A 72,089-nucleotide genomic window follows, 5' to 3' on the forward strand; every position below is an offset into this window, starting at 1 on the left:
TTCATGTACATACGGATCTTTAAAGTGAAATGTTGAAAACATCCAACCCATTCCTAGATACATGTATGTAAAATGGATGCAATGAAAAACTTTAGAGATATATACTTTTTAAATGTTGTCCTACATTCTTTTAGCTTTAAAGTGTAACAATCTAGAAATAAAGCAAAGCGTAGGGTGTACTAGAATTACATGAACACATTCTCTTAAAACTGCAACTGTAGAATATATCAACGATTTTAAACCAGTTACCGCAAAATTGTTTTTGAACTTTAGCTTTACACTGATCTGCATATTTAACAATATAACAGGAACACGTAATGAAATTATGTTGCAGCGTATCATTATCTGCATTTAAAATCCAAAGCAGAAACGTTTGTATAGCTTTGATATACATGTGTTCACATTGGACACATGCGATTGTTCCGTTTCTCAACATTCTTGCCGTTTGTCTGCATTGGTCGAGAAAATCTTAAAACTGTATTAACTTTACAAGGTTTAGACGACTATATTTAGGAATTTAATGATGTTATGAAGGAAATTAGTATCCTTGACATGATGTAGAAATGGGAAAAGGATATGAGTGGTTCTGCTTATGATATTTCATATACTAAGGTATGAATGGGTTATGGTCCAATGGCTATGGAGAATTTGTTTAAAAACAAAAACAATTAGGGTATATACTCCATGCCAGTGAAAAAGAGAACACAAATATTTACATTGGCCAGGCGAGTTGTGATATTTCTGTTTTAAAGCAAGATATGATTGGTTCTCCATGGCACTGTCAAGGACAGCACAAATCCATGCTACTGCTTAGGGACTTGAGGTATATTTATTTGTATACAAAATATATATGGTCCAGAATTATACTTTGGATTTGAAATTGTAACACTTACTCTATGGCTTATACCGATTTAAACTTTCCGAGTACTCTAGGATAGCTATCTTTATTCTGCTCAACTCTTACGGGGCAGAGTGGATAATGGTATACATTAAGATTTATTACAAAGGCAAACATTTACTGAATTAATGATTGGTGTTGTCAGTTTTTAACTTAGGGAGAATATGAAGAAAAAGAAAATCGGTAATTCAAAATCAGATTTTAAAAAAAAAAACAACTTTAAAGACAAGGTCGCTTTTGTCTCTATCCTGTTTTTATTTCATGAGCAAAAAATTATTTAACGACTACGCGATTGATATGGTCAGTTCGTGTCCGAGCGAGAGACCAGACGAAAGCCGAGCACGGGTGATTTTGTTGTATAAATGTAGGCATATAATCAATAAAGGATTCAGTATTTCGGATCCAGCTAATTGTCTTGGTATAATGTTGCTCTGGGTGGTTTAATATCTTCGTTGCATTTGTTTTCAACACAACAGAAGCTGCATTGAAATTTAGCCATCAGACTTTTATCTGGTGTGTAGGATTGACACATTTCTTCGTCCGAAGATCCCTGCCACCAGTTGCTGTAGCAGTCATCAAAAGAAACGCATCTAAAATAGATTGTTTGAGACTAAGTTATTTAATTAATAAAAAAGATAACTACATACAAGATCCGACATATATATATATATATATATATATATATATATATATATATATATATATATATATATATATACGCACACAGTTCAGTCTTTTTACAATGGAAAACCTTCCATACATCATGCATTTTATGGACACATTTATTGCTGCGTTAGTGAAATCATTCGATCTAACAACACGTTACAACATGATTTTAAAAATTTTTATTTAGTGACATGTGGTTGGAACATGATTCTAAATGAGTTTTCTTCAAAAAGATTAATGTACCAATTCCATTTATAATACATTTGAAGAATTGTCTTGTGATGATGGCTAAATAGACTTTGGAAAATAACGTAATTAAATTTAGATTGTCTCGTTATGGTCTTGTTGGTATTCACTAAAGCTCCACAGCTTGATGCATGTTTGTTTAGTTGATTCTCTTGAATCGAAAATATAATTTGACTGTATCTTCACTGTGCTGTTTATTTTTGGGGGTGGGTAGGTGGGATAGGTGGGATAAATACATTTTATCCTGCTCACGTCTAACAACTTTCTCTAAGTTTTGATAAACTAAAAGAAAAGCATATCTCCTAAATTACGGTAGTCGAAATATATTGTGTTTTAAACAGAAGAAGGCATTGCATAGAAGATGTCAAAGATATTTCTTACGTTTAAAGCATAGAGAGAATTATAGATAATACATAAGCATTATGTATGTATAATATCATAAAATTAAGTAAAAGTATAGCAAAAGATAACACTCACTTGCGCTCCACCGTTCGAGTTCCAGATATTGAATTGGTAACGATATTCATGCAGTAATTGTTTGGAGGATTACACTGTGTTTCCTCGTACTGGTACTCACAAGCGTCAGGAGTACTGTCTCCGCAGGTAAAACAAGTATCTTTGCAGGAGAGAAATCTCTATATATAGTCCGCTGGTATGACATATGTCCTTTTGTTGGACTATGATTATATATGGTCCGAAAGTATAAGATAAGTCATTTGAGAAAGTAAAGTATTATTTTTAGTGCGTACTCAGGTCATGATTTGTATCGTTTTACTCATATTAACGCCTTTATATCTACATATCTGCTATTGAAAAGATATATTTTACATTGCCTTTAGATGGTATGTTGATAAAAATAAAAAATAGTAATTTCGTAATGGGGTTATATTTTAGTTTATCTGAATTAATCCGAATGAAAGAATCAACGAGTCCCAAAAGTGCTCTGTTATATTTCGGCAACAAATAAAGATTTTAAGACAAATTAAGACCACATAAAGAGAGTTCTGCAAGTTAGCTACTCTGATACTTCCCTATTATTTAATTGCTGGATTGTTACCACCCCACCCAACTCGACAAGCATGATCTGTTTCTGAGAACCAATACTGGAAGTATTGAAAATATGATAGATCATTAAAGCAAACGAGACAATCATCAGTTAACAGAAACGTAAATATGTCAATTCTTTTGCATAACAACTTCGGATACATTGTTTAAAAACTTACGTTGTACGTTGAAGGGTAATCGGTGGTCGTTTTGGAATGGTTATATATGAAGTTAACTTCATTGTTGCACTAATAGTTGTCTCTGTTGTTTTCTGGGTCGATTGGATGAGCTTCGTCGGTTTCGACGCTGTTTGTATAAGCCGTAAACAAAATATTTACTGAAGTAGTTTTCATAATATATTATTACTGTAATTAGATATAAGGCGGTAATTAGAAGATTTTATCTTAAATTATTTTGCAATTCATTTCATATTCTGTAAATAAAAAATATCAACGTTTTTCGATTTTCATAAGTCTTCTTACTCTATTCCCGGCTTTGCAATGTAAAGGGAAACCAGGCTTTTGAGAATAGAAAGAAGAAAAAAAAATAATAACAAAGTTAAATGAAAACTAAACGTCCCAATTCTGGGACTCGCCCCAGTTTTGAGACAGTAAAGATGGTCATGAGTAATGAGTACATTACATTTTTGAATGAAAACAAGGCATGTCAAATGACTAAAAGCAAACCAAAGTAAAATTAATGTCAGTAATAATAAATGTCTAAGATCAATCTCTTGGTATTGCAGCTTACATCATTACTGATGTCATGCAAGTTTTGATTTAACAAGAATCTCAATCACGTCAACTCATTATCAAAGGATGCGGTCAGAAATAACATTCTTGGATCTTTCTGGTGTAAGTAAGTAAGTTCGTCTCTCTAAAAGAGAATCAGAAATAATGGTGGTTATTGATACTTCCCTAAAGAGATAACCTTTGGCGGATATGCATCTGCAAGGATCTGCCAGAAATAAATCCTAATAAAAATCAGTGGTGCTGAAACAAAAAAACACTCAACAAGATTTCAACTATCAAAGAAATCATGCATTTTATTTATTGTATTATTTTTAAACTAACAAAATTGTAACAGTTTCAGAAACAATTCAGTTTTAAGAGACATATATGACTGTTTAATTCGCTATGAATGACGGGACGTTAACGATTCGTCATGATGTAAATTATTTTAATGTAATAACAATTAAGGGCTTGAAAGGGATACAGTTGCATTATGCGACCGAAAAGGCTTTCGTAATATATGATGGGATGAACATGTATTCGCTTCACATTGCAAAATCTGTAATATGGAACCATTATAATTCTATTTTCCCCAGATTGATATCTGCAGATTTTCTATGCATAGTCAGTTTTGTATGTAGTAACGTGTTATTGTATGTCAGCACAAAAGTAGTTATGTAATCGCAACAAAAGTTTAACTGCACACAAATTTACAAACATATAGCCTTCCAAACAAACGTATAGTTAAGAATTATAATATATAAAACATAAATCTGTCAACATACTGTGAAATTATACAAAATAAGAGATTAAGGCAACGCGTACAATCCTTAAGGCGTGATCAAAATTTGTTGTATAAACCACGTTCCATTAAAAGTAAAAAGACTTTCTTGGGTGTCATGTTCTCATACAGCTTCCTCAAGCAGTTCAAGTCCCGATACGTCTGTCCCACATAGTGAAAATGAAACCACTCTACAAAAATGTGCTCCACTGTCATGATACAGACTCCGGTAAAGGCTCACGCTTCAGTAGCTGGTTTGATGGTCGTAAATTTGTTTGTGGTTTTCTCATTACGCATGCTTTAATTTACTTGAATTTACTCTATAAAAACAAGAACAGAAGACTTGTTGCGAATGTTTTGGACTCGGAAAGGTAAAATGTTATTTGGGAGCTTTTGATGACAACGTCGGTGCTTTTGGAATGTATAATGTTGCAATATTTTCAACACTAACGTTTGCTGTTTCTAGGAGAAGACGAATTGTTATACCAAAAGTTAGAATAAAATATAGTGTCTGAATGTGTAACGTTTGGCTGTTTGGGGCCTAAACAGTATACGATATGCAGGATTAAAGACCCAGTTTTGACCGTCTCATTGATCATTCATTTGCCTCGAAATACAGGCTCTCTGGATGTAAAGTATTTAATGTACTCAGAGAGAGCCAAAGTCGCAGATTGTTACCCGATTAAATATCTGTAGGTCAGATTACCAAGCCAATCCTTATACATTCAAATCATGGCCAGGTTTCGATCTTTCTAACGACCTATATATTGGAAGTAAGACCTTCATATCAACAACCAAGTATGTGCTTGTCACGACACTATTACATATGTTATAAAGTTTAGTTTATATTTGGAAATAACCATAATAAATTTGATCTCCTTCGTAATTGGGATAAAACAACGGTCAAGATAAGTATCGGGGCATCAAGAAAATCACGTAATGCACTGAAATGCTACCGTCGATGACTTCTGTAAATTTGAACTCGTTTTCATTTGCCTATTTCTGACCTTTTTGAATGAATTTTCTGTAACGACACACAAACGATTTAGGCCTGTTATGTAGTATCGAGATTAATGTGGCTATAATGAATTGCATTATATAGGATAATACACACTCAGGAGTTTATCAGTAGTTCTTGAAAAGGTGCTATATGTCGTGTATATCTGAGAATAGCGCTATCATTTTCGTTTAAAAGGATTTCATGAAACAGCTATCGGATCATATTGTTCTAACTAAAAGATAAATTTGATCAATATTTGCTTTCGGACCTCACCAGTTTCGTATCAGACATATTTATTAATGCGGTTGGATTATGGGATTTTGAAGAGCTGAGTAATATCTGTAAATCTTAATAGACATTGTTGTATAATATTATAGGTATGATCAGTGCAAGATGATAGTTATATGAGTGCTTTTGATTCACCCGCAAATAATCCACGGCCAACATCACCAAGCCAAGTTCCGTAATATGTCATGTACAGAGATTTTCTGGCATTAACTACGTGAATGGGTTTCACACATCCACGCACGATTGTCATTGTTATTAAATATCAGACCGATCTGTAAAATAACATTAATGTCTCGCCACGCAGATCCATCACGTGCCTGTCTTGATCCACAAGGGAAAAACTTATATGGTTCAGTCGAATTTTATGGATGGCAGATACAGAGTTGCTGCGGGCATAATCGATGTCAAGTCACACTGTTCTACATTTGGTGAAATCCCAAACAGTGGGTGACCTTGAACAACTACTCCTGTCCTTTCAAACCTGCTTCTGAACTGTCACTGATGAGACCCCGAGTGTCCAAGTGGTCTAAAGCGTTCACCGTTACAGATTACTGCAATCTCACTTCTGTCTGCGTGGGTTCGAGTCTCGGGTTAGGCCAATATGGTCATGTGAAAAAGCTTGCCAGTAGCTTCTCGTTGGTCGGCGGTTCTTTCCGGGGTTTTCATGGATTCTTCCAGAGGTAAAGTCAACAGTATTCCAGTTTGGACCAGCGTCTGCTGAAAATACAAAATAGTTATTTTCGGCAGACCACCAAACAGTTGAAATCGAATATTCGTCAAACTGAATTACACTCGCAAAGATGCTAGCACGATCACAAGTGTGCGTGATTCCCCAGCAATTACAGGTGCAGAAAACGTCGTATTGAATTCTGGTTTTATGCATGGGATGGTAATCATCGTGGTAACGTTTTCGCCTGTTGCACTGAAACATAGATTTCACACCTGTTGCAACGAAGCATAGACTTCACACAGTACACGTAACGTCTCAGTCGTTTCGGAACTCATCATGAATATATTCAACAAGTTCATGTAGCAGCGCACAATATGTGTATTTGTGGAGGCTTCTTACGTTTTGGCTGTTCTGAGTATTCTTCTGCCTCAATGTTAGGAGCAAATGCTGGTCGATCCGAATATTCTTCTCTCGTAGTATCAGTGAGAAATAGATACACATTATTTCTGTCGTCTTTTATAGGCTGGCTAATATTCTTCTGTTCTGTGCAGAAGATACATAGAATTTTGAATCACTTGAGCTGCAACATGATCTTTTCCAGCTTTCATCAAATTAACTGTATTATTATAAAAATTAAACATTTTGCCAGAGGCTTTTTTATACTCAATAAATTCCCTGAATACCTATTGTCCCAAAACCTTTCCTTATATCCTTTGATTTTGAACACTATATTTTTTCAGTTGGGGGTATTTTAAGACTTGCACGGAAGGGGTCTCTCTTGATTCCCTGGCGACCTTCATTAAAATTTTGTTTAAGGGTGTGCATCAGTGACTGGTATCCGGGTGTTGGTGGAGAAAGCGATTCTTCACGTTCTCCAGTGGTTTTCTTTTCTTTGACATCAGGCACAATCTTCGGCAAACGAGTAAGTTGTTTGTGTGGCTTTGTTAATAGTCTTGGTACATTAGGCAAACTGGAGCAGGTTCTTATTTGGTTCACGTTAGCGCTGCCATTTGTTCTGTTGTGGCATTTGCAGCATTTTTAATATCCTCGGCACATTCAGCAGTTTCGTTTGTGGGTTTAATCAACCGCGCAAATGTTTGTTCAAACCCCGCTGTGAGAGCTTCACGTGCAGTTTGTAGCGACTGTAATATATCTTTGACTTTCTGGATTCCTTCTATCACATTTGGAGGCAATGTTAGATGTTGCTGAGCAGCTTCACGGCATGTTTCTTTCATACAATTTCTTTCATATCACTGCTGGACATATATAAATGATTGCATTTTTGATTGTTAGATTGACGTATCCAAGCCAGCCCGACATTTATCCCCTCGACTGCAAGTTCCGGTCAAATAAATGGTGAGTATACTATCCGAAGTAATCCGAGTCATCATTTACATAATACATCCCAAAAATGGTCGGCAGCACACCAAGCACATGCACGTCAATGCCACGAAATATCATCAACAAGTTACAGTTGTCACGAATCACATTTGGCACATGAGCGTATTGTTGAGTCAGATAAACCACGTCCACATTTTCGTGCCAGCCTCTTGAAAATATTTATGCGGGATTGAGCTGATTTTCAAGTATCACATGATCATGCAACACATACAAATTTTGCCTCCAAATCGGATTGTGCGGATAAATAGATGACGGAAAAGTCTTTGATCTTACCAAGAGTTACTTCAAATGTTCTTTTTCATGATGCCATTGAATGCTTGTCTGTCGTTATAAAACGATCATGTCTTCAAATTGTGTACGAACACGTACCAGAAATTCAATTTAAGTTCAAACGCGTAATGGACGAGCTGCTATTGCTAGAAATTATACACGATGTAGAGCAAGGAAGTTTACCTTTATCGGGACTCCCAGTTTCATCGGTGGTCAGAAACACGTCTCACGCGCAGGGTCTAGTTTAAAACGTTACCGGCGGCATTGATATTGTAGCTGCATAAACAAAGTTACCATGGACACTATGGAGTAAATATCCGAGTGAAAAGTATATCCCTGGATACAATTACTGTGAACCTGGTACACGGCTTGATCTGTTACTCGAATATAAAGACCATCCAAGGCCCGGCAAAGCACCTATCAATCGCGTTGATGATGCTTGTTATCGACACGACCTTGCATACGAAGCATCGAAAGATATCCGTGTACGTCAGCGTGCCGATTTGGATCTGATCCATGACTTAAATGCGATTGATCCAACTATGGGAGAATGAAGCGCACGATGAGTCGTCAAAGGATGTATGAAAGCCAAATTGTACTTGGTGGACAAAATCCACTCGGCTCTGCCTCCCGCGGCACTCATTAAATGTGCAATTGGACCTAGATAGGCAAAACAAACAATGGACGCAAAGAACCGAATATTATCCATCACTTACTACAGTCCACTTTGGTATCGTAGAGGTCATGACGCCGTGGAGCAGATAGCCAGTGCAGCCAAGGGCACTAAAAGAATTGCTCGAACATGGTTGACCAAACAAGCGCTATGGCGAATTTATTTACCAGTACCAACACGATTTCAAGGGGTTGTTTTCAAGTTCAAATACCAAATGGGGTTCTTCAGGCAGATTTGTTGTTTCTTCAACACGATAGTGTCCGTAATCAACAACGTCGATTGTGCACCTATTAATATGCGCTCACTATTGTCGATGTGGCCAACAAATGTAAAAAAGCGGAGCCGCTGACGTCAATTTTTTCAGCAAATGTAGCAGATGTAGCAGATATGCTCGAGCGCATTTCTAAACGCGTAATAACCTCCTCTCTAAGATTGTTCCTATTGGACCACGGCAAAGAATTTCTCTGATGTATGATTCTGTTGCTGATCAAACAACATGTGCAAGTAAGTGTCGGACATGTCAGTGTACATGGTGACCAAGTTATTCTGGGACGATTTAATCTTACTCTTGTAGAACGATTATTCGGCCATCAGTATGCACAATAATTGCTGATAAGGCCAGATCTGTCCCAGGAACGGGTAACCCGACTTCCATTCGTCGTAATAACCTTGAACAAGTAAATCACACGAACGGCTGGAAAAAATCAGCAAGTACGATTCGACAAAAGACCGTTACTGTCACTCAGAAAATAATGTCGCATCCAGCACAGTTATAACCACTCGGAGACAAGTTTGTTCGATATTTATATGCACCTTGAGAATTGGATGCCGGGCAAAAACGTCGTGCCACTGACCCGTTGTGAACCCTGGACGCATTTACAATTTTGGAACGGATTGATACTCCAGAACAACCAACCAGTTACCGATTGGGCCCATCGTCGCCTGGTGGACAAAACATCCTAACCGAGAGAAATTGCTAGATATTTCAGTAGATACGGAACTGTCACCAGAATTTGTGTTAACACGTCTTTAAACAGTATCAACAGCAAGTTGGCTCGCAATAACATGAAAAACATAAGCGTTAGTGGTGATTTCATTGGCGAGAATCCATCGCTTGTATCGCTTACATATCAAGGGTGGTGATATGCACCTGAAGCTAGTCATTATCGGTGTAGAACATCTTGACCGAATCCTGATAAAACGGTTTAATCTTGTCATAGTGGAACTCATACACGAGCAGCTTGGACAGGTCTACCACGGATGAAGCTTCACTGACTGGTATTGTCAATCTGAGTTTTGATTTATTACTGTATACTGCATCATGTCCACCATCAACGATTTTTCTGGATTTATGTGCCGGGTCAGCGATGAGCCTTCGACGTTTGTCTTTCTCACCATCATGGACAAGACCGGTTTAGTTCCGGCCGAACTTATCAACGACAGAGCACTGATGCAGGGACAACCACGAACCGGGCATTGACATCGCTTCTGAGGCCAGAGGATAATCGTTGTGTGCTCGTGTAATTGCTCAGGATATTCCAGGTCAGCTTCAAGGAAATATCCTTTGTAACTGTGGATGGTATAAATGTGCACATGTTTTTGTATGTCAGTGTATGTAGGATTAATCCACCGAAACCAGTCTACCCGAAGTGGCTGCATCATACCCCATCTCTAAAGGCTATTCATGTAAGATAAATGATATAACTGTTGGGGTCAGCGGGGTTATACCCATCCATGTTTGACTTGTTGACACAAACGTATGTGTGACTTGACAGATATTCCGCCACAAATTGTTCGTTCGATAAATAGATGCTGATCTATGTCGGTGAATAATTCCAGATCGATTTTGGTTTTGAGCATCCCAGCCAATACCCAGTAACTAGAAGTAATGTGCAATATCGAGCTTGTACACCAGCATATCAGTGACAAAAACTTTCAAACACATCAGCGAGCAACAGCACACCCATACGTATATACATATGATAGGCAACTAGGATTTTGCACTCGAATGCAGACGAAACTTTGCTTGTTCATAATCTTCTTCTGAAATACCTTCGCGAGAGAGCGATGAATAAAACGCTTCGATCGGTCGCAGCTGAGATTCAGTAACTTTCCAGTCGTTATTGTACTTGTAGGGATACACACTTTTCTTCGTCATCAACTTCGTATTGATTGGACGGTATTAACGAGTGATTTGGAAATTTTCCACCATAAAATTGTCCGCATTCAAAATATGAGTAAAAATTATACTCAATAATGACAAGATTCTTTAGAAAAACGAAATCTGCTTTCGTTAGAGAATGTAAAGCTTACTTGCTGCTGACTGGCCATGCGGATTCTCTACACAGTTCAGATTGCAGAAATCTTGTTCGCAGCAGCGACTGCAAGTGGGTGCTGACCTCCCAATGACAGCATGGTCTGGGGTCCACAGAGAGCTGACTGGAGAACTGCATACCTGAAGATAAGCATAATTTGGCTCATCTGTCACTTTTCTAAACATATCTCACATATACCTGAAAAATACCTCATATACTTTCACACCTATTTTGCACATTCATATAACAGAAGAAAATGGAACACATTTTTGTCACTAATTTTTTTTCACCCAGCCATTTCCATTATATCTCTTTATTTATAATTTAATTTACTTACAAGATAACTTTAAAATATTTTTTTAATGAATCACTGATAGACTGTCGTATCCATTTCCTTGGTTTTGTATTTAATTTACTGATTAGTTCTGTCTGTTCTGACATTTCGATATGAAAAGCTCAAACGTGAACGATTTGAAAGGCTCCTAGTATTGGCATTCTGTCCGGAGAGAAAATGAAATGAAAACAAAATTTAAGTTTAATATGGTTCGTATATTTTCCAGACGTTTTAAGGAAGCACGAGTACCACATGATCCTGCATATCTGAGAGATTAATGACGCACTAAAAGGAAAACATATTATACGCCGTTGTCTTAAATGGACTCGCATTAAAGTCCCATGAAGAGACAAAATTAAAAAACAATTCCAACAGAACTGCTTTAATTTTACTAAGGTAGTTTCTTGAATATGATAAATTGCAATGAAACGTATAGATTGGAATTATAATAATGAACCATTAATGTCTCTTGATTTGTTTTTCAAAACTGAAAATATGAGCAATTATGAACCAAAAATCGCGTCCCTTTAAGAGTTTGTCATTCGTTTAATTTTATTTCTAATTTTTTCTACAAAAATTTATACGTATACGTTCTTTATATCGAGTTCTGCTAAATTTTAGGCGTATAATTTACCAAGGAGTAATTTTTTGTGTGCAAGACACTCCTTGCAGGTGTAATCTAACAGAACGAAATGTGCAGTTGTCCAATTCACAATTATTACCCGGTTCCTCAAAACCCTACACCTACCCGCCAGTATCAGCTTCGGTCATTGCGAATTAAGAACAGGTTGGAATATGCCTGCATGTTTGCCAAAGTATATTGTTACACTCAAGAGGTCTTTTTACAGGACGAATCAACCACCGGCGTGAACATGGCTCTAAGTCCACTATTTTCCCCATTTTTCCAAGAACCTCAAGACAACGGTAGTTGTGAACTGAATGTTACTTAAACGCGTAAATACTACTGATGACGTTTCTCTAATCAAATAATGACCACACATCACGGAACCCTATTTTCACACTTACTTGCTTTGTTTTTGTTTCACATTACACAAATATATTCACCAGTAAGGCTTTCTAAGCCGTGTAGTAGTACTACTTCCCGCCATGCAATACAAAATACGACACGAACATTCAGTGCAAAGAATTATTCGTATCTCAAATTATTCAGCAAACATGCCGAAAATTATCAAGATAATTTACCATGTTAAGAAATTACGAAAAGTCCATTGTACGAAACTAACCTATCCTGTGAAAAAGTCTCGAGAATGTTTTACATAATACTACAAATTGTTTAATTATTCGGGTTGATAAATATCTTTCAGGGTATGAGCAAGCACGTCATGATGATTACACTAATAATAGCCATTTCCTGAAACATTAGATACAACTGGTGGGTCACGTGAGTGGGTGTTCCTACTAAACTTAGAGTTCAAAAGAGACCAAATATCAGGATAGTCTTAGAAACCCAAAGTATATCATTTTGTCTTAGAACTATAATCCGTCTGCTTTGAAATATAATTGTTAAAATTTGTACTTGTTCCGCTTTCTAAACAGTTCATATTCTTTTAATAAACAAATTGCTGAACTTTACTTATTGGAAAACTCTTTGAGACGCATTATTTGTCTCTTTATTTCCCGTCCATACAATCCTTTTTTGATGGTACGGTCTCACAAATAATTCTTTGTGATTTGGTTTAAAACTATCGAGACGACAGCCATGCTTGCAACGGGCATGTAATTTATGCTGACGAGTTCAGCGCATTCCGAACCCTACATCAAGTGCTTTTAGTATCTAAACGCGTGACCGGACGGGATTCAGCATTATGTGGATACAATTAAAGACATTTTGTGGTTACAAACATTTGAAAATTCTAGATGTTTCGTCCAAATGTTGAACCAGAATATACGAGTGCATGTTTAAGAGGGATGTATAGATTTTAGATGTTTCAATCTTGAAGGAGGACTGAAGTACAAACATACCTGGGAATGTTAATATTACACATATTGATATTCACACGATTAAATGTATTTCATATAATAACTGTGATATGCATATTGGCGTGTGCAACGTTTTCTCCATTATTTTGACATTTCATCCCTGGAGTAATTGTCTGTCTGAAACATACTTAAAAGAGGAAGGAAGAAGGGACAATAGATGCAAACATTTCTTTGCTATGAGGTACTTCAGGATTTTGGAATTGAAAAAACCTCCTCCAAGTAAAATGCGTCCAGTAATACTATACAGATAAGAAGCAAAGAATATATAAATTTTGTGGAATTTACATTTATCATCAAAGAGTACAAAGATGAGTAATGAGCAGGTACGTAACGAGCCCTGCTATGGAATTGTGTCGGAATTTAAGTCCTTTTTGTAGCGATTGTGAAGAAAATAAAAACCGAGTGGGAGAGAGATAAAGATAGCGTGAAAGCATGTTTAGGCTATGTTCCCCTCCGATAATTTAAGTGGGGAATATCTGCTGTGTAGAATAATATGAATCTTTATATTATTGACTTTTACCCGATTCATGCAAATGTGCTTACAGTGCGTGTTATTGTATATATTCTTGTTTGCTTACATCTTTGGATTTGCATCCCATTGAATAAAAGCTGTCATTATTTCCCATCGGGAACTCAGTGATGTGACAAACCTAAAGGTAATAAAGTCAGATAATCAATAAAAACATTCCTGTAAATATATCTTTGATAAATTGTACATTTTAAAACCTTTATCGAAGATCATTTTAATGACTTTGCCTTGACATGGCGTCGATATATACATATAACTTGTGTTTCTTTTCATGGATGCTATAACATTAGACATATTCACAGAAAGATGAAATTTACAGTGCAGAGTTAAAGGTAATTTGTTTAACAAAATTAAACTCCAGAAAAGATTTTTTGCTGCTATCGTCAATTCCATTGAAATCATATTAAACATACATCTTTGCCTATCTTTCATGCAGACGTTCAATTCTATATTCAACATTCTAGCTAATAAGACTGTGAAAGCACTGAACATTGGATAGAAAATCCGAGAACTCAAACATAAATTGACTAAATAATGTTTCATATACAATGAAGTAAACGAGGTTATAAATACCAATAAAAGATCAAACCGTTCAAGGAAAATAAACTCTCCAGGTAGTTACCTTCCTGTTGCTCGTTTTTGTTACGTTCTTTTTTTAAGGTATAATCCAAAACTATACTAACTGTTTTGTAAGTCTCAATGTCAAATTGCTTAATAATTATTTCACTTCCCGACATTATACCTACTACTATGTCGATATCCCTATGATTAAAAGACAAGGGATTACAAGAATATGTACTGTATTTTAAAACTACTAACAAAAGTCTAAAAATGTCTGTTTCTAATCCCTGAATAGTGGTCCTCTATTGTGTTTAGTGTGCATTTCAGATTCATAAAAGGTTCATAACACTTTTAAAAAACAACCGGAATGGCGATTCTGATCGCTTGATATTAATGATAGATCAATATAGACCTTTTAGTTGTACCTAAATATCTGATTCTTGTATAAGGTATTTACTACATCCGTTAGGTAATTAAGCCGCTGGACAAGAAGATAACAGCTATCGTTACTAACTAATCCGTCTTTGCCAAGTGTTTTGTATTTAGTTATTGACGCATGAGTGATTTCCAGCCCCTCTCACAGTATACAATTACTATGGGGGAAACGACTGGGAAACTAGATATGCATACAGCGAAGAAAATCTCTCTCTCTCTCTCTCTCTCTCTCTCTCTCTATATATATATATATATATATATATATATATATGATCATTGATTCATTGATGTATCATCTTTAATAACAAAATCCTTTGTAGAAGGCAAGAGAGCATACCTGACTACTTGCACACTGTCGAATGGTGCCACAGTCTGCTGGATTACTTATATGTTCACATTCGTAGCACAGTGGCCCTCTGGACCCTTGACTACCAAAGCCTTTGAATGCAATAGATTCAATAATATATTTGTGTTCGTTAGGAGAAATCATTTGACAGTGAAGACAGATATTCAGATATCCATGTTAAAAATGGTTGTTGAAATAATATATACACTTTACTTATATTGATATCGCGTCTATCACAGTTAGAATGAGAAACCCAGGCTCATGGTGATATTTGGAGTTACAAAAAGACGAACTTTATAAAAAGTTGCGTTTATCGCTGAATATAAAACAATATACAAATATTATTTTAGAATAAAACATAAATATTAATGCTACCAGTGGCTACTGTTTGGAGAGGACATCTTTTAAATAAACGTTTCATTACAGTATTTTAGATTTGGTCTCATCGTAAATATTCCAATTTAAACAAATATATTCAGTGGAATGGAAATCATTTTTGACAGACTGAAACTGATTTAGTCATACTCCATTTCTCTTTAGCAATACATAGAACAATGCAACCCACCACTATCACCACATCCATGGCTGTTGCACAGGGAAGTGTTACAGCATGCGGTACACGTTCCGCTCTGTCGATTCATCGCGTCACATGTCTGCAAAAGAACTTGCCGAATTCAGTAAAGCGTGCCCTTAGTACTCTATTATTAACAATTAATATTAGCATGATTCTGAGCCACACAAGACGTCGTGGATGTCACTATGGTGCCCTAATGCTTCTTTTATCAAAACCTAGCTTTTGCTTTTGGGACGGTTGTCCCATGATACCAATGAATATTCCCAAGCTTTCCAAACTGCACATAATAACTCGTACATGACTGCCAAATGTAATGTAAACACCATGGTTGCTTAGAATTTCAATTTCATAAGATAGGTTTCAATGGTTTGGCACTACATATAATTACATCATTGATACTATTACGCTATATATTAAAGTATATGCATAATTACGTGACTTTTATTTAATTGTTGCTATAATTTATGGGCTGTATCTGACAATATTGGCATGTATATATAACAAAAGAGGAAACATAAATTCAGCTAAGCCGGTTTGTATAATTTTCGTTTGATAAACAAGAACTAGCGATGTTTTACAGATAATTCTAATGATCTGTTGTAAATGTTTTGTACACAAATAGCTTTCCGAACTTTTCTCGCTCTTTCCATGCCGATGTGGATACCATATGTAAAGTTGTTTTTCGTCGAAAAATCTCAATAAAAGCTTTTAATTACTTGCACGATCAATATTGTTGAGAAAGATAGACAGAACAGGTAGGTTCAAAACGTTTCAGCGTGCAAAGATAGAGAAAGAATATAATTTATCTAACAATACAATTTACCCCAAACTGGAAAAGATTGTTCCGTAACAATATATATATATATATATATATATATATATATATATATATATATATATATATATATATATATATATATATATATATATATACCACTCTGAATATCAGTTATTGTTTTCCGGAATTTAGTAGTGGATATCATCTATTCTAACTCTTTTGCAGTATATACCGTTTGCTTTTATCCCATGAAGCTTTTCGTAGTTTCTTAGCCAAGAAATCTTTTAATTATGTACTCCTTAGCGCTAAATATATACTGTTGGTCTTTTGTGTTTGGACGCTTGATGTTAGCGTTAAAAACGTCAATGACATTAAAATATATTTTTGGACTTCGGACTGCACTGAGTTTGGAATTTCTAATTGTGCATACATAAATAGTGTTCAGAAAGAATCAGAATAAACGGGTTCAAATATTTAGAATTTGAACTGTTTGCACATCTGCCGATTACATAGAATACGTGACGATGCATAACTTTATATTGAATCTCTTATCGCTGTTGTGGAGCCTTTCTACAACGGCCAACGCAGTCATAGAAGAAATAAAGTGGCGCTTCAATATACCAATAAAGTATCCTTTATTCTCGCATCTCGCACATGATGTCCTATAAATAGGTGTTTGCTAGCTTTAAATTCAATTCAGCCTTGATAATGAACGATTTGACAAGTTTGGTATACTTTTCTGATAGGATAATTGATGAGAGTCGTAATAGAGTTGGAGATATATAAAAAGAGATAACTGAATAATTATTCTGAGTTCTATTTCCTATGTTCTTGTTTTCAAATTAGTCTTCATACGTGTTTAATATTTTGCTTAGATATAATTTGAGAGGAATCATTTCTTTATATCATTTATTGGAGTTACAAAGTGTTCTTATGACGGTCTGGCATAAGCAACTTGATGGAAGTATTGTGAACTCATTCTGTGACGTTCTGGACAATGTCATTTCCATCCATCAAGACTGTTGTCATTTCCGCAAATATAAGGATATTGTACATCGTCACATGTAGGATCCGGAATTGATTCGGAACAATCTATTTGTTTGGACCTGTGATACAACTTTTACGATTAATTTGGATTTAGTTCACACTACTGTAGGTACCTCTTACATTTGATTTTATAACTTAGGCAATTAAATTATATTTCAAATTTTGCAAACCTTGTTGGTTTACCTTCTTTTTGTTATTTAGTTTAAGACCATAGTGTCGTTGAATTATTATTGACAGAATGTTTGACAATGAGTTCTCATTTCATCAATTTCAGACTTTCAAAAATATGATCCTCTGAATTTTGTAAAATATTTTTTTAGCATGTTTAAGTGGACGAACTTTTATTTTGGCTATTAAATACATTACTACGAAATCGAATTTGTTTAGTTAAACTGAGGATAAAAGTGCATCATAAAAGGTAAATATATTACCGAGAGCAGCAGATGTTTGGACTGTGTTGCGAATTTAGAAGAATTACATTTTTATTACAATGTTATAGAGATGTTTACATCAGTGGGGCACAGGCAAGGAAGTGTATATTACATTTTAAATTATTGCGACTGTTCAAGAAAGCAGATAAGGAGAATACACAATAATATCGTTGAGAAACGTCTTGTTAAATATACCCAAATGAATATAAAAAATATCTAGTACGTACGTTAGAAAGGGACCAAATCTTTGTTTTCTTAAAATTATACGCTTGAATCATCACCTTTGAGTTTAATGTATCGAAATTTTCATGTATTACATGAAAGCATAACAAGAGAGTTTCAAAATACTGTTAATTAATAAGTTTAATGTTTAAAACTGAATGTATTTAACTACCCTTAGTTTGTGAAATTTGAGAGTTCGTATTCAGTAAGCAGGATGTAAGAGAAAGGGTCACCTACTGGAACAAAACATGTTCCATTTGAGAAGTAATGAAAGAATACATTTGTCTGTGATTGCAGATTAAATCTACTTATATGTCCCATACAAACGTTTTAAATATTCAAAGCTTAAAAGTAAATCAACAGATCTGCAATGCAGACAAACATAACACTCAACTGCATGGTCCATGTCAAGGCTTAGCCCCAGTTACGTACGTGGGGATTTTTCAGAAGGTTGTACAATATCTTTCATAAAACACCAAATACATTATTCACCTGATAAAGTATAGATTACAAAGATTGAAAATAACGTGTGAATAAAATGTGGATAAGTAATTAATAGAAAACAACATTAAGTATTTTGCTCCGAGTTGGGGGAAAGAACGTGCATCTCGGTATATGTACAGAACGTGCATCTCGGTATATGTACAGAACGTTAGCTAACATGAATTATAAAGAGGTAATATGTATCACCATCACAAAAGTTAGGAATATATAAGGTCACATTACCAGATTTGGTTTCACACAGCCGGATTGGTATCTTGGATGGCTTCCGATTAAAGATTGTTCTACATAGCATCCCTTGAAAAAATATTAGGAGAACACGTACACTTGTTGGCTACGATTCATTGCTTTATATATAATGTTTGCACTAATAAGTGAGTTGAGTCGTTGTGGTCAGTCAGTTTGAAATAAACTAAAATACTATCAGCAGGAAAGAGACTATAGAAAATAAAATTTCACTTAACGCACTGAACGTGAATTTGCTTAACTTAAAATATAATTTGACACACCTTATCACATCAAAGTTTTGATTAGTGCAAGAATTTATTTTGGGTTACATCAGCGCAAAATTGAAAATAAACTTACAGACACAATATACTACGTCAGCTCTATTCATTAACACTTTCTTTTTACTTTACGTCAACCTTATAAGCTAAGATGATATATTTTACTCAAGGATGTTTCATATACATTATACCAAATTTTGCGAACATCGTTCCAGCACGTTGCAATATTTCAACTCCGTCCGACTCCTGCACGAAAAACACACAAGTGTTTCATCTGAAGAAGAAATAGTTGAGAGTATTTAGAAAGTAGAGATAGATTTATAATTTACTTATCTATTTAAATTGTTATCTCAGATAGTAAAATACATTGCTTGCATTATACAAGAATAGTACGCCATGGAAATGTATAATTATAAATAAATATTAAAAATCCAGACATAGAATATCATTTCACTTAGTAATATATTATTTCCTGGTGATGTAATGCTGCTGAATGGGCAATATAGATTCTCTTATTATTAATGAAACCGGAGTTTTATAAGAGAAAGGGGCAGGTTTGTCTATCATCCTGTTAGCATTGTAACATTTGTTTAACACTTAAAGCATTTATATGTGATTCATCTGATAAATTAAAACATCATTCATGAATAATGGGATACACTCCAATTAATTATAAATTATATTCCTTCATTGCGGTTTTAAGATTTTCTTGTTCGATATCTTCCTGGATACATCTCTGAGATTAACAATATTCTGTTCCCGGGATGAGGCAACATTTAAGAAGAACATATGTTTCATGAGATAATCAAATTGACACAGCTTTATGAACTCCCGTTGAAACTTGGAGGATATTATATACGACAATCCCAGCACAAACATGACTGAAAGCCGAGCTATGGCAAGAAACAGTTTGGTATTAAAAGTATAATAGTTAAGATCTTGCACGCTCTTCTACAAATTTATAATAATTGCAACCTTGTGACACGAGTTAGAGGTTTAATATTATATTTAAGATTTGTTTAAAGTCCTACCTGATACACTGCCGTCTGTCTGATTGAGGCAACGAATTATCCGTACTTTTGTAGCAATAACAAGTCCTAAAACGTCAAGAAAGAAAGGAAAAAGATGCAAATATGAAGTTAGATAGAATTTCGTAGTATTGTTATTTTCCCTTTCAAGAGATATTCTTCCTGGCAACTGAAATATGATTGTTAATGTTCGTTTTACAAACGGAAAAAATATCGATCGGAATCAATCACCGTCACAATTTCAATGTTCATACTAATTGCGTCAATACCTGATTTTGCAAATTTCACCGACGACGTATCCTGAGATATCTTAGAATCAGAATCGTTGGATATGAATAGAATAACAACAACATTTGTGGTAATCAGTTGCTCAAAGAAGAGTTGGATTGCGTATGACTTTGATATCATGAAAATGGATAGAGTATCAGCAGGCAATGCCTGTTGTACGATCCTGAACTAAATAACATAACAAGCAAATTAAGGTAATATTGCACATCAAATTTTATAAAGACTGATGGAAAATACCGATATTTGTTCGTCTCTTTTTGTGGTGTTAAACCTTCCCAGATTTCTAGCATGTAACTAAGGCTGTATGTGTCGTAAGTACAAAACAAAATTATTCGTTTGGACGAGATCACTGTTTGCTTCGACAGTATAGATCATTCGTTTGGACGAGATCATTGTTTGCTTCGATAATATAGATTATTCATTTGGACGAGATGACTGTTTGCTTCGATAGTATAGATCATTCGTTTGGACGAGATCACTGTTTGCTTCGATAGTATAGATCATTCATTTGGACGAGATGACTGTTTGCTTCGATAGTATAGATCATTCATTTGGACGAGATCACTGTTTGCTTCGATAGTATAGATCATTCATTTGGACGAGATCACTGTTTGCTTCGATAGTATAGATCATTCATTTGGACGAGATCACTGTTTGCTTCGATAGTATAGATCATTCATTTGGACGAGATCACTGTTTGCTTCGATAGTATAGATCATTCATTTGGACGAGATCACTGTTTGCTTCGATAGTATAGATCATTCATTTGGACGAGATCACTGTTTGCTTCGATAGTATAGATCATTCATTTGGACGAGATCACTGTTTGCTTCGATAGTATAGATCATTCATTTGGACGAGATCACTGTTTGCTTCGATAGTATAGATCATTCATTTGGACGAGATCACTGTTTGCTTCGATAGTATAGATCATTCATTTGGACGAGATCACTGTTTGCTTCGATAGTATAGATCATTCATTTGGACGAGATCACTGTTTGCTTCGATAGTATAGATCATTCATTTGGACGAGATCACTGTTTGCTTCGATAGTATAGATCATTCATTTGGACGAGATCACTGTTTGCTTCGATAGTATAGATCATTCATTTGGACGAGATCACTGTTTGCTTCGATAGTATAGATCATTCATTTGGACGAGATCACTGTTTGCTTCGATAGTATAGATCATTCGTTTGGACGAGATGCTCACTTACATCTCATTATATACCTACACCATTAGTCCTTATTCTCCACGAATTAGTAATCGATCACATTGACGTACCGTACTATCCTCTTTGCAGAGTGAAACTCAAACTATTGCAAGAGAAAAAGAATGACATTACGTAAAGCGGTTTAGAATGTGACTCACTGGTAGATTGACGTATGCATGCGTGCTAGCTTCCAAACCGTAGGTTTGATGTGGTAATGCTTGGCAATCGGTTGTCGGATTTAGTTTCACAAAATGTGATTTGTCACTACACACCAAACTCGATAAAGTGAGTTAAAATTGAAGGTGACAAAATAAGAAAATTTTTAAAATTTTGAATCAAACAGAATAATATTTTAGAAATGGCATACTTCTCATGTATTATTTACTCGGTTTACCCTTAATGTGTATGAGAGTACGAGGGCACCTAATACTGTGCTAGTAAAAACGTACTACAGAAGAAAGGGTATAATTGTGGTACTGCAAAAGGCTGAAGATAAGTTCAAGATTTTCCATTACGATACATGTGAATATGTGCCAAGGCAGGAACATCAATGCTTGATCTGTGTGTGTTAATAAATTAGATGAAATAAGATACTATTTGTCTAGATCATTTTCTGCACTTCGTCATATATGTGTCAGGTCAAGCATTTCTTGAACTGGCTGGGAGGAGAAATTAAATCCAGCAATGTATAATACGGAGTTCACAAATAGGCAAAGAGAGACACTACAACACACATATACGTCACACTGAATACTTAAATACAAAATTGTTTAATATAGGCAAATAGCGATAGGAATACTGCTTAAATTGTTGTCTCCGTACGAAGTTTTTCATTTGAGTTACATTTTTGCAGTTTCTTTTGTTCCTGTGATTTTTTTATTATTTCGAATTTGTATGATGTGTATGTTTTAATTCCTCTATTGCAAGTACACCTTAGATCCTGTTTATAGTAAATAACTAGTATTATACCAAAATATACCTTTAGTACGTTCTCCTATTAAGATTTCTGGTTTATAAGCAACATGATCAACTAGTATTACTGCCTTCATTTTGATTCTTTTCCTAGGTAAAGTTAGGCAGATATCCTTATATTTTCTATCGTGACATTTCGCCATTATTAAATTGTCGACTTTCAAAAGGATTGGTTGTCAAATCACTGAATAGATTCATCCCTACTTTTGACCTATTTTCTTCCTCCACTGCTTCATGTCTGTTTATTTATAATAGGTTCCTTCCATTGGCTTTGTTAAAACGTTGACCCATGTGTTTGCTTCATTTTAAATTTGGGGTTCTATTAAAACCTTTAACAATAGATGCTATTATGTCTAAGTTGAAAATCCTCAATGAAGTCCTCTTCTGTATAATTTCTAACTTTACTATTCCAGATCCTTCTGCTGTAATGAATTAGTATCTTTTCAGGCTTTCTTTCTTTAAAAATGTCTTTGAAATTATCATGCTTCTCTTCTCCCCTCTCTGCGTTTACTCTCTCTCTCTCTCTCTCTCTCTCTCTCTCTCTGCCCATGCATATTTTGAAGAAACAAATTCATCACTGTCATGATTTATGCAATTATCGTTGTGTTTTCATACGTTTGAATATCTTCTGTGTTCGCTAGCCACTGATGAGCCAAGTGAGTAATATTAATCATATTGAAAGGACATTAATATCTCGATTGATTTTGTGATATATAGGTAGATTGTTCAATTAAGTAGTCTTTCCTTTTTATATGTTATTTTTGTCCAGAATAACTGTTTCCACAATTGATTGATATATTTTGTGTACTTTTCAAGATCGCACTAAAGTTGCTTTAAATATTGTTTATTTTATCAGCCATTTAATAACGCATAACAAAAACATCCAGCAAATAATTTTCACTTGGCAATATCTTCAGGCGTTACAAACAAACCAACAAGACATCAATCTGCAATTATAACTTTTATTTTCAGTAATTTGCAACAGTTCTTATTTCTTGAAGAAAGTGATGTCAAAGTGTGCCACTCTTTCGATTGTTTAAAAACTACCCAGCCACCATACACTAGTTTAAATCTTTGTTTTTCATAAGTTCTATATATTCTATTCTTGCCTTTGTTATCATTGTTGATTGATCTTGTAACGTTGATGAAGCCTTCGAAGCTTACTATAAATTTAGCTGAATACAAATATGTAAATAGCCACACCATATACGCTATTTATTTTATCCTTTTACTGCACTGCCTCGATCGGCCTGCTATTACAGTAGATGCTAACTTTAATCTGTAAATCTACATATTTTGTTAATTATCATAGAATACCTTTAAATTTGAAATTGACATCTCAAACTGTATTGTATAGTTTATAAACAAAAAAACGTTGACAATTCTCGTCTCACTCAAATATGCAAACAAAAACGCAATAAATCTTGATACTGAGATTTTTGCTTTTATTGAGGTTGTTGCTTTTATCTTCAACGCATGAAAGATTTCTATAACCTCTCTTAAAACTGTGGAGTTCTCACAATGTGCATTTTCCTCTATCGTATATGTTATGGAAAGCATATCCCATTATGGTAAGTAATTATTCAGTCTGCAAAGGGTAGCATTTATTTCAGTAGTAAGTTTCTTATACCAAAGGATTGGAGTCTGACTTTCAATTAAATCTCTCCGTACATTATTACATGATACGAGTAATGCAAAATCTATTTCAACACGAAAACGATACGAAACAAACTATCAAATAAACATGAAGAGAGAGCGAAGAGAGGGCACGATGAATGTTTTCGATATTTGAATAATTTTAAAAAAATATTCCCCGGGATCAGTTATATATTGGAATATATATATTGTAGAATTGCACATGTTTTTCACTTGCGTCGTCTATTTCCTAAAACAGTGAATCTAAGCTAACATGTTGATATTTTATTGTCAGTAATTATCTCATCTACTACTTCGTTGCTGATTATACTTCTCTGACAGAAATAAATGCATGGTGGTTCTATCTCACGCAGGAGGAAAAAGAGGTGTCAACAAATTCATTGCATCAACAAGAGGTCAGAGTTTCAATAGCTTTCCTTATCTCACAGTCATGTATGGATAATATATAAGGCTCCATGACTAAAACTAGGTATCACACTGAATTCGAAATTTTTGACAGAAACTAATTTTTAGAGCACTATAAGGCATGCCACATTAGGTATCCTTTTGAGGACTGTTCAACAGGGCCAATGTTTAGGGTATAAATAACATTTAGAAGTATTTAGCCTGAAATTGTAAGTGACAATATCATTTGAAAGTGGACTTATATAATTCATTTTTTTAGACTCAAGGGGAATCCAATGAGTTAGTCCAGAGTGTGACTAGTTTTTATTTTGTAGAGCGTTAATAATGTTTGTCTTTTTCGTCTAGATGAGTCATCAGCAAAGACACGGCTGAAGGACCTGATACCATCGGCAATAGGCGAGAAACAAGAGGGCCTAATTACGGATCCTCGTGGTACACCGGCATTTATTCTAGTTTCTCGTGAATAAGTGTGTTGCAAAGGGGAATACATGCTTTTTTACGTAGTTTTTAAAACTATTGGATTTCTAGAAAACACAGTATTTGTTCAGTTTAAATAATAATTCCCTGTACCATACTCGATCACTTGTTTTTATCTGTAATTTATTGCTCAAAGAATGTTATTTAGATAAGGTATTAAAGACATTTTGTGAAAACGTTAGGAGGGAAACAATACGATCAGCAATAGCTGAAATATTAACAAAGGAAAGAAGAAACATTAATAATTGTAATCATAATTAAAATCAGCATAAAAGCAAAGGACACGTTATTACTTGTAACACTGAGTGTAAAGAACAGATCATACAAGATATAGGTATGGCTGCGTTACACAACTTTGAAGGCATTCATTTGTCATTCATAGTTTTGCAAATGTTCCTTCTTTGTCATGTATAATCGAACAATTTGTTGTGCAGTGATAAATAAATTCAACCCTAAATATCTTAGCTTTCCCATATCTTACTTACGCTTACGTCTTAGACATAACCTATAATTTTTCCCCAAAGCCATTTAAAAGGAATGATTGCAGAAAGTGCGATACAGATATCGAGCCATACGTAGTTCTCCAGTTGGCATTTTATCTCTAAAGTTACATCACTCTAGCAGTTGTTTGCTCCATGAAAGGGGAGACAATCAAATAAGTGGAGTGTGCACTTTCTGTCATAAAATCAGCAGAAATGTTTTATCGATGTAAATACCTTTTCTAACTGCAGCTGTGAATAAAATAAGGCAACCTACCCAGCGCTAAAAATATGTGCATCTCTTTTTCCTGCAAAATATAGAAATAAGGAAACTAATTTTCATTCGTGAACAGCAGCTGAAATGGAAACCAGAACAGATACATCTTTAATAAAAAGTAGAGGGATTCATTTCCTGCACCAACGTCCGAAAACTTCACATATTTATATATAAAATCACTATCCTATGCTTGCAATAGAATAATTCAAGTGCGGTATATAATTTTAACTTTATTTTGTTCGATTTCGTTGAATTGTCTTCTGTTATAAATGATACAAATGAAAGTAGCGCTTCCAAAACCGTTTCAGACGTTCTTAAAGATCCTCAACATTCTTCTTCACTCGAAAGATATTATCAAATGGACAAACATTACCTTATGGAAAGCAAATGATGCATATAATTTAGCTATAAACTATTCAACCTTGACTTTAATATCTGGAAATATTGGTGAAAAGTAATCTAGGTAAAGGTTTCTCTACATAGCATAGGGTATTATATATAAACTATTTTACATTATAAACTGCCATGAATAACTCTTTATCTTTGTAGTTGCTTTGTAATCATATCATTATATGTTGTTTATTTATAGGTGTTGTCTAATGTTGTAAAGCGCTTAGAGCTTCTAAAGATTAGGCGCTATACAAAGTCTTCGTTATTATTATTATTATTATTATCATTATTATTATCTTTACACAGCAAGTGAGCGTGAGTAACTCCTTAAACTATAAATGTATATATGTATACGTTGTACATCAAACCATATTTTACAAAATAATATAAAATTAAGTCCGACGATAGGAAATTATGTTCATTCCCATTAGCAAATTTAATGGATTTTCAATAGATGCAATTTTGTTTGCAAAAGAGAGCTTGGATACTCCTGTTAAGTACTTTGTTTATGTGACTTTACAATTAACTCATCATTTATGCTGAATATTCCTTGGAGGTCAAAATTGATCCGTAAAATTTGAGTACAGTATGAGTAACAAATTATACATTATACGCTTTGTAGTGCATGAAACATGAGACAACTCACTAATTTTAACCACTTCATGAACATGCTGTTTCTAACACTCACTAAGAATCCTTAGAGTATTTGATTACAAACGTATCACCGGGAGCGTACCAGATTTTAATAATGTTTTTTATTTGATAAGTAAGCAATTCTAATATTTATTTTAACCTTCTGTACACACATTATCTCATGCGGCTTGTATCTGACAGAACTATAACAATATTCAGCCTCAGATTTTACATACCTATCAACGTCCAACGATTACAGCATATATTGTTTTTAAAGACCGATTTATGAAGATATGAATAAAGTTGCGTATACCTGATTAGAATTGTCTAATAGAAACCCTTCTGCTCTCGGCTTCTATCTAGAGCAAATGTGTATATCATCCGCGGAATGACATGCTTTGTCAGAATCTCAATATGACGTAAGATGTGACCCCTGTTAGATAAATCAGATAAGAAATCAAACTACCTTGTCTGATGTTTAGAGATAACACTCAGAAAACGTGATCACTGCGAACTTAGTTCGTGAGGCACACTATCCCCTAAGAAATTGTCACAATTTAAGTTAGTAAAACAGATGATGTTTACACAAGGAATATTCGTCATTAGTCTTATAACACATATAAGTTACCCCCAGTAGAGAAGACTGCACTTAAGTGTGTTGTTGTGATAATCTTCCTTATAACCTTCACTTCATGCAGAGCTCCTAAGTGCGTACAAAAATGTTAAAATGATATAAAAATGCATTTAATCATATAAATTATGTCTATATTATCATTGGTTCATATATACCAGGGCACAAATGAAGTGGTATATACTATTTTCATTGCAACGTACATAGCGCATAGTGGTGAAGTTTTATCTCCTGGTTCTGGTTGTTCTTTGTATAATTTAAATGGTTAGAATTTAGAATAAAGGGTTTAAAATATACGAAACTGAAATTTCATAATAGAGTAATTGAGTATGATGATGACAAACAATTGTCATCCACCCACATACAGCTATTAAATACTAATGATTGTAATTCGCCCCCACGCATCTATTGAAGACTAACGATTGCCATCCGCCCAGATACAGCTATTGACGACTAATGATTTTCATCCGCCCACATATAGCTATTGAAGAATTACGCCTACATTCGTTCAGCACCTTAGAGCTACCTTCTAACGATTATTTTACCATCGAGAATAAAAAGAATGTCAGCAGAAAGCTCAAAGCAAACATCAAAGATTTCGCTACTATTGCAAGTAAGACAAATTGATGTTTACTTCGTCTATTCAAAACTAACTCTCGTGAATAAGTGAAAACTGTAAAATGGAATAGTTGCATAAGAAAGTAGAAAATAAAAGAGATGGCAATCTTGGACCAAATATAAAAGATGTTCACGAGAGCCATATGCCTTTTTCAATGCCTTATTATTTTTCAGATACAGGTTGCAAACACACCTCTAATATACATTATAATTCTGGGGGTTGGGTTGTTTCTTAATAATAAATGTTACCCAGGCGCTGTCTCGTATCTTACAATGAGACACGGATTTCTTGATTAAACAAGATTAAAGGATCTTTAGATCTAGTATACTCTGATTCGACATTACTATATATTAAGATCTATTACATTGGTAATCACTTACCGGAGTAGCGATTGATATATCCAGCTATTACCATAGGGAAGAAATGCACAACAACAAAATACATAATCCAAAATCAACAGAAAACCAAAAATTTCAAATCCAACATTAAGGAGCAACACTTAAGAGACAGGGTCGATAAAGTTGGTTGTCATGTTTTATTACATGCCGAACACCAGACAGCTAAGTGCTTACTGATGCAGCTAGTTTGTATTAAAGGGAAAGGCCGAACAAAAAGCGTCTAAGGAGATTTTCTACTGTATATAGTCAAATGACTAGCAAAGGATACAGAACGTGGGTTCGAACTAATTGTCCTGTTATAATGTTTCTTTCTGTGCTTGAAGAAAAAGACTCTGTGAAATTAGGCTGTCAGCATTTTATCTGGACTTACGACTCCAAGGACTTAAACTAGGTAACAGAAAAAAGCGAAATAAACAAGTTTAGTACAATTCAAGAAATAATTGTTTTCCTATAATACAAACTGAAAATATAAAATGAATTCGCAGTGTTATGAATTAAATCACACATTAGTACGATTAGTAAAATTTAAGAAATAATTATTTTTTCTTATAATAAAAACTGAAAGTATACAAGGAACTCACATCATTATGAATTAAATCACACATCATTCTGAAAGTTCTATTATGTGTCCAAACGTACAGAGTGTTCATAATAATATCCGTTGGTGTTCAGAAAAAAGTTCAATCTTAATGTGCCTATATCTTTGAATAAGCTAATATAGTATTAGTCTTGATGTATCTCAGTGATACAATTCAGAGTGTCCTTGAATGAATTCACAATACTTCCAAAGATAGTAATCTTGTCCTAAAGTATTCCACTAGGCATATGTTAAAATAGGGAATAATAAAGTCGCAATAACTATTTTCCGAAATTACTTTGTGATCTGAATGGAAAGTACCATCAAATTGGTAAGCAAGGCAAGGTCTGTATATGTAAATGCTGGCAGACAAGCTGCCACTAACTAAAGAATTTCTAAGGGGAAATCCAATTAACTTAACAAAAAAATAACCGGAATACAGATGCACATTAGCTGTACTATATTGCTTCATTTTATATATATTTTATATCATTCAAAATACAACTCTGTTTAACTAATGGCCTGATGCCATTATTGCATTATTAATCTGCCCCTCAACAATCTCCGAATTTAGTTTTTTCGTTTTGTTGATGAAATTAAGGTGTTATGATCACTGTTTACAGTAATCTGAGAAGAAGCTGAACTAATAAAGACTTCAAAGTGTATCCAGCCAATATTAAAGCCAAATATTCCGTCTTGATTGTGGAATAATTTTTCTGCTGTTTGTTTATTGTTTTTAAAAACATATCACACTGAATGATTTACGCCATTTTGTTTTCCTGAATCAATACTCTACCAACACTTGTTCAAGTACATGAAAATACATCTTACACGATTAACTGCAACCTGGAGTCACTGAGTCCAAAGAATGTCCGAATGGTTTCCGCGTGATATTTGCAGATATCATAGTAGAAGATGACGTCATCGATGTAAACGTCACAATTGTCTAGACCAGAAGTTATTATATTCATTAAGCGCTGGAATACTTTTATATTTATAGGTTCCATCGGCACTTGCAAATGCCGCAAATTTCTTTTCTTCTTTGCGTGATTAAAATTTGCCAGAATCCCTTCAAACAAGTCTAACTATGTGGCATTCTTTGCATTTCCAATTGTGTCAATACAGTATAGGACTCTTGGCATTGAAAATGAATATGTTTTTGTGACACTGGTCAATTTTTAAACAGCTGGTACGCTTGTGAAAATTGTGAAAATGCCAGGTCCATATTGTCTAATATTTCTGAATTATGAACACTGGTTAAACTGCTGTTGTAAGATAAAATAGTTTACATCCCCACTGTTTGGTAAAGCTAAACGTGTTGAATGATTAACAGGGATATTCTTATCAACATAATCATTTAAAGTGTTTATATGACAAAGTTGTTTTCCTTTTCAACTCCCTACAATTTTAGTGATATAATTTAAATTGATTATTTCTTGCTTTTTCACAAGCCCTTGACTATTTATATTTGAACTCAGAGACATAGTCAAGAAGATTAATATCTGAATCTTCGGTTGCGATATGTGTATCTTTAAATAACTTTAATAGTCTACGGACAGTATGGCCAGACTAGTTCGAAAGGACTAAAACCTAATGATGCGTGAACTAATTCAATGATAGCTAGCAAAATAAATGAAAATCTTCATCTCAATCTTTTTCTGTATCAACGAAATATGATATTCTTCAAAGTTTGATAAAATCTTACTAAAGCCTCTTGACAAGTGTGCCAAGATCTACTGGATTTAGAACCATTACATTTAAGTTTCTGCCAATAAAAATGATTAAAGACCATATGTTAAGTCTTACTGATTTCTAAAACACCAGTCAGGTGCGTTTGATGGGTTAGACTAAGAATGACCTGTGGATATGACTTAGGAACAAGACTTTGATATCTCACTGACCATTTATCACCCGCATGTATCTCAGGTCGTCTCGTTTCTCATAATGACAACATTTTCACAAAAAAACAAACTGGTACTTGCGTGGCTTCCGTGTCGCTAATAGCCCCCTGAAACAAACTGGATATCTCAGGATCTCTTTCCTGTTCGAAAATGAGTGATTGTCTTTTGTCACTGTGATCAGAATAAAGAGAATGAATAAAAAAAACAGGATCATTGTGATCAATAGCTCTTGATTGATGAATACCAAGAACAATGGTGACCTAATCAAAATAGTTGTCAGTAAATTTGTAAGTTAAAGGAATGGTATTTTAAACAAAAGCATTCCAGGAGCTCGTTTTGAATAACTCTAGTAACTGCACAATCAGGATCATAAACCAGGGATTTTATTGTTAAATAGGATCAACGTTTTGATCCAAAAAAAGGCTTGTCGCTTAACAGCGTATTAATCATGAATCATTACATTTTTTCGAGCAACGTCATTGCCTAGTAATAAACGAATACCCTCAAAGGTTTGAAAATACACTGTAAGAACTGTCACGGTTCCTGAGGCTCTGTCTGATGGCAAATTGAAACAATGTAGAGGAACATTAACAAAGCCGCACTCTATCTCCTGAATAAGAACACTTTCACTAGAAGAAGAATTCATAAATAAAAGCAAAAGTACCTCATAATAAAAGACTCTGAGAACGCATATCCAAGTAAATATGATTACAAATATTATCTTAAAGTTTAGTCTATACACTCATGGATAAATGTTAGCTATGTAATATGTTGTTTACAAAATGACCCTTACCATTTTCAATCATGGACAATACCTATAAATATACATAACACCAGTTTGTAATTTTGGTATATTGTTCTGTCCGAAGAATCCTGCCTCAAGTTACTGTAATATTTTCCAAATTATTGACAAATAGCTCAGTAGAAATTTTATTTACATAACAAAGAAAGAAATGTACATAACAGACAAGGTAAATAATATATATTGTAATAAATCTATAAAAAGCGCCATTTGTATTTACGTCTCCGTTTATGGCTTTTTTATTTTAATGATTAGTTGTTTGATTTTGAGAAGTCAGTGTTGGGGAAATATTTCTCAGCTTGAGTGATTGGCCAATTTCTAGAAGCAGACGCAATAGTATAGATTAACCATGAGACATGGACATGGAGCCAAGTAGTTTCTAGGTTGAGGTGGGGATTGACTGTTCTTTCCACTGTGAACTATTCATGAGAGGGACTAATATTTTGTGTCATGAAATAATTGGGAATCAGTTGTGTGGAGATGCCTTTTATTGCTGTCGTGAATTGGGCATTTGATTTGTATTTCATGGTGTTGCAGTTCTGACGTTACATTACAGAATCCTGACAAAGAGAAACCATGGGATTGTGAAGTTGTGATATTTGTGGTCATTGCATAGTAGAGAAAAAACTAGTTTAGTGTTGGTGCTTTGAGAGAACTTCCAGTTGACAACGACTGTTGACTAGAAGTCCTTGGACAACGGACAAACACACGAGTTTCAGCAGAACTCGACTGAGCATTTTATTCGCTCGGCAGAGATACCCCTTGCGTGTAACTATATATATATATATATATATATATATATATATATATATATATATATATATATATATATATATATATATGAACTTTTAATTATACCAATTTGGTTCATTATACATGGTAAGAAAATTTAGTGATGCTGGCTGGAAAGAATGATTGAATGAAAAGAGAATGTCTTGTTAGTGCCAGGTTGTCCTTGATTCGAATGTCATTGTTAGGTGCTAACACCTAATTGATTCTTTTGACATGCATTTTACAAATAAATCATGTTTTAATGTTTTACTCTATTAAGTTATTGTGTGGTTTATTTTTTTTCCCCAGGGTCTATATAATTTTGACAGGGCTTACGTCTAGAGAAATTCACGAAAATTATAAGTTGTCAATTACAATGGTATAAACGTAATGAGCTTATAAGTGGCAACGCTGAAAACAAAGTCAAAGGCATTTCTCACATATTAAAGAGATTTTGTGAAATCAGTTTATAATGTGATTCTCGCTTTTAAATACGAAGCTTATCATCTGAACGTGTAAAATCTTTACCTGATGATACTTCTTTAACGCGTAGAGTAACATGTCCTTAAACCAATTTAATACAATATCTTATTTTAATATTTTACAATGTTATGTTTGTAGACACAGTATGGATAATATGACAACAAAACGTATAGCGTCATTGGAACGCTTAAATTAGCCAGTTAAAAGAGTCACCAGACTTGGGATAAGAGACTGAGTGTATTTACTGAAGAGTTTGAAATGAGAGTCAAACAATGTTTGCATTATTGTTACTGAGGTTTATGAAATATGGAGTACTTATTTTGGCAGGACAGTAATGGTTTGACAGAAGGAATATTAAACAATAAATCAAAGTGTCACGTCGTACAACGTCTATTTCCATTGTTGAAGAAGAAGGTAAGTGCGCATGGTATAATTAATTTTATATAAACAATAGTGTAACATAGTGAAAAACGTAATGCGTTAATATTCAACATTCAAAGTTATACATGTATATATAGTTTATATCTACATTGTCAACGAATATGATTAGAATTAATAAAACGTTTTTTTTTTGTACAACAAATATTAAATTAAAAATGATAGCTTCAAACCAGGAATAGACACTACATGGAATACCGACGTAGTAAAACATGTCTTCGGTAAGGGATCATATGTTTTAAATAGTCTTTAAAACAAGGACAAAGAAATATAAGACAGTAAACTCGATGGAGGCAAGTAGGACAATATGGTAACATTCTTAGAATAACAAAAGCATATTATGTATAGATACAGATCATGAAAGAAACATTTTTAATCGTGATGATGGTTGCAATAACTGGCTTTAATGTACCTTTTTTGAACTAGGCGAGTAATGCATTAAATTCCTTTCTGTTGCCATGGGTACGCCTTTGATCAAACGAATCCAACAATAAACACAACGACGTCATCAGCTTTGAACAAAATAAACTGTCCAACTGTTTTCAAAATCCAATTTATTACACTGACAGTTATAACAGGCATGTCTGATGTCATCCTTTGTAAAGCCCTAGCTAATAGATGGTAAAAGTTTGCTTGCTTTGTTTAACTTTGTCTACAGATGATCGAATTTCTCCTACCGGAAACACGGCCTTGAAAAATTTGTTCTCCAAACCTTTAGTTAAATATTTTACCATAGTTGATATAGATAGAGCAACATATATATATATATATATATATATATATATATATATATATATATATATATATATATATATATATATATATATATCTGTGTGTGTGTGTCTGTTTAAAATTTATTGTTAATTTTAGCAAAGGACCATCTGCAATCTCTGATCTGTCAATCTTCCGTGACAATTTTAGTGTACCTGACCGAGCCAAGGAAACATATTCGTCGCTTTTCTTGTGGTGAATCGGGGTGGGGTATTGATGTAGGTTTCCTATGTCAAATAAGCTGGCATGTCGCTGAATCATTTTATTATTCATGATATGTGATTATCTTATAACACAGATTTATAACCTATTTCAGATTTCAGAGTAGTTACCTAAATATCATTTTTAACTCGCCTCTCATAAGTATCTTTTTAAATACAAGATTAACGCGTTATGAAACCTGCGTGCATTGCATCTATGTCCACGTGAGAATCTAAATCCAGATGCATATCTAGATCCTAGATACACAAGTGTTAACATCCGACATACTAATTATTTTGTCCCTCATGCAATTTCTGGCATGTATTAAAGATATTCTTATACAATTCGAGAGCAAGTATTACATTTCGTAATTTAACGAGTTTTAGTATTATCTGCTATGAATGCGAAATATTAGGAAGAGCATTATATTTTGTTGTGATTTGAAAATGTTACATGAGTGGTTCTGCATGTCAGTCTCAAATATATAAAGCGATTATGGTCCAGTGACTTCGGAGCATGTTTTCTGTATAAAAAGACGTTTGAGTTATTCTCCATGTCAATGCAAAATAAAACGAAGATGTATGCTTTGGTTCGGCGACTTGGGATATTTTTATTTTTTCTTAAAAATGTTATGAATGCTTCTAGATTAAACACTGTCAAATATAGTACAAATGCATATTATTGTTCTGAGACTATGTTTTTCCCCCTTATAAACAAAACATAAGAAGTCCAGAAATTGTACAAATGGCTGATTGAAACCGGATATAACCGATTAAAACGGCTTGAACTGTCTAGGACTGGCTTATTTAGTCAACTTACCTTTTAACAGTCGACATTGACGTGTGTTAATATTTATTACATGGGTAAGACGTGTGTTAATATTTATTACATGGGTAAGACGTGTGTTAATATTTATTACATGGGTAAGACGTGTGTTAATATTTATTACATGGGTAAGCATTTACCAGAATATTGATTGGTATAGCCAGTTATTACCGCGGGGAGAAAATGAGTCAATGCACGAGTTACAATCTAAAAACAGATAAAACCACTTTTATTTTAAAACCAATTTCAAATGACAACACTTACGAGGTAGCGTCAGTAATAGTATTTGGTAGGCTTTTATTAAGTGGGTGAACATTCAACAGTTATGTGATTGATATGGCCTAGTTGCATCTGAGAAAGTGAGTGAAGAAAAACGGGCTCGGATTTTGTTGGATAAATGTAGATATAAAACAATCAGTAAATGATTCAGTGCATGGATTCCAGTTAATTGTCCTGATATAACATTGCTTTGGGTGGTTTAATGTCTCGATTTCATCTATCTTCAATGCAACATAAGCTACATTTAAAATTTGCTTTGATACTTTTATGGACCGAAGAATAAAATACATTCATACATATTGCATTTTATGGACACAATTTTTTCTACATTAGTGAAATCAGTCGATTTATGAACACGATACAGGATGATTCAAAAGTTTTGTTTTGTCATATGTTTGGTAACATCATTGTAAATGGGTTTTCGACAAAATATTTGAATGCAGTAATTCAATTATAATACAGTTGAAGAACTTTTTTGTGATACTGGCTAAATAATCTTAAGAAAGTGACGTAAAAACGCTTAATACTACAATTTGTTCTAATCACCAAATGAATATAAAAAAATCTCAGAACACTTGCATGGTTTCGTTTTGTTCACATTTGTATGAATCCTCAGTAAGCCTTTACAAGCCGAATATTAGCAAGCAGTACAAAACAATACCCAAACACCGAAATGCAGGAGATAATTCCCATCTCGTATTGCCAAACACGTACACATATAAATATCCAAATAATGTCCGAGGACGTTTCGAATGAGGTTGGGATAAACATGTATCCGCTTCACGATAAAAAATTCGCAAGTTAGCACAATTTTAATTTTATATTCTCCAGTCTGATATTTGCGGCTTTTTATGCAGATACTGTTTGATATGTATGTATTGGTGTTATATGATACCTCAGCATAAAAGTGGTTACGTGATGACAATAAAATACTAAGTTTTAAAGGTGTAAAATTGAAGTGTACATAAACGTAGAAGCATGAAGCCTTCAATTATCGATTGATTGATTGATTGATGTGGACTTTAGGGTGCAGGAGGATTTTGAGGCTTATAGCGCCACAAAATGATTATATGAAAAAAGCGATATGATGAAAATATATGACGATTCCCAATCAACAGACGTTGTAAATGTTCTATGTAAAAGTAATAAGAAATAAAAAGTGAATGAATGTGATTAACAGTATGAAAGGTCGTTCAAAATAATAGTAACAAATACAAGCTAAATATCTGAATAAATGCAAACTTCTTTCAAGAAATTTAAAATACAAGTCAAATTAACCTTTCAAAAAGTTCCTTCTTGTGCTGAGCATTGTAACAATTATCGCGTGTAGGTTGGAGACCAAAACGATAAAAGGCTTCACAGTGAAGGATTCGTTGCAAGTAACGCACTCAGGTGTGTCTTCACATTTTAAAATATAGACGTGGGTTATACATATATGACCAGTTCTAATTCTTGCAATGACTACCTCGTCTCTTTGGATGGTTCTGTCGCAATGAGGCTAATCGCCATAGGGTTGGTTTGACCATATGGAGTTTGTTAGGCACAACATCATTCAACGATGCCTGAAATTTCCTAAATAATGATTTTTGACTCAGTGTAGAGTATTTTAAAATGAGATGATTATAAAGAAAGGGTTAGTTTAGCAGCGTGGTCGTGTTTTCATTACCTTTAATACCAGTATGGCTGAGTTAGCGAAGAGTAAACTATATAGTGAGAAGACACAGCTCCGTATATTGGATGCGAGCATTCATTAGTAATGGATTTTACAACGTCCTCTTGTGTAGTGACTAAACTATTGATGGAAGATGATAAGAGTTTAAAATGTATTTATTTCCGAGATATTTCAGGGTAAGGTCTATTGCCTTTACTTCGGCCGAAAATATCAACGCACCATCTGGAAAGTGAGTTTGTATAGTTTGATTTACACTAATGAAGGCTGCAACAACAGTATCTTACTCCTTTGAGCGGTTTGTATATATTTCTGTGTAGTTCTTCAATTTTGAGAGCATTTCCTTATAAAAGATATACAAGCTAAATGGATTTGTCTCATATTTTTCCGTCGTGCAGCTTAAAAAGTACTTTGCTTTGCTCGAGAAGCCAGAGAGACGTTTCGGAAATAGGCCTCCTTTGGGTTTTGAATGGTCAATTTTTGTATCATTAAGGCTGGGCGATATTCTAATGGCAAAGGTAGGTATGGCATTTGGTTTATTGTGGAATAATGTTTTGTATTTGTGTTCAAATACAGCAGAAAACGCAGAGTTATCTCGTTAAAGCAGAGTTCAAAGGCTTGAATCTTAATTTGATGGTAAGTTGATTAGATGTCTCTCCATGATGTGATAGGGATGGCTCATCTGCTGCAGCAAATAGACGTTCACATGGAGATATAATAAATACTCCAAGAGCAAGTGATATGGCTGGTAGGTAAACTGAGTCAAGCATCTTTAGGTACTACTTGTTGGATGAACCATAAACAACACAACCATAGTCCAGTTTGGATCTAATAAAAGTTCTACATAGGTTAAGAACGACTGTTCTCTCAGCAACTAAGTATTCTCTACTACTGGGTGTACATCGAGAGCTTCCACTTTCTTTATGTGTGGAATAACAAGTGAGGTTTCTGTCAAAGACCATACCTAAAACTTTGTTTCCTCAACAACTGGAATAGGTATGCCGTAAAACATGTGAGTCTAGGATCATCTTGATATCTTTTAAAGTGACAAATACTATGTTTGATTTTGAGAACTTAAAACCGTTGACATTGGTCCAGTTTTGAATCTTGTTTATCTTTTGTTGTTGTTGTTGTATTTCAATTGTATGCATGTGTTTCGATTGATAACATATGAGGAAATCATTAAAGTGAAAGGAGCAATTCACACCAGCAGCCAAACACTTGGTAATGCTATTAATAGTTACGTGTTGAAAAGCGTTGCTGATAAAACACTACCCTAGAGGCACATCCATCTCTTGTTCATACATATCAGAGAGGGTGGAACCCCTCTCGTAACTAGAATTATCTGTTTAAAGAATGTCCGATATAAATGTGGGCAGCCGGATTTTTAGACTTAGATCATGCAGTTTATTCTTTATTCCATACTTCTATGTTGTATCATAGGCCTTTTATAAGAATCAAAGAAAATAACCGATTTATGTTCCTTCTTGATAAATTCATAGCGAATGTGAGTTTCAAATCTAACCAGATGATCATTAGTAATATTACGGATATATCGGAAGCCACTTTGGAAAGGAGATATTAAATTATTAGTATCCAAGCACCAAACAAGTCGTTTTATATACATAACTCGTGAAAGCAATGGGGCGGTAGTTACTTGACTGTGCTATCCCTACCTGGTTTGGATAACGGTATTACCGTGACCTGTTTCCAAGTGTTTCTATATTACCAGTGGTCATTAAACCATTAAAAATTTTAGAAAGAGAGATTAATTATGATTCCGGTAGGTGTTTAAAAAGCCAATAATGTATGTCGTTATGACCGTTGGATGTATCATGGGCCTTGTTTAAAGCTTCCATAGGTTCCAAAGGTGAAAACGGTTCCCTTACCATTTATTTTGCGGATTGTGTCCCATACGGTCTTTATAGAGGAATGAGAGATTAAAGTACAAACATTTTCTCCCATTATGCTCTTTACATTCTTTAATTGTGCGGCGAGCATTAGCCCGGAATATGCGATAAGTATTTAAATTTTCGGGCTTGGGGCGATTGTTCAATTTTCTCAATTCTTCTCGATGTTGTCTAATGGCTATTTTACAGTCTTTATTGAACCATGGGTTTTAGATTCTTTTAAGAGTTAGGTGGGGGCTTAGGAATTAATTCTTCTGCAAACTTGAGTTAAAAAGATGTACAGTGTTGAATAGGACCAATTATGTTAAAAAATATATATGTTGGATCTAGTTTTAGATATTTCATTCTTGCCTATTCGGCTTTCTTTAAATTACAGTAGGGAACCGGCTTATTTATAATAGAGCAATGTTCTTAAAATAAATTGGGAAGTGGTAACTGGCGTGAAGGTAATCAGCGACCTTCCATTCATAATCTAAAAGCAGTGAAGGAGAACACATTGTTTGATCGATACAAATATATGTACCCGTCACAGGTGTAAATATGTCGTAGATGTGTTATTATTTGCACACAAATCGTGTTTAGCAATGAAACTGTTTACCTTTTTCCTCTGTAATTTATTTAGTTTGATCCCATTATAATGTTATGGGCACTGAAATCCCCGAATATAACAAACGGGGCATCCAACGGTTGAACGATACTAAGTCATTTGGTAGTAAGTTGGTGTTTGTTGGTGTGGAACAAAACATTATCATTCGAGTTCCGCTTACACAAATGGCTTGCAAATTAGTAATTAAAAGAATGGCCTTTTGAGGGCACTGTTGTTGATATTGTATTTTTCTTGAGTTTATAATGTGGAGCGATTGAGAATATTGTTGAACCAGGTGGACTTACTTGGGTCTGTGCGTCATTAAATATTTTCGCACTGATCATTACTACAGTTGAGAAGGTTGGATTAGATAGGGAGGCTCTAGCTTGAACAATCTGTCTGGCTTCTGTTAAGGGGGTATTAAATGTCTAGTTCAACATTTGTATTTCCTTCCCCTGTTTCAAGGTTTCCAAGTCCTTTGAAATGGTCATGCAGCATGCAGTTTCACTGCACTTGGTCTCCGATGTGAAGATTCCCGGTATCGGCCACATACTGGGTGCGCGGTGCATCTTTCTTGTTGACCTTATTTATGACATTTGAAAAATCGAAGTGATTTTGGGATGTGTATCTCTACATTAAGTTCTAAAAATCCAGCTTTAACTACTTTGTGTATTGTTGGTATGTTAAAAGTGAGTATTAACGTATAGGTGTCCTGCAAAATTTCCGTTACGTTTGATACGAATGCTACGGATGGCTGTGACACAACAAAGTCAGGGCAGCGAATCACAATATTCGACGAATTTAGTAGTAAGTAAGGTAACGAGTTTACTCAAAGAAATTCCTACTTTCATGAATATTTTTCTATTATTCTCGTCGATCACACTCCACAACCAAGCAACCTGATTTTAATATTTTCCCGCTTTTTAGATTGCAGAATAACATACGTATAGTCTTTTCGACTACAAATGGGGAAAATTCGGGAAGCGGTAATGAATCATCTTTGGATTGAATGACTCCACTCCACATGGTTTATCATTCGTGTCCTACAGAGGTTTTGTTCTCTTTAGATAATTTATGTTTGCTTTACAATTGGGTTTTTTATATTCATCATCGCTCACCGCCCAACACCAAGGTCAACAAAGGGACAAATTATAAGCGCCTGGGATACACATACGTATACTCGGCAACTTAAGATATTCCCGTCTTCTCTTTAAGACACCGCCTTCAAGGAAGTCTTATGAGATGGAAAAAAAGGAGAAAAGAAAGGGAGTAGACTGTAGGGGTATCGCTGGTATCAAGAGAGCTACAAGGATTAAAAGGTTAGAAAGTTCGAAACGCAAATTAAGTCCTCTTAGAGCCCTACGTGACCAGCAGATTTGTCGAGACCTTTCTAGACCTCCCGTCTAGTAAGAATTAGAAGCCAAAGTGTTGGATCGGAAAGCTGTTTGTTTAACTACCCGGATCCTTTCCTCCCTTGACACGAGTCGCAACCCACGGCAAACAGGTTGGCTCCACTAAGTCGCATCTTACGATACGAAGCACGGACGCATAGGCATATTCTACAGCCCCAGACCCGCAGGGTTACCTTCCAAATTAATGCATAATTAAGCACAAAATGAAACAGTATACGTAAAGATGTTAACATTCTGTAAAATGTATTTAAATTAAGAAATAATTTTAACACCTGTAAAATCTGTAAACACGATTACAATTCAGTAAACCATATTCAGTTAAAAATAGTACAATGTGTTATTGGGTGGCACGTCTTCATACAGATTCTTCAAGCAGTACAAGTCAAAATACTTCTTTTTCATAGGTTGGAAATTGACACACTCGACAAGAGAATATGTTCCACTGTCAATGGACGCTGGTCGGAAACACACTCCGGACAAAGTTCACCCTTCAGGAGGTGTACATGAGACAGGTATGAGTGTCCGATACTTGATCGGCATAATGCAACCTGATCTATTCGATTTATTAATGGAGAAATGCCCGATTTAATCGTTGGTTAGATGTTCGTAAGTGTGTGGAGTCTTCATTCGACATGGTTTGCTAAGTATGACGAATATGCATATTTACACAACATTTTGAGTCAGTATATGGAACTTCCATTTGTACACGGTGACTGCAGGGCTGTTTGACTGCTTTATGTGCATTTACATTACCCTTTAGGATATACTGCCACTATTATTAAATACTTTTCACAAACTTATACGAGAACTATTATATTGTCTGTAATATCTGGGGTATAACGGTTTTTCTGTTTTAAAAGTTTTCAGTGCGGGAAGGGAATTTGAAAGAAGTCATTTCATTTTGAGAGGATTCAAAGTAGTTCAAAACTTTGTTGATGTAATTAAGGCAAACGAAAAGGAGACTTTATCTGGTAATCGGCTCCAGCTTTGTATCCGTCTTTCGAACCGTTTCTATACATGGACGGATGGTTACGATAGGAGGCTATGATTTTATTCAATTTACTTTGGAAAAAGAGAGAATTTGTTGAGGACGTTCTGAATTCTCGAAAGTAAAATATTATTGTCAGAGGTTTTGATAATCATCGGCGGTGATTTGGGTGTAGAGAATTTTGCAGTAGTTTCAACAGTGAGCTTTGCTCTTTGTACGTGTGGACGAATTCGTAGGAGAGTTGTTGAAAATCTTCTGTGGCACAAAAATTCTACATCTGCTGTAAACATATTATTCAGTCTGCTGCAAACATATTAGATCATTAAAGCAAACGAGACAATCAACAGCAACAAAACATGTAAATATCTCAATTTTTGTCAAGAAAAGTGTCTGGTAAAACGAATGCATACTTACGTTGTACCGGTGGTAAGGTGATGGTGGATGTCTCGTAGTCAAATGCTTCGTCATAAATCTCATGGTATGTGGCATTGTAATGCTTATATGCGTAGTTAATTTCGTTAATGCTGCAGTAACGGAAACAAAATATTTAGCTGAAGTAGTTTAAATCAGGTCATATTCTTGTGATTAGATGTAAGGAGTAAATCAAACGAGCTTACCTTTCATTATGTTCTTCATATTTAGCAGAACAAAATAAAATCTAAAACGTAGAAAAGCGTATGCTAATACACTATGGATTTTGGCCATAATTACTACATAATATGCGGGGTTATATTGATTAAAAGATATTTTGCTAGCATAGCCAGGACCCAGTTACGAGTGTCTGTGATAAAGTGTTGATTAATTCGCCCCAACATAGAGGTTTTCTGAAAGGGAAGTTTAAACTGTAGTGATGTTTAGTGCCATATTTTATACTGATTTAATAGCGACGCGAGAGTTCAACCTTAAGACATCGGATTTCAAGTTTTTCTCTTGCTCTCTCTAGTCCTACGGTAATGTCCAACTCGGCTTTTATTCACATTGCTATATTTTTGATTGGGTACTGAAATTATGAGGGACGTTTACCCGTTCCCTGTTGACGTCTTTGCATGTATTCTCAATGTATGGTTAGTTAACATCAGTGGCGTCAGGAGGGTTTGAGGCGCTAGAGAGCAATGCTTATTAGTGGCTCACCTACGTTGCTACAAGAGAACGGTTGTAATGTAAATTATCTCGCACACTTCCGAAATATACGTTTTGTGGAGAATTACCCCCGTTACGCTGTGTAAAATACTATGAACAGTTCAGGTGCATAAACAAACTCCCTACGGCGCCTTCTCCACCTGGCGTCCCGCGAAATCTTACCCCTCGCGCTGCCACTGGTTGAGACGTTTAGAGCTCTCCGATAATTTTAGTGTTGTGTTAGAAGCAATACCTTGGAGTGTTTTTGTAAATTGGCGTTTTGGATCAACTTCGTTATCAACACGATCAGCTGCCAAATTAGATTCGCAGTGGGATTGAAATGTATTCCAATCTGCCAGATCAGTTTTATCTTTGATGGAATCCTTGAATTTTAGGAATATTACTTCTTAGATATATTGGAAAGTGATCACTACCCTATAGGTCGTCACCGTATTCCCAAGAGACGATAAATCAAATAAAAAGGATTGACTGCAGATAGTCAAATGTATAGACGAGTGGAATCTTATAACTAGTTGCAAGTAGGGATGTGACTTATCAGTAAACAGCCAAGCATGTCTTTTAAAACAAAATGTTCCATCATTATCCCTCTCTTGTTGACATTTTTACAGCCTCAAAGTTAGAGTTTGTCAAGAAAAATTAAAGGCTTCAGTAGCTGTTCAAAACATGGTTAAGATCAGATTGATTGATTGAATAATCGGAGAAATATATTACAGAAGGTGAAAGAGTTTTTGTGACGATGCTTGAACTGGTACGACCTGTAAAGTAGAATTGGGATTAATAATTTGACTTTAAAAAATCTTGCATTTATGAAAAGCACACTCATCCAGTAGCCTTATCGGTCTTCCATGAAACGCTGTTGCCCCAGGTTAACGTATACGAATGCTGCTATAATTTTCTTTCAAAAATGTTTCCTAAAGATAAACTACTGTTGGATGATATTTTTGTAACTGAAAGACAAATTTCTTCTATTATTGCCCTTATAACGTCTGCAATGTCTACACTATTTGCTTTTAAACCTAGCAAATACAGTCTTAGAATTGTTTATGAATGTTGTGCGAGCATAGTGTTTTATCACAGCCGTCCCTTCAGCGATATTCGAGGGCTATCCCGTGTTCATACTCTACAAACTTCGAAACTTATTCAAGAGTTTGATGTAATTGTAAGATCCTTTACGGTCTCTATTAGATGCTTTAATCTTCTCCATGTTCAGTTTAGAGCTTTTTGCTCTTTTGCTGAACTTGATTTTAGCCACCTTCTCGGTACGAGAGAGAGAGAGAGAGAGAAAGAGAGAGTTGGGTATCCCCTTTGGCACCCTGATTATTCAACTACTGTTAACCTATATTACTGAATCTATTACACTATAATTGATCAATAAAGCAAATGGGACAATAAACATCTAACATCAATATGTCAATTCTCTTGAACAAAATGTCTGATAAAAGGTATATATACTTACGGTGTACCTGTTGTAAGGTTATTGTTGGTTGTGCCATAGCCGAATGCGTCTTAAAAAATCTGCTGGAAGATGGCATTGTAGTGGGTACGTACGTTGTTAATTTCATTAGTGCTGCAGTGGCTGAAAAAGAAAGTATTTAACAGAAGTAATTTAGATCATGTCTTATTGATATGATTAGATATAAGAAGTAAATTAGATAAGTTTATCTTTACCTATGTTATCAAATTTACTTCCTATTCTCACTGCTTCGGTGGCCTAGTCGTTACAACGTCGCTTTGGCTGCGGAAGGTAGCGGGTTTGAACCCTGCCGAACCATACCAAAAGCTTATAAAATGGTACTCGTGCACGCTTGACGTTCAGCATTACGAGGTTAGTATTAGGACTAGTCGGCCTTTTATCAGGATAATGTTACCTTGTGGGATATTATGATACATGTCTGCGGCATGATTCCCCAGTGTTAGACATCACTATAAACTGCCATACTGCAGACATCGTAGCAATATGACTGAAAATTATTAAAGCTACGTTAAAAGTCCAAATCACATGCATACACAATTTCTATTCTGTAACTAAAAGAATTTAGAGAATCACCATAGCGAAATTATGCAGTTTTCATAGCACCATACCTACCCTCCTCCCCGCATTGCCATGGAAACGTGTGCCAGGGCTATGGAAAAAGAAAGAAAATAAAACAAAAACAAAGTAAAATGATGTTCAAGGCTATCATTGTAAAAATGGAATCTGCAAAGATGATGTAATTTCCTTTCTGAGAGGTCTTAATGTAGTTCAAAACGTTGTGTGTTGCTGTAATTCTATACCTTAAAACAGGTTTATCCAATAACCACCTTTTGTCGATTTAGTCCTTTCCGTTGATTCAAGCAAATATTGCAGGCAGTCACCAGTTTTTTGAAAGCTTGCCTTCCAGAAACTGTATGTATGGCTTATTCTTTATTCCTTTTTTTTGTCCAGTAACTGATCAGTACATTCTTGGTTAATCACTGTGATCCAAGTACAGTTGATCGAGAATGTTATGGAGTTTGGTGAATTGTTCTGTCGGGTGCTTAACTAAACTATCTACCTTTCCATAATCTACTGGACTAAGAGTGAGCATTAGCTCCTCTGTATTTCTTGGAAACGCTTGCTATGCCTGTTGAATAAACATACAAAATCTTGTATTCTACCAGAGAGGTTGCAAAGTTACAAAGTCACTATGTAATAATTTTATATCATAACAACTCACAAGTTGGTTCTTTGTTGACAGTGAGGCTATAGGCGTCAATGAGTGTAGTAGTATGGATGAGGCCAATAAATTATCATATGGTGAGGTTCACAAAGTACTCTAAAATTGGCACAGGTAGCTCACTTTGACCAAATTTTACATGGACTGAAATGACCAGCTTGGAATCGGATTACTCATGCCTTCAGACTGAATGTCACCTTCTGGAAACACTAGGTGTCGATAAACACATGAAAGACGATTTATGCAACAAATTAATTCCGACTGTATGAAATGTTTAGATAGTTTTAAAAAAATCAGATATGGCTAAGATGTAGCCTCGTTGTCAATAATGAATTTAGAAAACTTTATGTATACATGTTCCTTCATTTGTTTCAGTAACGACTTTCACATTTATTTTTGCCATTTTAGTAGTGAATATTAAGAGCTGTGTTGGGGGATGTAGATTCCTTATAAATATTATAATTCTAAATGATCATCATGCAAGGATATTTTAATTTCTTATATATCATACTTACCGAAAATTCACTATTAAACCGGTATTACTTACTAAAACGCACTCGCTATTGTTTTGAATTTAGATAAAAGCAGAGGTGGTGGGCTGAAAAACGCCAATCAGACTTTAACTATAGATATTGGTATATAAACCGGCTTTTGAAACTACACAATAGTGAATAACTGATTAGATTCATTAAATTGACAGCAAACCTCATAATGCAACATAGAACATACAATGGACGAAACAGCATTAACACTGATTATTCAGTTTGGACTTGTGCAACATGATTTCCCTGTAAATCTGAATCCTCATTAAAGTTTAAAAACAATAACATATTTGCTAACGTAATGTATAAGCATGGTATCAACTGCTTTCACTGGTTTCATGCTGAATTGCATAGGCTCTGGAAATGGATAACACAACACAGCCGATTATCATTGTTGTTGGCCTTCTAACTTATAGGCAATCGAAGCGTGGCATTGTAACTCTTGAACAGACTTACTTTAGGGTTTATTAACTACAGTTAACAGTTTTATTTATACGATTGCGCACTCTTTAAAATACACAGAAATAATAAAGAAAACAGGACAAAACTTACCTTTTTTTATTCTTTGTTGTTCTACAAAGTGCGAATACCACTAAAATTGTTACAGCATCAGCTACCTGTTAAACCCTATCTAATGTGTTAAAACTGACACAACATCATTCAGAAGGCCATACAATTTTCCGTTTCAAATAATTGCCATTTATTAATTTTCTTCCATAAGCGGGTCATAAACCCGGCCGCGAGGGATAGTCATCGAAACTGAAACAATACAGCCAAATACTTATTTCAAACTCGTCATGATGGTCCTTATTTTCAAATGAGAAACAATGGCATACATTTTTAAGAGATACAAAATAGAAAGCAAGCTAGATATATGGTTGTTTTCTTCCAAAATATCCTCGTATATATGCAACCCACCAAAATAAAAAAGTAATAATTTGATTTTACTGATACCACAGTAAGTACTTGGCATGAAATGTGCAGCCCTCTCTACCAGTGTATTTATAGCAGTGTCAGGTGATTATTTTAAAACGTGACTGAAGATATCACCCAGTCCTGCAAAGTTGCGCGGGTTCCCTGAAGAGACTATTTTAACTTTCTGAGACAGGAAGGTGTATTGTAATCGTCAACATTTAAAGATCTAAAGTTGAGAGGAATTTTCTTTCAAACTTTGTGCAGGGTTGAGGTTTTCAGAATAATTATCTTGTAAGATGAGGTTCGAGAATATTTCAGCCACTGTATTTGAAGTTTCATGTAACATTGAGACCATTTTATCAGATTTCTTTGAATATCTGCTGAAGTTGCTTTTATTCTTGTCAATGCTTTTTCGTAAAATATTACATACAGATTTAGTAATGAGCTATAAACATAGCATCTCCATGTCATCTTTTTGTTCCAATAATGGTATGACGAATGAATAACTCATTGTGGATTATACGGCGCAGAAGAACTATGAGGTTATATATATATATATATATATATATATATATATATATATATATATATATATATATATATATATATATATATATAGCTCCACGCCACATAAAGGTTCTATGATAAAATAGGATGATCAAAAGGTTGATTATTAAAGAACGATTATAGCATAAAAAAACAACAATGACATGAAAAAGTGTAAGACGTTTCCCGCTAAATGGGGAATGTAAATATTCTTTGTAAATGGTAATAATACAATAAAAATAAATTAGGATGATTAACGGTGTGAATGTTTGTAAAAAAATAATCAAAACAAATAGTGTTGTGTACAAGCTGATTTTAAAAAGTAAATGTTAACTTCCTTCAAGAAATGTAAAATACAAGTCTCTTCATATGCTGAACATTGTAGTAATGATATCATGTAGGTTGGAGATAAGCACAGTATAACATAAAATGCTTCACAGAGGAGAGTTCAATGCAAGAAAAGCACTCAGATGGGTCTCGTCTTCTCCTTTTTATATGTAGGGGAGGGTTATGCAATTATTACCAATACTAATTCTTGAAATGTCTGCAACGTCCCTACCGATGGTTCTATAGAAGGTTGATTGATTGATTCAGTTTTAACGGCGCATCAGCACTGTTAGGCTATTTAGAGCCAAACAAAATGTTATATGTATAATCTTTTAAAAATTATAAAAAGTCTCATATCGACCAGAGATATAAAAAACAAATAGTTGAAATTAAAACGATAAGATGGTAACGGTGAAAAATAAAGCTTCCCGATCAACGGGGGATGTAAATGGTGTATGTTAATGAAGAATGATGCAAAGGTATTAAAAAAGGGACGGTATATATATTGCATAAAACTGCAGAAAGTGATAGCATAAAAATTAGAGTTTAGAGTAAATATTCACTGGTTTCAGGAACTCTATAATATGAGTGAGGTTTATTGTATCAAAAAGTTCTTTCATATCATGCACATTATAATACTGATCGCGCGTAGGTAGCAGGTCAAAACACTCTATCATAAAGTGTTTGACATTGAATGGTTCATTGCAAGAAACGCACTCTGGTGGGTCTTCACATTTTAGTATTTGGGAGTGGGTGATATAAGCATGACCAATTCGGATTCTTGCAATGACTATCTCCTCCTTACGCGTAGTTCTGTAGGAAGTTGTCCATTCTCCTAGAGTTGGCTTAATTGCATGAAGTTTGTTATTCACTGCATCATTCCATCATGCCTGCCACTTCTGACGTAAGGACTTTCCGACACTAGGTTTAAAATCAGTATACGGTATTTTAAAGTCAGATGGTTCTTGAGTAAGGGCCATTTTAGCAGCGCGATCTGCTTTTTCGTTACCTTTAATACCAATATGGCTAGGTAACCAACAGTATATTACATTGTGGGAGACACTCAGCTTGGTAATTTTAACGAGTATGTTTTTCAATAATGGATTCTCCAGTTTTCTATTGTGTAGTGACTGAAGTAATGATAGTGAGTCGGAGAAGATGATGCTGTTTTAAATACGTTTGTTTTCTATATGTTGCAGAGCAAGGTCTATTGCTCTGATTTCGGCTGAAAAAATTGATGTTCCATTTGGTAAGCGAACTTGCGTTGTGTGATTTCCACAAACAAATGCTGCAGAACCCTTTTCCTCATCCTTTCATCCATCGGTGTAAATTCTTGTGTAGTTTTTAAATTCGGTGAGGAGTTCATGGTAAGAGTTATGGAAGACTGAAGGGTTTGTTTCGGATTTTTTTCACCGTGTAGCGTAAAAAGTACTTTTGGTTATTTAAGTAGCCAAGGTGGTGTTTCCGAGATGCACGTTTCCTGAATTTTAGAAAGATCTATTTTTGTACTGTCAAGGCTGGATGATATTCTAATGCCAAAGGAAGGTATGGCGTTTGGTTTATTTTCGTATAAGGTTTTGTATTTGGGTTGAAAAACAGCCGAAAAAGCAGGATTCTGAGGGTTTGATTTTAATTTGAGAGCATACTGTACGGAAAGCATTTCTCTACGATGTGATAACGGTGATTCGTTCGCTTCAGCTAGTAGGCTTTCACACGGGGATGTTTTAAATGCTCCCAGAGCAAGTCTTATTTCCTGATTATGAATTTAATCAAGCATTTTCAAATATGACTTTCTGGCTGAACCAATCACAGCGCAACCATAGACCAGTTTGGGGCGTATAAACTTTCCATATAAATTAAGTATGACTTTTCTATCAGCACCCCAGTCAGTGTGCGCTACTACTTTAAGTAGGTTAAGTGCTTTTAAGCATTTAGCTTTGAAGTTCTTTTGGTGTGGAATAAAAGTCAGTTTTCTGTCAAAGATAATACCTAAAAACTTTGTTTTCTCAACAACTGGAATAGGTGTTCCGTCCAGCGTGAGGTTAGGTTTATCGTGATGTTTTCGTAACTGACAGAAATGCATGTATACTGTTCTGGATTTCGAGAATTTGAAACCGTCTGCACTGGCCCAATTTTGAATCTTGTTTATATTTTGCTGCAGTTGTCTTTCAATTGTATGCATGTGCTTTGACCGATAACATATTAGAAAATCATCAACGTATAACGAGCAATCCACACCAGGAGCCAAACACTTGGTGATGCTATTAATTTTGATATTGAAAAGTGTCACAGATAAAATACTGCCCTGGGGCACACCCATCTCTTGCTCGTGCAGATCTGAGAGGGTAGAGCCCACTCTTACTTTGAATTCTCTGTCTGAGAGAAAGTTTGATATGAAAGAGGGCAGACGGCCTTTCAGACCTAGATCGTACAGGTCATTTAGTATCCCGTACTTCCATGTCGTGTCATAGGCCTTATCTAAATCAAAGGAAACAGTAACTGAATGTTCTTTCTTGATAAATGCATTGCAAATAAATGTTTGCAGTCTAACCAGATGATCATTGGTGCTCTGGCCATATCGAAAACCACTTTGGAACGGAGATATTAAATTGTTAGTTTCCAAGTACCATACAAGCCGAGAATTGATCATTCGTTCCATTGTTTTGCACACACAGCTGGTGAGTGCAATAGGTCGGTAGCTGTTGTGATCTTCGCTATCTTTACTTGGTTTGGGAACAGGTATTACAGTTTGAGCTTGGTGTTGAATCGGGTGTTTCTGTTTGTGTTTGAGCGTCCTTTGTTGTTTTCGGATTGTTCTTCACTACAGTGGAGAAGGATGGGCCAGGATGGACTATTTTGGCCTGAATGAGTTTTCTGGCTTCTGGATAGGGTATGTTAGAAGTATATTTTACTTTCTGTATTTCCTTCTCCTGTTGCCAGGTATCACAATCCTTGGAACTGGCGTGGTGCTCATTTCCACAGTTGACACAATGCGGAGTTGCTCTACAATCAGATTCCTGATGAGAATTGTCTCCGCATCGGCCACAGATTTGGCTTTTTAAGCAGCGGTCTTCGTGATGGCCGTATTTCTGACACTTATAGCATCGAAGGGGGTTTGGGATGTAAATCTCGACCTTCACTTGCAAAAAGCCAACTTTTACCACTTTGGGTACAGTTGGCCTGTTGAAGGTGAGTACAATGGTGTTTGGGTCCTGCAGATTGTTATTACGTATTCTTCGGATTGCAGTGACACCTTCATTTTTCATTCCTTCAATGATATCTGCGTCGGTGACTCCAGCCAAGTCACGACAGCGAATCACACCTTTGGACGTATTGAGTGTGGTGTGAGCGAATGAAGTCACTGGGATATCAAAGAAAGTTTTCATATTCTTGATATTGTCTGTTTGACCTCATCGCTCATACTCAATAAGAAGACAACCCGATTTCAACTTTTTAACACGTTTTGGGATGCCAATCGATCCTGTGATAGTCTTTTCTATGACAAATGGAGATAGTGAGGCAAGCGGTTTTGAGGCATCTTTTGACTGTATGACCATGAAGTGTGGAAATGACTCCACACTGCATGGTTCGTCGTCAGAGTCTGATAGAGCTTTCGGTCGTTTATTTTGATTTTTTTTGAATGATCCATGTTGGCTTAATTAAAATTCAGCACCGTGCTCCCCGCCCGTTAAGCCACCGCTTTCTAGGAAGTCTTCTAAGACTTGGGAAAGGCAAAGATAAATGAATAGACTATAGGGGCGACGGTGGTATCAAGAGAGATACAAGGAGAAAGATAAAGAAGGTGAGAAAGTAAATAAAGACTTCCTAGGGCTCGGCGTGACCAGCCGATTTGTCGAGACCTAGCCCATCCCGACCACCCTTCTAAGAAAAGTAGAGGCCAAAGTAGTGTATAGCATGGAAAGCCGTTTGCTTAACTACCAGGATCCTTTCCTTCCCCGACACGGGACGCAACAGACGGCAAACAGGTGGCCTCTACTTAGTCGCCTTTTACGAAACGTAGCGAGGCACGTCAGGCCAATTCTACAACCCCGGACCCGCAGGGGGATTTATAGAAGGAGGCCAGTAACCTAGTGTTGGGTTTTGATCATATGGAGCTCGTTATTCACAGTTTCACTCCACGATGCCAGTCAATTAATAATGATGTTTTTAATAGTAGGTTAAAATCAATTTTTTGTAGTGATTGGGAGATTTTAGCATAATGGTCTGCTATTTCATTGCCTTTCATACCGACATGGATTGATAACCAACAATATACTACATTGTGGGAGGTACACAGCTCCGTATGTTTGATGAAAATATTTTTCAGTAATGGGTTTTCCAATTTTTTGTTGTGCAGTGACTTAGGTACTAATAGCAAATCGGAGAAGATGATCGAGTTGAAAATAAGTTTGCTTTTAATATATTTCTGTGTAATTCTTATTGCCCTGATTACGACTGTAGATATCAACGCGACAGCTGGGAAGCGAACTTTTGTAGTATGAGTTCCACTAATTAAGGCTGCAGGAGTCTTTCTTCATCCTTTGTGACGTCAGTGTAAATTCTGAAGTAGTTCTGAACTTCTGCCATGAGTTCCTTATCAGTTATGAAGAATGGAAGGATGTTTCTCGGACTGTTTCCGTCGTGTTGCTTGAAAAGTACTTTGGGTTGTTGAAACCAGGGAGGCTCCTGCTACACAAAAGTATTATGGCTATTTGAAATGTCAATGTTTTTGTTATCAATGCTGGACGATATTCTAATGCCAAAAGTAGGAATGGCATTTGATTTGTTTTAATATAATGTTTTGTTTTTGGGTTGGAGCACAGTCGAAAATGCAGGGATCATAAGGTTGAATCTTAACTTGGGGAAGTATTGTATAGCACATGTTTCTGTACGATGTGATAGGGGTGGTTCATTCGCTTCAGCGAAAATGTTTTCACATGTGATATTCTAAATGATCATAGAGCGAGTCATATTGCCTGGTGATAAATTGAGTCAAGCATCTTTAAGTTCAACTTTCTGGGTGAACCATAAACAGCATAACCATGGTCCAGTTTGGATCCAATAAAGTTCTGCGAACGACTTGTCTTTCAACACTCCAGTCAGTGTGCGCTACTATTATGAGTAAATTGAGGGCTTTCAAACATTTATCTTTCTGCTTCTTTCCATGATGGGTGGGCTGTAGCTGACATTTCTGGAAAGACATTGAATACAAACTTTGTTTCCGCAGCAGCTGTTATCGGAGTTCTGTCTAGTGTGAGCTTAGGATCATGTGGATATCTTCATAACTGACAGAAATGCATGCATACTGTTTTTTATTTTGAGAATTTAAAACCGTTGTCATTGGCCCAGTTTTTTAAAAAATCTTGTTTATGCTTTGTTTCATTTGTCTTTCAGTGGTATGCATGTGTTTCGATGGATAACATGCTAGAAAATCATCAACCTGAGAACAATCCACACCAGGAGCAATACACATAGTGCTGCTATACACTGTTATGTCGAAAAGCGTTACAAATAAACGCTGCCCTGGAACAAACAATCTCATCTCTTGCTTGTACATATTATAGCGGGTGGAGCCCATTTAAACCCTGAATTCTCTATCTGACAGAAAGTTAGATATGGAAGTGGGTAAAGTGCAATAAAAGCATAAATGCAATAGACAGTTATGGTGAAAAAATGAGGGCTCTCGATCAATGGAGAATGTAAATGTTCTTGTAAAAGGTAATAATATAATAAAAAAATAAATTAGGGTAATTTTAAGGTCGCTTTTAAATTGCAACACATTGAAAATTAATATGTACATTATAGCCCATGGCGCTTGTAGTGACTAAATGATTAATCAGACCGGGTCCATCTGACCGTCATTGTAGATGAAGTTGAGGCCAAATATGTGTATTGCATTGTAACACCCCTCAGCTGCCAGTATCCTTTCCGAAAATCATACCGGACGCAATCCAAGGTAAACGGATTGTCTCAACTCAATCGACTCTCACGACATGCAGCTAAGACGCATCGGGTTTATTCTAGAACCGGAGACCCAAAGTTGAAGTTAAAGTCAGGGCAGTCAGTGAGTAGTACACAAATTGGAAGACTGTGCATTGCCATCAACTTGATAGTCTCTATCACTTTCTTTGAACGCAGACAGCTGTTGAAGCATCATTTACTATAAAATACGTCAGAGTAAATCTAACCTTTAACGCCCTATCTGAACGTGGAGACATTTTCATTGTGCGCTGTGCTTGTTTAATCGCGCATCAGTTTTCACAATGTCCCTTGTGACTTCGACTGGTATGTTTCGTCCAGGAATGTAAGTGCTTGGGTAACAAAACATATTTCTTGAACAGACGTTCGTCATTTATTATCACCACAAGGTCAGTAATAATTTGATTACACAGACTACAAAGAATATTATCTAGTTAAAAAGGAAATAATAATACAAGCATATCTGTCTCACTTCAAGAGCTATTGCTGCCAGGAGTATTTAACCCCTGACAATATGTTTATATGTGTTTATACACAATGCAGAATCGAAGCAATAAAAACACACACACGCTTGTGTATGTGTGTCTGTGTTTGTCTAGCGTGCATGCTATCATAAAATAATGTATAATGTTATACAACAGTTTTGTTAAATCTCCATCAGTGTCAATGGTGCTACTCTGGGTCGTGGAAAAATTATTGGGCCTGCAAGTAGTAAAATGTATTTATCACATGACAACTATCTCATGACTTCATATTCACATATAATGTTGTCACAAATTACGGTATGATATCTAGAAAAGGAAAGAAATATCGACCAAGGTTTTCAAAGCTTTTCAAGGTCGTATCATTGCAGTGTTACGTCATGCAAAGGAATAACGTAACGACTAGGGCATCTGAATTCATTCAAAGACTTATCACGTATCACTTATCACGATTCTCTAAGTTTGCATGAAGTTTATAAAAATCGCCAAATAATCTCCAAGGCTCGCAAAAGATATAATTTAATAGATTCGTTGCATAATATTCATTTGAAATGAGCACTCATATTAAATTTTCTATATGTCTCCAATGAAGTTTGTCAATGATGTCATTCCCTGGCATGTAGTTGAAAATTGCCAGCTATTGCGTTGTGATTGGTTAATATTTTGTCTCGGCGCGGTGCATAGTTGATACAAAGTACACTTTCTTTAAAGATGGTGGTTGACAATTATATGGGGTGACAATAGCGTCAGAAGTTATACGATTCTGTTGGTGAAGGCAAAGTTGACGGATTGAAGGTGACGATATCATATTGAAGATATGTTGTTACATTAATAACATTGCGACGTTTGAAGACTTGGAATTATATATATATATATATATATATATATATATATATATATATATATATATATATATATATATATATATATAGGCATGACTGTAAAACTGCCCTCATGATTGAATTTTGTTACCTATTTCTTATATGGAGGATTTTGAGATAGCCTGCAACGAGATGAATGAAATAGCTCTAAATAAAGGAAGAAATTTCATAGGTCGCTGACTATGGAAAAAATCAAAGGCATTTTGTTCCGCACACACGAAGCATTAATTAAAGTCTACTGTACGCAATGACCTATCATGACTCGGATGAGAATATTTTCGATATAAAGACGTAACTCAGTAAGGCATTTTATTTTTAGTAAAAAATCAATACAGGAAACAAATATAGAAACTGCCTCAATACGAATGGGTAGCTATAGTATTCTATGTTCAAATACCGTGTAAGTCTAAAACAACACGCCCACATAACACTATTGTAAGGCATATCGAAAATACCATGCTTGAGCTGAAATTATTTTCAATCGAGGTAAAGATTCTGGTTTTCTAACTGTTTTCTGTTTGTAACTATATGTTGTTAATATATGTCAGATGCAAATGTATTGTTTTCAATTGTTGATGTTGTCAAGCCTGTCGTAAACTGATAGTCTGTTTATCAGTGTATTTTCTATCGATGAAAAAGCACAAAAGTAGTCATAATATCGGATGATTAATATAATCTATGTTCGGGTTTACTCCGAGACAAGGAAATCCCAGATGCGGAGTTACATCATTTGTCTCCCCACGAGGCTCTGCCCTCGACTGCGATTTCCTTGTCTGGGTAAGACACCAGCATGGATTATTTTTCTAACCGGGCATTTTCCATTGAAATTAAAATAACCATGTATTTTATTTCCAGTATTTTTTGCAGGTTCAATACATACGGTGTTATTACTATTATTGCCTCTATCTTTTTATACAGGTCATCAGGTCTTATACTGTTGTATTGAAATTTCAATAATTATCATAGTAGAATCTAGCTGTTAATGTCACTCTTGGAAAAGAAAAGAAAAATAACATGAAAGAAAACAAGTTATAACTGTTATGTGTTGCAAGTATTTCATCATGAGCCTCTCGAGCCTCGTGCTATTATTTTTAAACGCGCTTTAATACGAATATGTTAATGAGGATAATGGGGTGACCAGTAGACTCTAAGTACAAAGTTCTACCCATGTCAAAATGGAAACATGAAATCATTTGATTTTGTTACTATATTATTACATTTAATCGACGGATGACATATGAAAATAACAATAAATAGTTAGTACTCATCCGTTCTCATCTGGAAAAGTCCTATGGTGTTCTGTCGCACCGTGAAACTACACATCTATAACGAGGTGTGTAATGGCTGAGGAGATTTCTAATTGATAATTATTTTTGAAATTTATAATTTCTGTACTGACAAGAAAGCAAATATTGATATCACTAGTGCAATGATACGTAACAGTGAATTCTTGTTGAATAGCGAGTGGACTGATGAATGAACCACTCATATTAGTACGTGCATGAGTTTTCATTTGCAATCGCACTGTTATGTTTGATCAACTGGGGCGGATTAAGGGTATTTTAAATGTTTTTGAAGAACGTAGTTCCGAAGTAACACATTTCTGCATGTTGCCGGGTTTGCGGTAGCTCTTGAGAAAGTTAGGGTTCTGTAGCCAGTGATGTGTATAGCCTATGTGTCTGGCACAGTTTTTGAGTTAGTTTCTATAGTTAATTCCACACAGCAATGTAACTCTAAAAATTGATGTCAGCGTCCTTAAATGGAATTAAAGGTACCTAACTCGATTTACATTCCCCGTATTAGGTACCTTTATCTAAATTTAATGACCTGAAAATATAATGAGCTATATATAAGAAAAATTCACGATGCTATGTGGAACAAACTATAGCATGACTCAAAATAGAGAGACTACGTATGTGTATCCGTCTGTCTCAAAATGTTTTGTATGGCGTATTATCAAAGTTAGAGAGGTCTTCAGTCGTTTTATGAGCGCAGTTCTTTTTTGTTATACATATGTTGCTGTTGTTGTTATGGTTTGGTTTTATAACAACTCCGTCAGGAGTTCATAGCGAGCGGTCACCATGACTGGGACGGCTTGACTGAGACAACCAGACTGAGACAAGAACATTAAGGTTAGCAAATCAGACATATTTATCTGTCGCATGGGTGCGAGATAATCATCACATAACAGCAAAATATTATAGACATTGGGGCCCCGAGTGGTCGAGTGGTCTAAAGCGCTCTCCGTTACGGATCACTGCCATCTCACCTCTGCGTGGGTTCGAGTCTCGGATTCGGCCAATGTGGGTAAGTGAGAAAGCTTGCCAGTAGCTTCTCGTGAGTCGGTGTTCTTTCCGGGTTTTTCCCGGGTTCTTCCTCCACCATCAATACTGGCCGCCATGTATAGCCTATCGTGTGCTGAAAAATGGCGTTAAACCCCACAACAATAACATCAATTATAGATAATGTTTTAGGGCAATACTACCTGGCCCATAGAGCGATACAGGGACATTTGTCTAGGAGGACTTTGTTTCTCCAGATATATAAGATTTGTTGAACTTTAGATATAATATTTTAATTTCAAGCGATGGCAGATTGGAAGTTATACGTGATATGTAATAATGTACATTACTAGTGAGGAATAATGAAAATATGACTCCTATTTAAGATGGAAAAATGAACGAAGAGGATATTTTTTTATCAGCCGATTTGTCTATCATAATTTCTAACTTCTGAAAAGCAAATAACGTGAATCGAATGCAAATAAAATAAGGATAAAATCTAATTTTTTCATTAGGAAAATCTTTGGATTAAATATAAATGAAAAGGACCCCCATGATGATAAATGAGCCATGCGTTTTCTGCATGAACATATTTACACTTATATGAGAATTTATAACTCAGTAGTGTGATAACACAATACGTATGGCATTGCCTAATAGCATTGTCTGGCCAGGCTTTCATAAAACGCCCTCTACGTATTCAACTGAACATTTTCTCCTTGTGTAAATTTCTTATAAAAGTCAGTGATAAGGCCAGCATTTTATTTTGAAACGAAAAGTAGCCAATTTGATTCGGAAAGTCTGTTGACTAAATTAGCTTCAAATAGTTTGCAAATAATCAGCATTGAAAATCGGAGTCGAGCAAAGTTTATACTCAGAGTTGGCACGTTTTATGAAAACGGGACCTGGTTTCGCAAAAGTTTGGAAAGCTTACTCGCTGTTATCTTACCATGTGGGGGATCTGCACAAGTGAGGTTGGAGAAATCCTGTTCACAGCAGCGACTGCAAGTAGGAGCTGACCTCCCAATAATAGCATTGTCCGGGGTCCATAGAGAACTGACTGGAGAACTACATACCTGAAGATAAGGATAATTTGACTCCTGAATTACATTTCCATACGCACACTACTCCCTCCCTTCTTTTCCCACATTCATATATATATTCACGCAATAGAACATACCGAAAAAGATGGGTTTTTTTTCCAATTATATTTCCTTAATTATATGTTGAATTTACCAACATAATAACTTTTTTTTCCCCTTAATTAACGATTGATTGCCCTCGTCCACTTTATGTGGTGTGTACGTTATCTACGTCAGTTGGAAATTTGTATACAAACTGGTCAAATGGGAAATAAATAAAGTAAGGGGCCGTCCGTTTAGTACGTACGCATGGAGGGAGGAGGGGGTTAACCCAAAATGCATACGCTTGGGATCTACTGATAATGTACGTACGCATAGGAAACTGGTGGGTGGGTGAAATTTCGATAATAATATGTCCAATACGTAACCTGTTCGACTGGGTTCAGTCGGTGTTCGAATTCTAGCGGACACTAGACACACTTTTTAAAGTTACGCAACTTATTTTTTTGATGCAGCCAGACATTCAACGTTAATAGTATTAATCCTTGATCGTTTCTGCGTGGATTAAATATAGTCCATTCTATAGAATTCGGGGTGGTGGGGGTGGTGGGTACGTCAAGCATATGTATGCAGGTGGGGGTGTAAAAAAGTACGCATGTCTACAGGGAGGGGGAGGGGTCAAGCTTTGCCACATGTTTGCGTACGTAGTAAATGGATGGCCCCTAACAGGTTTTGTTTTACTACGGTAAACATGAGCATTGCAGTGAAGCGTGCATATTATGAATGATGTTGAGGAATGAGTATTTTCCTTGGATCTATTTTAGATTACCGAAAATAATATAGTGTATGAAATGGAAAGCGCATCTTCGATTTTGAAGAGTTTTTCAGGCGTTTGGTTTTGATCTCTAATGAGCTTTTCCACGAAGATAATTGCGTATAATGACAAGCCTTTGCATATGGAGCTCCGACACATTTGATCCATACAATGGTACCAAAGAGTTTCATTCCTAACTGCACTGGAGTACAGCAAATATTTAAAACAACTTAAAGCACGATTATAAAATGGCTGGTTATACACACAGTTGTGACAGTTTTTACACAACCGCCATATACATGAGTCATTATATTTTCTATAATTTTAGGTTTCTTGTTTTAAATCAAGTGATTGTAGGTCAAGTATACGTTTTTCAAAGTTAGTATGACAAACGTCCATGGAGATAATTCGTGTTACACGATCGTGGTCAGACTACATGCTTCCAAAAAAACTCATCAATTCTCGTTTCCTTTTAACCAAAAAATTATACATCTCGTGATATATCAATGATGCAGAGTACATACTTTACATTTACAAATATCTGCATTTCCAACGCAGTTAAAATTGAATGTAAGCACTGTTTATTGATGGAATGAATGAACTAGTACAGTGACCGCTAAAAAATGTAGTTCTTAATCTTTTTCGAGTAGTCGCAATCTCAATTGCGAATTGATAAATTGTTTCTTTTAGTTCTTGAACTTCCGTTTTCATTTATATTGTTTAAATACGAATAAGACACGTATACTTTAAACAAGAAAATGAAAAGAGTAGAGCACTACAAAAACACAGACTGGTTACCTACATAAACATTAAACACGCTGGCTTACACAAACGGCTAGAATATTGAATCGAGTTGGAAATATTAACTAAGCGAAATGAGGAAAACGCAAGGAGTAATTCAAACATTTAAATGCATTTACCAACCATACAATTGTTTCTATTCTCTGGTTCTAGCTTCCATTTTCATAGCTTCGTGTGACTGCATTTTGCCATCTTATATCGGTCCAAATACATAGTTGTATGACACATGCAAACATCCGTTACGCCCGTTTTGTAAATAAAGTACGCTGGTATCTTTCCAAGACGGTCCAGTGAGAGAGAGAGAGAGAGAGAGAGAGAGAGAGAGATGTTGTGGTGAGGTTGACCGTAAACGCATTTATTCATTGCCCATCCCTATGTTTCTTTATTGGTCGATTAGTCTGCTGCCTTAGCAACCCACAAAGTGAGAGAGAAAGGGTGAGGAAGGATTGTGTGGCCATCGAATATAATAATATTAATAATCTATTTTAGTCCCATGTTAATAGGTTTTATGAAACAGGAAGAAAGAAACAAAACAGATAAAGCATTAAATATATTACAGTTTGCGTCTTCCTCCTAACCAATGCATGTACTCTGTAATCTTGACAGACTATTGCAACTTTGCATCATGGTATTGTGAAGACTGTATTAAAATCCCATGGAACGTGTACACCTAACCGTTACGAAGTCTCTCCGTTTGATAGGTTACTTGATGCAAGTTCAGTTTTCTTTTTCTCTCTCAGATGTCATGTATAATAATCACTGGCCGACCACAAAAAGGAATACCGAATATTTACAGTATGGGTGATGTTAACCTATAGTCATAAACCCTCTGGCAGTTTTCTTGTTTCCTAACAACAGTATGTGTTTAGACATGGTCCTGTACAATAAACATAACTAGGCTGTGTGACGATTCTAAAAGTAATATTATTATCCCTTGTGGCAATCTATCGACATTTATCCCAGTGTTGAAATTATCCTCATATTTCTTCTTCAAGTAACTCTCAGCACATGTTAGACTTCTCCATACAAATGTTGCTCAAGTTGACCAGATGAGAATGAGAATCAGAAAGAACACTAATGGGACATGTTGGCAGTATATGATGCGAGTAAAAACTATAACTGCGATGAGTATCCTGATGCCATTATTGTTCAAACGTTCGTGAAAATTTAATTATCGAACTTTGTTCAAAGATTGAAAATTATTTCTAGAAATGTAACTATCAGACTTTGTTTAAGCAATGAAGATGAGGTAATTGTCCGATTCACGATTATTACTCCCACACCTACAAATAGCTGGTACTGTGTGTGGCTGGGTGTAGGGTGTCACAGTTCATTGCGAGTTTAATACATGGTAGTGTCTGGCTGTATGACTGAAAAATAATATTGGTTGCATTGCATCAGATTCAATATTTACTAACATATACAGAAGACCCATGCTGTGTAGGGTATGAGTGTGAATGTAAAGATCTTGGATCAAGAAAGAAGTAACAGCCATTTGCCGAGACAGTGGATCCAACTGGTAGATCAAGTGAGTTGTGGATACTGAACACACTTGGCTTAGAGTTCTAAATAGAGTTAAATACCATTGTTCCCTTGAGATAAAATCATCTGTGTAGCAGAACCCCGAAGTACCTGATTTTGTTATGGCACTGCCTTCTTTAATCATGTTTCAGCAGTAAATAAACTTTGACCAGACCGGATTTAGCATTGTGCGATCCAATTAACGCCGTTCTAAAATGACAAAAACTCAAAAATGAGAGATGATGATCCGAAATCGTCAGCTTCGATATGTGAGAGAATGCGAAAGACAAAAATATAGGTTTAAGCTTTTTCCATCTTGAAGGAGTATTGGCATACAGACCGTACTTGGGTATTGTAATATTGTACACATTCCTTTTCAAAAGCTCAAACGTAGATAATTTTATCACTGTAACATGCATACTTGTGTGTGCTATCGTTTATAATACATTTAGAGATTTAATCTTCTTGTCATCTGTGCAGAGATGCAGCACTGTCCACTGCAATTTATTTGTGATGTGAAATAGAGAGAGAGAGAGAGAGAGAGAGGTGGCGGTGGTTTATATTTTGGAAAATCTGCCCACCCACGTGTGATCGATCCCCGGCAGAGTCATACTAAAGACTTACAAAAGTTGTACTAACAGCTGAACGTTCGAAAAAAGAAATAACGAAATATGTCATAGTGCTTATATAAGGTCCCAGAATGGTAATAAATTATGACATAGTTTCTATTCAAGTGCACTGTTTGAAACCTTGCTGCTGACTGGAGTAAAGTTAGATGCATTGTACTAGGCTATTAATTCATAATGATGTATCAAAATTGATTTCCCACATCGATTTGTGCGATTAATATTAGACTATATTAGAATATTTTGCTTCAAGAACGGTTCTGAAATATTTTCCGTTAAATAACAGTTTGACTTCCAGCAAAACAAATGCTAAACAAGTTTTGATTAGTGTGCACATATGATGCACACATCCCTTAACACGAGCATGTCCAAGGTATAAAACAATATATCTTAACACACGAAAAAGGAGGTTTCTAGAAGTAATGTTTGCTGGGTTACTTTACTTTGAAATCGGAAAAAAATATTTACTGATAACGATATGCTACTTAACCCCAAATTCCCCAAACCTTCATTGTTGTGACGTCCTCTCTCTAAGCTAGTACTTGCTGTAATAAACGATGTTTCATATTGACTTTTACCACATTTTCTGTACATCGTTCCACGACGCTGCAGTACTTAAATGAGTCACACCACTGCATGAGAAACACACGAGAGTTCCATCTGAAGAAAATGTAGTTTAGAATAATTAGAATGTATAGATAAATTCGTATTTTACCTGCGCCTACATCAATTCACAGCAATAACAGTTAGGCACACTAATAATTAATAAACAGTTTAAACATTTTAAGATATGACATGCTTTATAACGACGTAAACAAGTCGATCGTTTTAAATCGTTCCTGCTGACCTTAAATGTTGCTAATTTGGAATTAAAGTTCTACAAATATCATAATAGTTTTTCCCTGTTAGTTCCGCTATGTATGTTTGACCTTTTAGTGAATCATGTATACGCCATTCATCTGCAGACTGAAAAATATGGGTGCATCATTTATGATAAAGTACTGGACGAGTTCCTTAATCCTGATATAGGTTTTAAAGGCGATATTCTTGTACGCGATTAAATCTGGAGACATCCATAGACCCAAATCCCTTAGTAATGTTGGGGTGCGATATGCTTACATTAAGTAGAACATATGATTTATGTGATGCATACATTGAGCAGAACATATGATTCATGTGACGCTTACATTAAGTAGAACATATGATTCATGTGATGCTTACATTGAGTAGAACATATGATTCATGTAATGCTTACATTGAGTAGAACATATGATTCATGTGATGATTACATTAAGTAGAACATATGATTCATGTGATGCTTACATTAAGTAGAACATATGATTCATGTGATGATTACATTGAGTAGAACATATGATTCATGTGATGATTACATTGAGTAGAACATATGATTCATGTGATGTTTACATTAAGTAGAACATATGATTCATGTGATGATTACATTGAGTAGAACATATGATTCATGTGATGATTACATTATTATAGTTATATGATCTCATACTGAAAATTCGAACTTATTCGATTATCAAAATTCGAACTTATTCGATTACCAATCCTAGTATGAAAAATAAAGCAAATTACAGCTGCGATAAAGAAAGTTATGTATAAAAATGGTAACGATTTTTATGTGAGCTTGTAAGAGTGCCATATTTGTATTTCCATATTTATAATATTTGCAACAACATTAAACTTATAAAAGTACATTACCCACGTTACATTAGAGAACATGCGATACCAGCAGCGTCATAATTAGTTGATCCGGCGAAAACAGAATCGGATAATTTACCAAGAGACGCACAAAATATTTATATACTAAATAAAATCATCATGAATATTTACGAAACAAAGGAGGAAATGGTTCCATATTATTTGTAAGTTTCGTGGTAATTTCTGCCTAATACAAGGCCCCGGATGGCCGAGTGGTCTAATGCGTTCTCCCTTAGAGATTACTCACCTCTGTCGGCGTGGGTTCGAGTCTTGGCTCGACCAACATGGGTATGAGAGAAAGCTTGTCACTAGCTCTTACCAGGTTATTCATCTATCATACAGACTTTTCGCCATGTATAGCCTGTAGACACCCATCGAAATATAAAACCTACATGATACACTGCCAAATGTATGATTTTGACAACGAATTAGCCGTATATATGCTGCACTAACAATTCCTGCAGAGACAAAAGATACACATTTGTAAATAAAATAGAATTTTGCTTTCATCTGACATTTCCTTTCAAGACGCAAATGCATACTTATGTTTGAAATATGAGTGATAGTTTTCTCTTTACAAATTGATATTATTTATCGATGGGAATCAACCACGATCACACTCTAAATATTCATAATTCTTATGTAAATATACCTGATTTGGATATTTCATCAATGTGTCACGAGATATGTCAGTCAGCATTGTATATGAAACAACAAAAGACGTATCTGTCATTTAATCCCTCAAAGAATACGTGATCATGTATGCCTTACGTTATACTCATGTACATATACCACTGAGAAATTAATTTAGAGTAGTATTACACACAAGGCAGGTAGATACGATAACACATAACTCATACATGACACTGAGGAATTAAATGCATCAATGTGTTATAGAGACAGATATGCAGCGAAAGGCCAATATATGTTTAAATTCAGTAGGAATTATTGTGATTGTAAATCAGTATGCAAGCTCGGTTGGCGTACACGTTGACTGCCTGAAGGAAAAGTAATTCGAATCATGATTCTGACATTAAGCTGAGCTCTCGTTGATATAAAGATGCGAGTGTGACTCTGGGCTATGATGGTGGTTCCTGATATGGTGTTAGTATGACATTTGTTTGGTCCTAAGTACATGAGTTTATCATCCTTAAGAATGTAACATTATTGAGTATAATCTTGGCTGATTAGACGTATGAGAGCCAAAGCAACAACACTCCTAATTTATCAAAAGATGTTGATAAATCGTCCATACATGACAGTGGATTTGACCGCTGTCCAGAGCTGATGTAGCATGACATCAAAACGGTGACGACTGAACAAAATGAAGCTACTTAAAAAACAAACACAAAAAAGTGAATTGATTCAGCAAAAAAATCAGCCGATTTGACGTGAGTACTCAAGGGAACAAGCCTATCTTTACACATGTTTTGCAAGACAATAATCCTTCCGATATTCCGAAAGGAAACAATGTCATATCTCGCAAGGATGACCGCAAATTTAACTATTGATGGTAGTATGACACAGATCGGTGCCAAGGGAATGATTTGACACTATTACGTTACTGATGTGATTTATTGACGTATAACTACTATAGCAATAACCCTGTCAGTTCACAGCATGAACAATGTTAATCGAATCTCTGGAGGTGGCTAAAAGTACCCAAACTCCACAGATCGCAAAATACACCCTATCTTCACCGGTGGCTACCTAAGAGGGATATTGTTCGGTCAAAGAGGGTATGTGGGCATTTTACGACCAATTATGACAAAAGCTTATAGCTTTTTCATATATTTACAGACATAGTAGTAATAAATGTATTGAAAAATTGATTTACGTATCGATCATGAAGACCTTAATGATCGATCAACTGAAACCAAATTTTTTAAGATAAGGATATGTCTACAAACGTGATTGAACTAGTTGAAATACAAAAACAAATAGAAGGACAATGTTCACATGTTGATTCGTTTTAATAGAACCGAACACTATCGTTACGTTGGAGTACAATATTTATACCAAGCAGTGCCCTCATTAGTAAGTAAATATCGAGGCGGAAATATAGTTTCAAATAAAGCGATCTTCGTTTTGTCCAATACGCAAGTGAAATTATCAGGTCAGAGATAAATATGCTACAGTATTAAAAAAATTCAGTTGAGATAAGAGCCAGAGGAGCGGTCAAGAGATATTAGTTGTCCAATTCAAACACTCTCTTCATCATTTAAAGAGAGCCGTATATGCTTACTGTGAAAGTAGCATCGTTCGGAACACGTAATGTAGTTGTGCAGGACAAGATGGTTATAATGCTAAGGAACAAACAAATTTATACTGTACTGAGAAATCAGGCGAGAACATTCTATCCGAGTTTTATTCGTACCTGAAATCAATTCATAAATGTTAATGACGAACGTATATTTCATTCAGTAAGGACTTCGTAGATGATCCGTTCACTAAGTACGTTAGCATCATATATCAGTGACACTAGTACCTATTCCCAGCACGATGTGTGTCTGACATGTAACAAACAAACGAAACATATCCGGGAGTTTTGATAGATAAACTAACTCTCTTACCAATAAGTTGCTGTTTGTTAAGTGCAAAAGAGGTATTCATTCAAGACCGATAATGATTAGAAAGAAGTTTCTAAAAAAATTCACGTATATGCGATCAAAAAGATTTTAAATTTTTATTATGTTCCTAAATTGTTTTTGCAGATAGATAAAAATTGTCTTTGTTTTCCTTGCTGGAGAAACTTATCAAACAACTCCTATTCTTCTATAAATATTTCTTCAATAAGCTGTACGACCATACATACTGATAATACAGTATTCCTTCCACTGAAAGCTAATCTTTTATATAGCATGCTTTCTTTAGTGCGTTGTTACGATTTCCGCAGTCATCAAAAAGTCACTAACTCATCATCCAATTTATCTATTAGATCGATCGCAATACCATTGGTATCTTTGAACGACCAATTTCTGTCATAATTCACACAACGGTTGGAAAGAGATAACAATATGACTGGAAAAAATTATTGATGCATCCTTACTAAGATTTATTGCTAACAATGTTTTACCACAATTAGTAACGCACTAATTGTCATATAATGAGGCTCATTTAAAAACATGTATAACGTCCCTACAATATAGAGAATTTAAGCTGATGGTTTTAAATGTTGCCTTATTTCTCGCACACCAATTATGTATATATTTTATGACATCTACATTTTCTTTTACGTTGGGAAGGAATATATTGATAATATGGTTATATCCCCTGCCATGTAGTCTGTTATTGTCATCAAGGGCCGTATATGCTTATTGCGGGAATAGCATCGTTTGGAACATGAAGTGTAGGAGATTCACAGTACAGGATGGTAATATTGTTTAGTAGCAAGAAAATACATATTGCACAGAGAAATCAGGCAAGCCCGTTCCATCAGAGGTTTATTTGTACTCAAGTCAATTCTTAAATGTTAATAACAAAAATATACTTCATACAGCAAGGTCTTAGTGATTGATTGGTTCACCAGTTATGGTAGCGGGAAGACATCAAATGACAATGCCATTAGTAACTATCCCCAGCACAATGTGTTTGATATCTATTAAACAAACGAAACATATCTGGGAGTTTTCAAGGGTAAGCTAAATGTCTTATCATTCAGAGATTTCGGGTACAAGTTTGGAGACTTGTGGCTTCTCTTTTCTTAGTAACTTTTTAGGAACTAGTGGCCACGCAAAAGAGTCTTTTCAAAATTGACCTAACTCCATATAAAACTGAGTACTTTTCTGAAGAAAAAATGGATGAAAATTTACTTTTAAATGTGTGTTCCTGCAATATTTGCTGAATGTAACAATGTGTGGGAACCTAACAATATCTATCAATGTACAACTTCGTTAATGTCCATTTTGAAATGTGTTTTTCATGAAGCCTGGAAAAGTCGAAATTTGGCTCAAAAGTGAGGTAACTGGTCACATGTTACAGTTTTACCCACTAATAGCGTTGTGGTCGTGATGTCTTCGTGCGAAATGGGAGATAATTCACTGGCATTGATATGAACTTTGTCATACAACGTGTACAGTTGCTGTCTTTTGAGTTATGAAGAGTCTTTCTAACTGCAGTTATGAATAAAAAGGCAACCTACTCAGCAAGAAAAATATGCGCATCTTTAATCCTGAAAGAAAAGAAAATGTCTTTATCCTTTTTCAGTATCGCAAATGTAAAGAACACTGTCCCAACTGTAACAATAAAGCAATGTATACACAGTGCAACGCAACAGCGATGCAAATTAATAGTAATCTGAGGCAATCAGTAGGTAACACAAGACAATGTCATAATGTTACAGATCCAGAATTATAGAGGACGTTGTAATAGTTTATTCACAACACTCTATATTAGCCGCAATGCTAAATTACATTTATAACAGTCGTGTGTGGAATTTTGTTTCAGATAATTCTGCCGGTTGACGGTAAACATCACAACATAATAAATTATTTTACTAACCAGTGCAGAATATATTAATGGATACAATAAAATCCACACCATAGTACTTGACAGATTTTATATTTAACAACTGCAGCACATATTGTATTTAAAGACCGCCCTCAGAAATATGTATGAATCAAATTTGTATACCTGATCTGTAGTATATATTGGAAACCCTGTTGATATCGGCTTCTATCTCTAGAAATTGTATATGATCTACGGAATGCTCTGTCTTGCTTAATGTGTAAGCCCAATATGTGGCCATGACTCACAGATCGAACAGAAATGGTAGGACATTGTCTGTTACGTTCATACTTATCGAACTATTTCGAAAACGTGATCTCTACCAAAGAAGTCCATGACGAACACAATCAGTCAAGCAACTGCCACTTTCCCTCCCCCACCTATTCATACAGCCTGTACCCACCAGCAAATAACTGGCTACTAACATGGATATGAAGAATAAAGAGATAAAATAGATCTCCAAGTTAGTGAAATACCACCAAATGTGATTGAAATAAAGGGAGAGTAACACAAGTGTGTAGGTTAACGCAGACGGGTAGGTATAAAAATGTATAAGCTAGAATTTAAAAAATGTGTTTACACCCAGGGCACATTAGCCTCCTTGCCTTGTGTTCAGTAGCCTCGATGCCCTGCGAAACGTACCCTAATTGATCCAATTAGTTAGTGTGCGGAAACGTTTAAAGAAGGAAGAAAGTGTTTATCCAAGGCACTGTGAGGGACAAATATATAGAAAATATCTTGAACATGATTATGCAAGAAATCGTATGCAAGTAATTATAGTTATCATTTGTTTTATTGACGAATTAGATCTTTCTTAATATTGGAATATTAATCGTATTACAAACATCATTTAATAGAAAGAGAATCCAAACTGTCAACAAAACCACGTAAAATTATTAATGGCCGTATTAATTAACAAATGTCGCCGAATCACTCAAAATACTGAAGCTATTTCGCACATTAATTGACGAATTAGAAGGACGTGCGCGAATGGATAGGAAGATACTTTAAACAATTATGGAAGCTAACAATGGCCTGATACTACTATCACATATTTTAAAAAGGGTGTTTCTGAATGACATATGCGACATCTATAAATTGAGAACATACATAAGCTAGTCATGCGACTTGTAAATTGTTCATCCAGTTTTAAGTGGGTAAGACAGGTCCTGTTCAAATGAGGGATAATCATCATATCCAACCTTTACGATACACTCTGACTAGTTCCTACTCAAATGTTCTAATCTTGCATTGAAAACTATTAGATAATGCATCACTATGTCTTACAATTAACTTCCAAGTGAACTGAAAGGCCTTCTTTGCGAATATGCATGCGCTTTCCACCGCCATAAAGTCCGGTATGTATTTATTTTCTAAGTCCGTCTGCATGGACTAATCTGACTGGTATTTTCCAAGCACCGGCCAGTGCAAACAGTTTCTTGAGCTATGTACATGAACACGTTACTACAGTGATCATATAACCAAATAGGTGACACAGTTATGGTCAAACATTACGTTTAAACTAGTCACCGGTGACTTTTCTGTGATTTCGAATATAATATGTGTAGACTTTGTTGTAGTTAATTTCTGTGGACATTGATAAAAGAATGCAATTGTCTCTGTGTCTCAATTACGACTAATTTTACTATTATTATTCCGCTTGGTCTGATGACAGTCCTAATAAGGATATATGCAACATTAATAGACTAGAGCCATATATATAAACGTAGGAAGCAAAAGCGATGCACGGTTGTATCCATAACCTGTAGTTTAACACTTACGAAATAGGATGAATATAATTAGTTCGGGACTGTAACGCATGCACTGTTCTAACGCGAATGCTCGGGGTGTCAGATTATTCAGAGTGTTTAGGATATAATGATAAGATCTGGAAGAGTCGTAGGAGAGTAACTGTTGAGTATTCTTCATTATATATTATGAATATTTCATCATGAACAATTAAATTCAACAACATGCTTATGAGCTGCCACTATCAAAGAAAGTGGGTTGTCAATGAATCTTGCTTTATTTTTCTATTGCTATTCGAAAGTGTGTGCGAAACAGATACAATCATTCACGTAAATGCACCGTTCTATCCCAAGCTCCGCCCTGAAAATATATCTACTCCTTGGTGCTGGGGATCTGCTTGGTCCTTAATAGGGTAGAAAAGTCAGAGCTGTACCCAAAATGTTGAATAAATGTGATGCAATATGGAGTCCAAGTTAGTTCAACTCCAAACACATTAGACTGGTTTATTGTAAAGATGACTCGTTTTTATCACTCATAATGGAAGTATCAGAAAGTAGAGTGCAAATAGCGTTCCATGGGCTACAATTTTTCTTGATTGTACAATGCTAAGAGGTGCTATTTGACTAAACTAAACTTCGAGGAGCATTGAGCCATAGGTATGAGGTGTATATGGTACCACTGAGAAAACTATATATTCTTAATTACGGCCACAACAACAAAAATATGCGCTTTATCTACAGTAGTTATAATGTGCCATTGTTATAATCGTCATTTAAGGTACTCATGCTATTATATAAATGAAAGTATGTGGATATGTAAACATAAATACAGTCTCAAATGCAGCTAATGTTTAGTCACTTAATCGTTACATTTAGCTTTGTCTTCTATTTTAGAGCATTTTAGCTTCACTTTGATCGCTCCAATGTATTCTCTACGTTCCTTATTATCTTTCTTGTTCTCATTTGAATTTTGTCTCATACAACACACGCGAGGCCGTCTGTGTCACTACCGGAAATGGTTTCTGTGCGGGTTTGGACTGGTGACTTGGGGTGGGTGGGTGGGGAAATGGATACCCACAGAAAGTATAAAAAAAATATTTTAGTAAACCTCTTCTCGGAATGCATTCAGATTATATTTATTCGTAACG

General features: G+C 35.3%; 1 protein-coding gene across 2 annotated transcripts; it reads right to left on the reverse strand.

The window, feature by feature from the left end:
• Positions 1–3,014: 3,014 nt before the first annotated feature.
• On the reverse strand, positions 3,015–27,497 carry LOC149778324 (uncharacterized). 2 transcript variants are annotated; one of them, XM_089938306.1, is made up of 10 exons: positions 27,381–27,497; positions 26,045–26,075; positions 20,280–20,345; positions 19,440–19,522; positions 18,968–19,039; positions 15,755–15,842; positions 15,181–15,281; positions 13,897–13,968; positions 10,982–11,123; positions 3,015–3,160 (listed from the first exon to the last, which is right to left on the reverse strand). In XM_089938306.1, exons 2-10 carry the CDS (start codon positions 26,064–26,066, stop codon positions 3,030–3,032), a joined length of 777 nt encoding a protein of 258 aa, XP_089794432.1. In that variant the 5' UTR covers positions 26,067–26,075; positions 27,381–27,497; the 3' UTR covers positions 3,015–3,029. The 2 variants fall into 2 exon arrangements, with proteins under 2 accessions (XP_089794432.1, XP_089794433.1); XM_089938307.1 differs by lacking the exon at positions 27,381–27,497 and adding an exon at positions 27,304–27,352.
• Between the last annotated feature and the right edge of the window lie 44,592 nt (positions 27,498–72,089).

This window comes from Sinohyriopsis cumingii, chromosome 17, assembly GCF_028554795.1.
Source record: "Sinohyriopsis cumingii isolate HCF-2022 chromosome 17, ASM2855479v2, whole genome shotgun sequence".
Taxonomy (NCBI): domain Eukaryota; kingdom Metazoa; phylum Mollusca; class Bivalvia; order Unionida; family Unionidae; genus Sinohyriopsis; species Sinohyriopsis cumingii.

Coding starts and splice junctions, on each gene's coding strand:
- LOC149778324 (XM_089938306.1), bottom strand. CDS start 26,066: ATGCACATATTTTTAGCGCTGG. Junction 20,346..26,044: donor GCACATATTTTTAGCGCTGG/GTAGGTTGCCTT, acceptor TTGACGTTTTAG/GACTTGTTATTGCTACAAAA. Junction 19,523..20,279: donor GACAGACGGCAGTGTATCAG/GTAGGACTTTAA, acceptor TTTCTTCTTCAG/ATGAAACACTTGTGTGTTTT.